General features: G+C 33.4%; 2 protein-coding genes across 2 annotated transcripts; both read right to left on the bottom strand.

Annotated features, from left to right (window-relative positions):
• Positions 1-37,114: 37,114 nt before the first annotated feature.
• On the bottom strand, positions 37,115-38,467 carry LOC149945839 (uncharacterized). The gene is made up of 5 exons (XM_090172614.1): positions 38,412-38,467; positions 38,301-38,342; positions 37,581-37,810; positions 37,357-37,516; positions 37,115-37,248 (listed from the first exon to the last, which is right to left on the bottom strand). The coding sequence occupies exons 2-5, from the start codon at positions 38,317-38,319 to the stop codon at positions 37,115-37,117; spliced, it is 543 nt and encodes a 180-aa protein (XP_090028740.1). The 5' UTR covers positions 38,320-38,342; positions 38,412-38,467.
• Positions 38,467-39,491, bottom strand: LOC149945838 (uncharacterized). The gene is made up of 5 exons (XM_090172613.1): positions 39,293-39,491; positions 38,969-39,205; positions 38,824-38,901; positions 38,612-38,752; positions 38,467-38,549 (listed from the first exon to the last, which is right to left on the bottom strand). Exons 1-5 carry the CDS (start codon positions 39,489-39,491, stop codon positions 38,473-38,475), a joined length of 732 nt encoding a protein of 243 aa, XP_090028739.1. The 3' UTR covers positions 38,467-38,472.
• Positions 39,492-72,089: the final 32,598 nt, after the last annotated feature.

The raw sequence follows: 72,089 nt of genomic DNA, 5'->3' as shown, positions 1-72,089 counted from the left end.
ACCCCCTAGACCCACAGGTGATTTTGGAGATCATGTTCCATTTGAGTTAAAAAAAAGTATAATGTTTTGCTTAACTGCTGTAATGTAATCATTTAGACTATGGATTTTTCTGATTGCATAGGTCATTCCGATTGGCCACAATTGCTCAACTTCATGCTTGTCTGATAGAGACAGGTTCCTTGTTGTAATTCCTGTACTATTCCGATGTAGTATTCATCTGTCTCCTTGGTGGGTTTTATTCTTCTGCCATTAACTAGTACATCTGGCATTCTACCCACCTTCAACTGTTTTCTCTTACAGAGTGTATTTTGTTTTGGCTTTTTTCCTTTTAACTGTCTTATTCTAATATTCCCTTTTTACTTCAGTAAAAAGCCTCTCTTGACTATTCCTATACGGTATTTCTGCGACAAGATTCGTATGGAGTTGTGGCGCAATGAATGTATGTTTGTTGTTTCTCGTTTTAGCACGTTGAGTCTATTTGAGATATGTAGTAATTGTGAAACAGTACTTACTGGGCTTAGGTTACTATTTTCTTGTAGTAAAACTGTCAGTTTTATTAAGTTTGATTACTTGTTTAATCTCGCCTAAATTAAGTCTCCTTTATAATATGATCCATGCTCTTGGTAAGAACAGTCATGTTCTCCTTAATTGCTTCAATTTCAGCAATAATTATTTTTATATGATCTCCACAAGGGCACTAATCTTTATTTACTTGTTGAACTAATACTTCAATTTGTGTTAGTTTGAGCTGATGAAACTGCCAGATTCCTTAGTCACCTTTGTGGATTGTTTTATACTAAATCTACAAACTCTACAGCAATAAAAGCTTTTGCTTCAGAGGCTTATGTCAACACATACTAGACACATGTCACAAATAGCCATGGCCCCACTACTCACATCTTTTCGTCCATATTTGCACTCAGGCAAACAGCTTCCATTTAAAGTGATAGCCCTTAAAGACTTTTATTTTAATATGCTTTTTTCCTTTGCAAACATAGTATTGACTGTAAATATTCTCATTAAATTTAATTTTAATTACAAAAATATGGGTTAATTTTTATAAACTCTTGTTTGAACTCTTTTAATGTGTATATATACATGTTCATGAATAATGCTTTATTTTTAAATACTTAAATAGGGAAAACAGATTATGTTAAAAACATTTTTTATTATGTTTAAAACTTGAGAATGGTAATTTTCTCATCTACACTAAACACATACTGCAAATATATAATTAAATTGATATTTAATAGGAAGCCTTCCTTAATTTTTACCTTAATGGCTGTTTTTCACTAAGGCAAAAACTCCACAACGGTGAACGTCGACGCGAAAAATTCCCGTAAGGCCTAATACAATATTTTTACGTTGACGGTCACCGCTGTGGCGTTTTTGCCCTAGGGTAAACCAGCTTTAATGGGTAATAATAAATTAAGAATTGAGCTGTTTTATCACACTGACTTTTGGTTTTATTTCAATTTTTATTAGTTACAAGGACAGGCTACTAATAAAAAGTGCAACTACAAGGAAGAATTTAGCAGATTTTGCGTCTACCAAAATAAGCAAAACTAATTTTGAGACACTGCTTTGTAGTCTAAAAGATGAAAAAACCGAAGCTGGGACTGCCATTCACGATTTGATAGAATCATTGGCTACTGATGATTTAGCTTGGCGAGTTTGCCCTGCAGTTTTTAAAGATTTTATTTATTTCTTATCAAGAGATTCAGCTATTTGTGCAACTGTTCCATTTTCAGTACCTTTATACACTCTTTTAAAAGAACTTGAGTGTGGTTTGAAAATCAGGCAGTCACCAGATAAATATAAGATATTATCAATGGAGTTTCCACTTCTCTTTGATTTGCTTAATAACCTGGCCTCAGATGATTTGCCTTGTTTCCTTGCTCCATTGTTGAACATTCTGGTCACAAAAAGCAAAGAGTGTTTCCCAGAAAATCCATATGAAAATCTTTCCATCGAAAGCCAGATTGACGAACAGCCTGTAGATAGTCTAATGTGCTATCCAGCTTTAAAAAAAAATCGCAACAGAGGACTTTTTCGCATGGATATGAACAATAAAAATGAAGAAAAAACATGTGAAAAAGCCTTTGCTGGAAAACACACTACGCTACTTCCTGGAATATTCACCATTTATTGTGAACATGGTAAGACATAACAGTTTTAGGTTTTACAATAATTTTTTATATATCTGGTTTAGTTTTATGAACTTTTGCTTAGGTTTAGAAATTACAAACTTCTCTTTATTTTTTAAAGAAATGACTCTGAAGGTTATTTTAAAACTATTTTTACGTATATACATTAGAATCAAAATTAATTGATTAATTAATATTTTAAGGTATTTGTTATGGATTCCAAGCGATGGAGAGAGCGGAGTCAGTCAATATTCCCTTTACCATACTAAAGACAATGTTTCAGCAATGTATGATACATTTTTCATTTTATTCTTATATCATAATGATTTATTTGTTCATTGCAAATATCAAAATAATTAAAGAACTTGAACAGTAAGCCTATTTAAAAATAAAGAAGAAAAAGCTTTATTTTCTGTATTTGCTTTTAAAGGGTTCCAGCAGCGTTACTGGAAGAAACTTGCTTTCCCCCTAGTCAGTCCAGATTTTGATTTCAATTAGCACCACTAGAGGGCATGTCGTGGTAAACGAATTTACGATGACCGCGTAGTATTCATCCGCGAGTTCGTAAGTCGGGTATAAAACTTTCGGTTTTAACAATGTTGAGCGATGAAATTAATGGTAAGAATAAAATACATAAAAGAAAATAAATCAATCACTAATACAATTCGTTGAACAAGAACAACATTCCATATAATTCTTATTAAATTCCAATAAAACGAAACTAGGCCATGGTGACAAAAACTCCCTCCGTTGCGACCGATATTGAAATATCAAAAATCTTTCTCCTTTCTGCGCTAAAAGAAAAGTGCCATTCCCCCCCCCACTGTCATCCCCTTACAAAGCTAATGGAACCCTTTAAGTTTCTCAGAAGTGCTGCATTTATTTAAACGTAAAGATGGTGAATATATTGAAACAATCATTTTCAATCCACCTCACAAGCTCTTTAAAATCAGTAAAATCAGCCATTAGCTTGTTTTCCTTAAAACTTTTGAGTCTCAATTTGATTTACAATAAAATACAATGGTAGTTCGGTTCTTGTGCATTAAACCAACATACTGATTTCCTTTATAAGTATAAATAATACAATCTTGCTACATATATTTAAAATTGAAGTTTTTTTCTAAAATTAGCCGTATAGATTAAAGGGCAACTAAAGTGGTGTTGTTTGAAAGAAGGGAAATTTGGCAGATTTACGTTATAAGTGCCTACAATGGTAAAGGTATGAACATTTGCCTTGTATTTTTCCTCACGCTACTTTAATTGCCCTTTTAGTTTCTGGCTCAATTGCTTAGACTAGATACTGAATCAAATATGACTTTACCGGTAATTACAAACTGAGAAAAAAAGGTAATTTAAAGGGAAATAATAAAGTCTTTTTAATTTGTGGTTCTTGCATTTTCTATTGTTTGTGCCTTAATTTTATTCTAATTCTACATACTGGTGAAACCTTCTAGGCCCAAGTGTGCTTGTGTATGACTTTGCTTGTGGACTGCACAAATATGCCTTAAATAGAGATCCAATGTATTTTCAAAATACAAAGTTTCTGATTGATAGATTGCATTGGAAAAATCATACAGGTACAAACTGCATGATATGTTTAAAATGGTTTTAAAAACTAGTGTTGCAGAACTTTTTTTACTTTTCAGGGTGCACAGTTGGGTTTTGTCTTGACAAATACCACCAATTTCAAGGGATCAACACACAAATAAATGAACAAGTTAACTCAATTTTAAAAAAAATAAAACACATCTTGAACCAAAAAATTTTTTTGGCACATTGCCAATTGTATTTATACCAATACAACAAGAAGAAACAACAAAAAAATTTAAGGTTTCACACCTTTTGCTGATACTTTCACAAAGCCAATTTCAATAACAGAATTTTTGAATTACAAGAGTATTGACAACTTTACACGCTCATAGTTGGCATCTTGCACAAGAATAATTATCACCCTATAGCAATATGTTTTTAGTGCCATGTTATCTTCGTAATGATTATTGAAACTGGTTTCTTTTAGCTTAAATGGCAATGTAAGTCGATCTCAAAGTTAAAAATTGCATCTGCAGATATGCAGTATTTATCTGTAAGATATGATCCACCTGCATCGCAACTTGTCTTACCCTTTAATAGGGTTGCCGCGGTTCGGTTTGGTTTCGGTTCTTGAAGGAACCGAACTGAGAACTGATCAAGATAAATTGTAACCAAGTCTAAATAATAGTAGGAACCGAGAACCGAAATTGTTAAAATATGGAGTCTATTTTGGACTTATCACATAGGCATACCTTGTTTACTAACTTCCCCAGTAACATTAGGGGTCCGTTTTGCAGTCGGCTGAGAGTCGACTCAGACGGATAACAGTCGAAGTCGGCATTGAGTCGGAGAAAGACCAAAAATTGGCGTGAAGTCGAAGGTCGACCCTTACCCGACTGTCGGGCCGACGGCCGAGCCCCGATTGTTAAACGTCTACACAAACCGACCCTTACTTGAATGTCGGCCCGACGGTCAGGCCACGACTGAAAAGCGTCAGTACAAATTATGCCTGTCTGATTTTACTACGGAGACCCCGTAGTGACTTTGCCCCTCGTCTTACAGTAGAAATCGCAGAACACCCTTGGCGTTTTGCTTCTCTTTTCCGTTGTTACGCTTCATGAATTAAATCTTATATAATTTGAATATGCTAATGCATTTACAAATTTAAAAAAAAATGTTTTAAATATTTTATTGTCGGTTTAAAAAAAAAGAAAGAGATCACTAAATGGTTCCCCTCCACCAATGTGGGGAAAATTTAAATTTTTTCTTAATTTTGCTTTCTTTTAGGCATACCAATTGACTAACTAAAGTACTTTGCAAAGCGTATTTAAATTAGTCTTAGAGCTCATCGTTGGCTGAAAGATAAGCCCACGTAACTTGAATTACGTGGTTTTGCATTAAAGAGTTATTTAAGTTTATTATAGACCTATGATCTAGAGCGAAAACTGCAGTCCTTGATGGTAAATGCTCGCCTAGATAAACACGTTCTAAAATGAGTGTACCTTAAGAATTGATTATTATTTAGAATATTTAAATCAATATGCCAGTTCAAAAGATATGTGGATTTTGCTTTAAATTGACTATTTTTATTATTATTTATCCTTTTTTCTTGAAATAATCAGGTAGCCCTGTCACATGCTTATCTTGTCCACCCCCCTCCCCTCCCCCCCATTCGCTGCATTTCCTCGGTCTTTCTTTACACATTCGAGACTTCGAGTCGGTTTTACCTCACTTCAACGTAAATTTTCGAAAAACGGATCGTTAAGCCTTTTTAGTCGCTCGTGTATTTTTTTTAAATCTTCAAAATTATTGCTGTTATCTGGATACGAACAAGGCGAAATCGAATTGTTAAAGGTAAGAATAAGATATTTTATATAATCCTAATCCTATATTTAATCTGATAGGTTTTATCTTGTGGGCTTTAATCTAAGCCTTAATACCTCGTGGAGTCTTGCCTAACTTAAAAGTAGCCTTTTATTGTTAGTCCTTATTTATTTTAATCATTTGTTTTAAAATAAATAATTGAATTTAGTTTAAAAAGCAGTTATCTGTTTTCGGTAAGGTTAAAATTAGATTAGTAAGTACTTCGTCTTAGAAATTTATTGTACTCTTATACGCCGAGTTACCCGAGTATGCTCTAGGAATGCTCATTGCATAGCGCGACCAATGAGGCTGCCAGACATTTTTTCTAGGCATGCTCAATGCATAGCGCGACCAATGAGGCTGCCAGACATTTTTTCTACTCTTTCCACAAACCAAATTCAATATTAAATTTACTAGTCCCACCCTGTTTTAGTTAATGGAAGTGGTCTACTGGTCTGTCGGCCGTTTTCGCTTGGTCGCTTTCTTATATTGCTATAGATTTCTTTCGTGTTTGGAGACTGAAATTTAAGTCAAAATATTACTTTTAGCCTAATAGTGTAGTAGAAATTAACCTCACCTACTTCTATATCTAAAGGGCTAAACAACCATGGTCATTTTATTTTTTTTAGTTACTATTCTGCTCTGGTGGTCTTATTTTTTTTGCGAAACCCTATGGACGGAAGTGATAAGAAAGTGAGTAAACTTTAATTCGTTTAGCTTGAGAAATAAATAATTGAGTAAGATTTCATTATAATTTTTTGTGCTGGATTATTTCTAATAAGCTTTTTCAGAGTTTCGAAAAAAGGTCATCTACCAACTTCAAGATATGAAACAACAAGTTGAGCATTTAACAGCTATATGTAATAAAATTTCCACTGCTTTATCTGGCAACCACCAACTAGAGGTTGAAGAAGTTCCATTTGTAACGTTGCCCTTAAAAACGATAGAGGACGTAAAAGATCTAGAAGAAAGATTGGATGAACCAGAAAATTTAACAAAACTAGTAAGTCGACTATAATTTTATTGCTTTAAAATAATATTCTTAACTTACTTTAAAATTATAGGTGCGTAAGCTGTCATCCTGGGGTGGAAACAATTCCAAAAACACAACCAGAAGGATTTTAAAGGAAGTAATTGGACACGATCTTTCATTGAAAATAAATTGGATTGGAGCCAATGGAAAGTGCGCTTTGAAAAATTTGAAACTACTTAAATCAATGAAAGGTATGTTATTTAGATTTAATATTTTATATTTGTCCTTTTAATTAACACTACCGGGCTGATGTTAACAAAACTTTTTATTTTAAAAACCATAAAATTGATAAAATGGCCTAATAGTCAAAAATATTTTAAAAGCAGTTTTTGCCACAATTAGCCTTTAAATAAAACCACTCTCTACTCTTATTGCTGCCAGAACTTTGAATAAAAAAACTGGATAAAGACGAACCGATTTTGAGTCCGATCGCGCTAGCACAAACTCTAGTTCTAAAATATAATATTTGATAGAAATGCTAATGGTTGGTTAACCCTAGCCGATTATATTTGCATTGAAGGTTTTACATATACATGCTTTTAAAAAATTATTGAGAAGTAAAACATTTATTACTTCTAAAAAAACTTTGGGTTTTTAGTCACTAATTAAAGCAATCCTTTTGTTTTCAAACTACTAATGAATGGTTATTTTTTTGTATTTTTCCTTAGATGCTGTTCGATCCAACTCTAAATGCATTAGAGCTACGGATTTTGAGATTGAGCAGCATATTCGAGATTGGATCAAGCATGCAAAAGATCGCTATGGAGGAAGGAAAAATAGGGAAAAAGTTAAAGAGAATTAAGTGTTTGTACATAAAACAATAAACCATTTTGAATGAAAATACTGGTGTATTAATTTTATTATTTTTCACATTTTATCGTTTCTAAGCCTACTGCTAACTGGGTAGTCGTTTTTCAGTCGGCGAGGAGTCGATTAGGCTTCATGACCGTTTCTCAGCCTACTGCTAAATGTGTAGTCGTTTTTTAGTCTGCTAGGAGTCATTTAGGTTTCATTACCGTTTCTCAGCCTACTGCTAAATGGGTAGTCGTTTTCTAGTCGGCTACGAGTCGAATAGTCTTCGTAACCGTTTCTTAGCCGACTACCAAATGGGTAGTCGTTTTCGTGTCGGCTAAAAGTCTAGAACGTGTCCTATCCGACTCTTATTCGTTCACTATATGGATAGCCATAATTTAGTCGGCTGCCAGTCATTTAGGTTTCATTACCGTTTCTCAGCCTACTGCTAAATGGGTAGTCGTTTTCGAGTCGGCTACGAGTCGAATAGTCTTCGTAACCGTTTCTTAGCCGACTACCAAATGGGTAGTCGTTTTCGAGTCGGCTAAAAGTCTAGAACGTGTCCTATCCGACTCTTATTCGTTCACTATATGGATAGCCAAAATTTAGTCGGCTGGCAGTCGACCCGACTGTTTTTCGACCGTCCATAGGGTAGCCATTGCCGAGGACATCGACTTCAATGGACCGACTGTGCGAATAGCAAGCCAGCCGACCCTTTTTAATTCCGTCGGCCCGACTGTTTTATGCTACTGGGGTTAATTAATGCTACCGCCACTAGGCGGTGCTTCCGATCATTACATCATTACCCTGCTAGCTAACTGCTGAGTTCACTCCCTCTCCTTACTCATGATGGCATAGCTGCAGGTTAACATTCCTCTTGTAAATTATGTTTTAATTTTCTCTAATTTTATTAAACCAGGTATGATATATTCAGTTGATTTATTTATCCATGGCTAACCTGACAAGTGGTAGCAGAGCGTGGTTTTGAGGACGAATTTCTATTGTAACTATTAGCTAATGTACTTAACCTAATAACTGGGCCTTGGTGAACCACGATGGCAAACGATGATACAGTTGCTGTGAGTCAAATAACTAAATTGAATTTTAAGAATTATTGTAATTGGAAATGGAATTGCCACTTGTTAGCCATGGATAAATAAATCAACTGAATATATCATAACTGGTTTAATAAAATTAGAGAAAATTAAAACCTAATATTATAGGAACTCATTTTCGGACCCTGGTCCAGCAGAATGTTGAAAACTAAAAGTAAAACTAGATCACGCAGGTGGCGAAGCTATTTTTGCTTATTTCCACATATTTGGAAATAAAAAGCAATAGTTTGGACAAAACTAAATTAGGTGATTTCTAAATACAATGGTTTTTCCTTCCAATTGAGACAATAGACATAATAGTCCTTGTCACTTGTCACTGTTATCAGTTTTTTATTTATTCTTTTTCGAGGCATTTTCATAAGTAATAGTATTCGAAAAGTATTCGGTTCGGTTCTCCTTTGGTTCCGGTTCGGTTCTACATAGAACCGGAACTGAACAGAAGTGACTTTGGTTCCCATTTCATGGAACTGGAACCCAACCGGGAATTTTGGTTCAGTTCCGGATCTAAACGGCAACCCTACCCTTTAAGAACACAACCCTTGCATTAAATATGTTTTCATTTTAATTGTTGTCCTTCGGTTAATTTTTTTTAGTTAATCCTAAGTTATTACACCGCTATATCTCTCATACTATGTGCATTTTCCATGTGGGGTATCCGTTCAGTCTAAGTTTTAAGTTTCGCGCCATCATAGCTTCACTATTGGCATCTAGCGACTAGTAGGTGATGACATCTGTAAATTGAATGTAGATACCCAGAATTCCCTGGTGCAATTTTGGGCAGGAACTGAAGAGGGTGTGATTCCCATAGATTTTCATCACTCCACTTTAAGGAAACTTTTGCCCTCTCCAATAACTTTGTTTCATTTACTTCTGATATTAAATGTTTTTATGAAATCCCTTGTTTTTAAATCGTTGCATATTGAGCGTTTATGGTTTTGATGAATTAATCAAGAGGCATGTTAATGAAAAAAATAATCAGGAAATAACAATCGTTTAAATTAATAATAAAGTTAATTTAAAAATTAAATGTTTTGGAGGAACAGTTAGTCCTTCTTTGGGGAATAAGACACGTATATTTCCCTGAAGAATGAGATAAGGAACAGTTCAACCAAAACATTTTATTTTTAAATAAATTTTATTTTTCATTATACCATGCAAAAAAGCAAAGCCAATCTACGCATTTAACTTGTTAAAATAAACCAGATTATCTCATTTATTATTAATTAATAAATACAGAAGATAATGAAGTGTTAGTTTTAATTTTTTTTTCATTCTTATTAGATCTGTTGAAGTTAAGAATTAAGCTATACAGAGGCCACATTTCACCAAGTTACTTATTTTTCATCTAGATGAAGATTGCTGCAATGTATTTCAATTTAATATTTTTCTAGCATGATGACTTTGTTAGTTATCAGGCTAGTGGACTATTTTTACTGTAGAGAAACTGTTTGTGTAATTTATTAGTGTTTTGAAAGGTTGTACAGTGTGATCTGAAATTTGTTTTAACTTAATATTACTGCCCTTAGCTTATTTTTTTTTAAAGTGCCAAATATAATATTATAAGGTGTAATTATCCACCAATACAAATATTTTCTATGACTCCATTTTTAGGAAGGTTGCTTTTTAAATAAGTGTTTTTTCAAGTTCAAGATAATAAACTGAAATAGTGGAAAGTAACACTGAAACTAGCGGTTAGCGTTGTTTCAGTAAAAGGTTTCATGGCTTTTTTCAAAGAACAGCACTAGCTTTTCTATAATTATTTACAAAACATTTTGCTGGTGTAATTTTGACTTTATTTCGGCAACTAGACGGATTACAAAGTGTTTCAAACAAATATTTGACATAATTACATTAATTAGGTAAAAGGAAAATTCGTGTGTTCTATTAACTTCTTAGAAATGTTTTATAGAATTAAATGGCCACAAGGTTGTTGATTTTTTTTAACTTTAAATCAGATTTTTTTAATTACATTTAATTTAATTTTTAAATATTTTTGTTTGAAATATTAAATGTAATTTAGTTTGAGTGGACATTCTCGCAAACTATTTTTAGATAAATTTTGTCATTACAATCGATTTTTTAAAATAATGCAGTTGATTTACATCAACCAACCCTTAAGTACAATAAAACATAAATGTTTATCCTATTAAAACCTTAAAAATACTTATAGTATACTTATGAAGTTTAGTTTAGCAATTTGATGTATTTTTTCGTATTCCAATTAAATTTGATATATGAAAAGAATGTAAAGCCTGTTTAATTCTATTTCGTATATTTCAAAAAGTTGCACAATAATAAGCAATTCCCTGAAGCATGAAATTTACCTGTTAAACTTAAATGGTAGCAAACCACTGTAGGAACGTTCTTTAGGTGGGAGACTGGGTGACCCCCCCCCAGTTTAAGGCGGTGGAATATATGCCCCCCCCCCGAAACGTATGGTCGTACTTACAAATATTTAACTTTTTTTTAAAATGGCGTGCCACCCCCCCCCCGAAACAAAATCTTGGCTACGCCACTGGATGGGGGACATTTTGACTATCACTTAAACTCGAGTTTTTCCTTAAGTTAAGATTGGCGATCTATAAACATTTTAACGACAGATGGTACACTATTTTTTGCGGGAAATTTTGAAGCGGCGCCTCGCACATACATCCTTTATTATGTTACCTTAGCTACTTTTATACCCTAACCACGGCCAACTTTGACACTCGGGCAATAGCGGCCAGCCCATTCGTTGAAGTTTTTATGTGACCTTACGAACAAAAATATATCTCGGCTCTGAGCGCCCCCAGTGGAAAATTATTTTTAGAATAGTGTTTGCATTTAAGTCAATATAAAAACGAGTGTGGCGCTGAACGCCGATAGTTTATAGCATGGTTTATAGCGGGAAAATCCTTGTTCACGGAATTTCGGTGAATGGGTTGGCCACTATAGCACGTGTGTCAAAGTTGGCCGTGCCCTAACATAGCAGGTTATTAATTAAATACTGATACTTCATGATATTTAAAAAAAATATTCAAAAGTTTCCCCTAGCTTTCGGGTACGAGACCCTTTGTCAAGCGTACCTTTTTAAATGAATACAACTGTATGCCGATGGACTTTTTCTTGTGGGGGTTCATCAAAGCAAAGGTTTACGTGACGCCCGTTGAGAAAATCGAAGATTTGCATCACCGAATCATTGCAGCCTTCGAACTTGTCACTCCTGATATGATAAGACGCTCGTTTTCATAACATGCTTCATCGTGCCCAAACATGTATCGCGGCAAACGGAGGTATCATAGAACCTCACTTGTAAATTTCTTATGTTTATTCGAATAAAATGTTCAATTAAATCTTTCAGTCATTTCTTTCATTTACGTACAAAAATGCAAAGGCTATTGGCCCCCATGGACAGCTTGTTTTTTTTTCATCAGCTCATATCTTCGTGAAAAAGTTTTCTTTTCCAATAAAACCAATTTCTTGGAACATTTTCGACAGCACTCTAGAACTTTCTCATTGAAACGTGTTTTCTAGCACCTACCGGTGAAAAAATATTTTTACTAAAACCCTAAATTATTTCAGATTTTTCTGAAATTTAGGATTTAAAGCGATCCTGTACTAGAAATAATACCCAGAAAATTTCGGAACTATATCTCTTGCCGTTTCTGAAAAAATTGCGCAGTCAGAGCAATTCAAAACACCCTGTTTATAAATATATACGAGCCTACGAGGTCATGAAGAAAAACAAGTTGGTAGGAGGATGTTAATTTCTTATGTTTATTCGAATAAAATGTTCAATTAAATCTTTCAGTCATTTCTTTCATTTACGTACAAAAATGCAAAGGCTATTGGCCCCCACGGACAGCTTGTTTTTTTTTCATCAGCTCATATCTTCGTGAAAAAGTTTTCTTTTCCAATAAAACCAATTTCTTTGAACATTTTCGACAGCACTCTAGAACTTTATCATTGAAACGTGTTTTCTAGCACCTACCGGTGAAAAAATATTTTTTACTAAAACCCTAAATTATTTCAGATTTTTCTGAAATTTAAGATTTAAAGCGACCCTACACTAGAAATAATACCCAGAAAATTTCGGAACTCTATCTCTTGCAGTTTCTGAAAAAAATGCGCAGTCAGAGCAATTCAAAACACCCTGTATATAAATATATACGAGCCTACAAGATCATGAAGAAAAACCAGTTGGTAGGAGGAGGCAATACCATTTTAATAAATACCTCGAAAGAGTTGTACGTGTGTTTCCCTTTGCTGCGATACAAAATAGATTTGACAAAATGACTCCGGTATAGCTACTAGTGTCTAGATAGGTTTTAATTTTAATGCTTTGAACAAAGATCCGGTTTCGATTCCGTATAAAAATCGTAACCCTTTGTGTTTTAAATTATACTCTCAATTTACTCAATAAAGACAAGTATGCCGCTTTATTCCACAGCAGAGCGTGCTTTAATTGCTGTCTAGTTCATCTTTCTTGAAAATGTCAAAATTCTAAGTGAAATTGATTTTGGGGAAAATGCGCTGTCCGATATATTGGGTAAAATATTTCGTTTTCGGTATTTAAAATAAAATGCTAAATACTTTATTTTAGTATTTTAAAATTCAAAATACTCCATCAATCATTGGTCGAAATGATTATCTGTCAGTCTATTTCTCCTGGGAATATGAACATTGCCTTAAACGAAACCACCAATTTATTTTTTAATTGGCCATAGCCTTTAACACTTAATCTCAAATGATTAAGAAGATTTGATGTTGCATTTGTTTGAGCCGAGAGAGCGTACTGGGACAAAACATACAATTTGCTTTAATGCTCATCGTAATTTTATAAAAACTAACTACTTTAAAAAATGATTAATTGAAAATTATTGGAAAATTGTCATCCTCTGACTCAGGGGGAGATTTTTCCATTTTAATAGAGTAATGGCAAACAAAGAACGTTCTCTTCTAAAAACTAGGGCTATAAACAGAAAGCCGCTATATTCGGCGCGGAATAAGGAAACAACACGTTAGAACAACAGCTTATATATATGTTATTTATTTTTTATGTAGTTTCCCTTTAACAGCCTATTCCGGGGGAAAGTATTTAATCAAAAAATTTGTCTTACCTGCTACTACCATAAGTGTATAATATTGTTACTTAAGTGTGACACTTCTTCACGTGCAAACGTTTTATTGAGAGCGACAGGACAGACTGCATTACGGGCTTCGTCGCCGTTTTGTCTCCTCTTGCTAACGCGTAACACGTAGCCTCTGACAGAGCCTCCCTAGGGGGAGATTTTGTTCTTGTGATTACGTCACTCCGTTACTAGTAAAATATTCCCCAAAGTGAAAAACTTATGAAAAATATTATAGACTTATGCTAACCCACGTGGTTTGATATCTATAAGTAGAGGCGTTTATAAGAAATTTTAGGTGGCGCCTTTGAAATATTACAACGCCGCCTAAAACAGCCTAGCGACGCCACTGCGAACCATAGACAGTATATATCCCTTTGTTTGGGGACGAGAAATCACCACTACATTAACGTTAAGGTTTCTCTCACCGACCGGGGGGGGGGGACAAACGTCAGCTTCTAAGCGCTTCAAATGACCTTGAAACCTCCCGTTTTTAAAGTACGGACTTTGTTCATTTGGAGCCGAACGCGGATTAACTTCGTTTTTCAGCTGAGCGAAGTTCAGCGAACGTTATTTTGTTTTTATTTTGGGTGAGGGGTGGTTATTGGTTGGGCCGCTAGAAACTTTCCATTTCGGTAGTCTTGGTAAAACCATATTTTCGGGCTCCAAGAAAAATCGTTATTAGAGGAGAAACTTGGGAAATGGGTCCCAAAACCTGGGCCCACTCTCTTTTCGAACCCGTCCTGTCGCCCCATATTTTTACTGTTCCGGTGCATAAATGTGTGAAGTCTAACACAATTTAAAAATACGGTATTGATAAATCTTAAAATTATTTATGCAATTGAAACTACGCCGCCGTGTTAGGATATAAAAGCACGTAAATAAGCCAGCTAAAACTCTTAATGTTAAGGTAGTGCCGCGCACAAAAACTCAAATTCGAAAAACGATATCAATTAATCGTTTTTAAATGCACGGGAGTCGGGAGACCTATATCATGTGAAGCTTGCATTGGAATAAATCAAACAGAATCGTTAAAGAAATTTAATAAATGCTTTAGTAGTTTTATCACAAAAATCTTTCATTAAAATAAAATTCCTAATAATTATAAAGCTAGAACTGTAACGTCAAACGATTTGAAAAAAAGCCACAAATTCCAAAAATATAATTGACGTATTTTGAAATGACGTTTTAGCGCGCGACACTACAGCCTTCTTTGCGCGCTTTTTTGATCATAACATGTAGAGGTATTTTCACGCGCAAATTGAATTTTAAAAGCCGTCAATTGAAAGGAAGAAACAAAAAAATACAATATATTATTTATCTATACCTTACACTTCTAAAATAGTTAAAAATTTCACGATTTTTCTGGAATTTACAAATAACAACGATCTCCCCCGAGAGTGTACATACTGAAAATTTCATATTTCTAGAAAGTATAGTTTTTGAGAAAAATGCCTGGGCCGATCAAATAAAGCCACCCTGTATAGTACGTTTTTATTGACTAGAAAAAAACAAATACATTTTTAATAAAAGACTTAATGTTACTATTTTAATTGCAATTTTCTGGCTTTTATTTCAGCAAGTTAATTGATTATATCGTCATAATGAATATTTTTAGCGATGTTATACCCAATCGATAATATGGAAAGATTGGTTAAGCATTCTTCTCATATAGTTGATTTTAAATATTTTTCGTCGGTGTATAATTGTATTAAAGTTGAAATTATAGCCTTGAACCATGTTTGAGAAGAATATTTTAATTTATTTGTAAGTGCAGGCCAATAACGTGTAGTATTTCGTGTGGGACATTTACCCAATTACCCATTTATCTTCGTTTGGAATAGTCAGTGGCGCCGCTAGGGGGTAGGCCAGGTAGGCCACTCCCTACCTTAAAATTTTAAGGGGCCCCAAAATCATCCTGTAAGAGGCCCAATATTGATCTAGAAAGGGTCTCAAAATTGTCCCAAGAGATAAAATTATTTATAAATAACAATGAAACAATTGTCGATAATGTATTTAGAAATTTTTGAGGTATCTCCTAGTAAATTAAACCAGTTCTGTTATATTTTGACTCGTTTTACTGTTGTTAAAACTTTTTTGTTCGTGATGTACATCACTACTTTATTTTATTGAAGCATTTCGTTGAGAAAAGGGGGGTCCCGGGTCGGGGGCCCATTTATTTGGTTTGCCTACCCTCGCGAAAATTCCTGGCGCCGCCACTGGGAATAGTAGATTTTGTACAGTTCAAATTGCTTGGATTAATCCAAGTTTGAAGTGTAAGATGGTTTCTTCGACATTGATTTAAATTTAAAAAGTTTTCGTTTTTGAGCACCCGACTGATGCTTGAACCCTCGGGTATTAGCCTAGCTGATTATTATTATTTTTTGACCTAAATCAAGACGAAATACGACATAGCTCGTAGTATTCGAATTTAGCAAATTTACCAAATTTCTATCTAGGCCATAGGCTGAGACTTAAGGGGAAACACATTACGCCAAAGTCAAAACTACAATTCAAAATGGAAACGCTTGGCCTCAGAAGTCAGGTTATTAATGAACTCATTTGGATAAATGTTTATACAAAATACCTAAAATTAATTAATGCGAACGTCTAGTACATTTTTACCATACCATACGTATAAATGAATTATTTAGTGTTCAAAGACTTATTCCCCTTTATTTAAATCTTATAAGGTAGCGTAAATGTGACACGAAAACCCTTTAACTACGCCACTGATTGGCAGTTTGAGATGACGTTTCAAAGAAATTAACAACGAAAAACTTTAGAAGCCCGGTAGGTGTTGACGTCGAAACTTCAATTCATTTGTGAAATTTTATATTTTGAAAGAAAGATAGAATCGAAAAAATATTCAATATTGTTAAAAATGACAGACGCTATATCATAAGTAACATAATTTAAAGTATGACACTCCCTATGCTCCCAGCGCAATTGTTTTTGATGATAGTTTGTTTCGCCAATGACTATTTAAATCATTACGTGTCTAAGGACTGACAACTTATTTGCCTATTGAATTTTTTAATTATATCAGTTATTAATTTACGAATTTGAGACCGAAACACGTTTTAGTTCGTACTTATAGCAACTCGTATAGCAATCAAACTAACTTGGCGGTAATTTCGCCGACCAAGAGAGAAAGAAGGCGAAAGTTGCTGTTTCCGCAAATTCCTATTACGCAATCATACTTATGTTATTATATGCTTTTATTAAAGTTAAACTCGCAATATAAATAGTTAAGTTCACCATAGTTAAAATGATTGTATACACATGAATTTTAAATAATATTTTTTCGTAGATAGGTTCGTGTATATAGGTATGTTCTTTTATATATTTGACTTCAATAGAATAATTTTATTTTACTTTCATACTGTTTTATTCTTTCTCAAGATGGAATTGCTTAACCCCCTTTTTTGGGGTATTTTGTTATTTGCTGGGCGAGTTTTTTTAGTTTTCTTTTCCCCCTGTAGTCCCCATTCTCCGTATTTGCCGCCGACCAATGAGCCAATTGAGCCAAGCCTAGACTTCCCACCGAGGGTGTAGGTAATGCCGAACGAGCAGGGGGGGGCACATAAAACAGGGGTAAAAAAGGCGCGAAAAAGAGTGTCTTAAAGTCGCCAGTGCATTGTAGAAATTAAAGTAGAATACTCTGATGCCAAAGCTCTCTGGAGTTAATTGCGCTGCTCATCACTACTTTTTAACCTGTAACTTGGGGTTAATTGTGTAGGTGTGTGTTTGTTGCTACCAAGTGTACTGGCTAAAATTAACTTAGGTATTTTTTTATTTATTTTAAACAATTCACCTAACTTCAGGGCCTATTTTAAGGATTTTTTAGAACTCCCAACCCCCCTAAAAAAATTAACCTTGCCGATTGGGGGATAAAGATATGGCCTTTGCCATACCCCGGACTTGCTTAACTCTGGGAGAAAAATGAGTTAATACCTGTAGTTTCCCATAGATTATATAAACTCAATTTTTGAACTGTCCAAAATGACATCCCGAATGATAGGCCCTGCCTAACTGTAAGAGCAAAAAAGGGTTATTAAATTGGTTGTATCAAGCTTCAATCAGGAAGTTAACTATCCCGCTAAGGATTAAGAGCTGATCCCGGCTAACATTTTAATTTTCCTATTTTAGCTATTTTAGTCACCATTTGTCACTCAATTTTAACAACTCACATTGTCATTAAGGAAAATTTTTAACTTCAATTGTACAGAGATTTTCTAGCTGGCTTTGGCTGATGGTGGTGCCTTAGGTATAACTGGGATTGTACATTTTTAGTACAATGAAATATAATAGCAGTCTTGGCCCCTCTCCACATACCAATAATAATCTAATTTTCTTATTAGGGTCAGTCTATGGCAAATACCCACAGCTTGTCCAACTTCCCCCTCAGATTTTGTTCAAAATTTGTTCTGGAGGTTAATTTTTGCGAAAAAGCCAATTTCCAAAAACATGTTCACACCAATGAATGGTTCTTGAGTTATGTGACATTTAATAATTGCTGAAAATATTAAAAATGGCCTTGGCCTATAAAACTATAAAATAGCCAAGCTAACATCTTATTGAAAAATAATAAAATTTTTACAAGATAAATATCGTTTTCCGAAATTAATTTTAGAAATTAGTGTTCATGTGACCTCTGGGTGTCTAAATATAGTTTAAAATATTGGATCTCTCACCTCTACCGTTAACCTAGATTTTAATATTATTTTAGTAATATTATTCAACTTCCACAGAGGGTTTTTAGTAGAAATTGCTAATATTGCAATATAATATTTTTAGTTCTTGAATTAAAAGATGTTTTTATTGGTATGGGGTTTCACGTGAAACCCCATACCAATAAAAACATCGCCCAGAAGTATTATTTCCAAGAGCCAGGACCTGCAAGTCACTATTTATATAGTGCTCGTTAAAATAATGGAAATTTTTCACCTTTACAGCAGCAACAAGCGTTCCATTTTAACCAGGTAGCTTTTTTGACGTATTAATGCTTGGGAAAAACATGACGTTCTGTTTACAGGTGAAAAGTTTTCATTATTTCAACATGCACTCTAAAATAATTCCTTGTTGGTCCTGGCTCTCAGAAATACTACTTCTTGGCGATTTCCTTGGAGGATGATTTATTTAAGCGCCTATTCAAAAATATTTTTCCACTGGTTTTTTAACTCTAGAGTTGCTCTTTATTAAAGGGACTTTCAAGAAAGACCTAGTCGATTTGAAATACGTCATTCGGTCGTAACTTTGGCTTCACAACGAACGGCGACCGAATGACGTATTTTAAATTGACTAGAGGGTCTCTTGAAAGTCCCTTTAAGAAAAGCTAAAAAGGAAATTTAATTTGTAGTTCAACAAAATATTTTCTTTTTCCAATTTTAAAGAATAAGTGGTTTTTATGGGTACAAAACATTTTGTTTCACATTGTTTTGGTAATGATTCTTTTGCTGATAACCTTTGGTATGTTTTCTAAAAATTAGCAAAGCTGTTTGTATTGGTTCATTTCTGTGGTAATGATTTTCAGCTGTCTAATATTTTGGTCCTTCCCTTTTTACCTCTCCGTGTCTGTCTGTGGGTCTGTGGGTGGGTCTGTGGGTGTGTCTGTCTGTCAGGACTGCGAACGCGTTCGCATTTTCGGTGCAAAGTGTAATCACTGCGTACGCAGTTTCTCAAAGGGTTGGCAAAACAACCGTGTGACGGTGAGCGTTAACGGATGCATTTGCGGTTTGGTTTGGATGGTGTTTTTTCGCTCACCGTCGTGACGGTTTGGTGTATTACGGTTTTTGTAATGTTTATGCGTAGGTTGTGAGTGTTGAATTTGTTGTGTTTGTGTTCTGATGGATGTGCATGTTGAGTCTGTTGTGTTTATATGGGCGTTTTCTCTCCAACTTCTTCTTAATGACTTTGGGACGGACCGAGTGCTGAGTGTAATGCTACCTCTCAACGTCCAATGGCAGGGTTTCCACCAGTTGTACACGGTATTCGTCTTAGTATCAATTTGCGATCGCATCGGGCGGGATTTGAACCCGAGACCTCCTGATTGACAGGCGGACGTTCTACCACAGAACCACCGACACTTGTTACGCCTTATTGAAAATTAGACCTTCAGCTTTATCGGAAGCGTATTTAATAGAGTACGAAATTTTGGTTTAATTGAAATAGAATTGAAATTGAAATTATTGCATCGAAGAAATTCTAATTTAGCGTTTCTCTATTGATTAAAAACAAATGCGCCACCCAGGTTTCGAACCCAGACCATTCGGCTTGGCAGTCGAGCGCTCTACCACAGAACCACCGATAGCTGCTTAGATTCACTGAAATTAAGACAGGCATCGTAAGCATAATAGGTAATAAAGTCTTTTTTTATTAATGAATTTATGAAGGCCTAATCTGGTATTTTTTAAAGGTTAAATCTTGTTTTAGCGCAGTCAGCCGAGATTAGAGGGTTAAAGGGTAGACCCTGTGGGTGGTCCACTTTCTTAACGACCTATATATAGTTCTGTTAATTCAAAGGAGATAATTTAACGTTAATTACTTTAAAAGCTGGCGGTTAGTCAAGTGGCTCTCTGTGCTTTGTTGATGGCAAGGTTTTTGCTTCTTGTAAATACATTTGGTGTGGATATTTGGATATCTACGATTTCTAACGCAGTCAATGATTTCTTGGGTGTGCGAGTCATTATATGATATTGGAAATTGGACGGCATTGGTCTTTTTCATGTGGTATGCGTCACAACGTCAACAGGAAGTGAACGAGTCGTCCACTACCAGATATCTACGGTATCTTCATCAAGGGCGAGTGTTGAAATAAAATGAGCGTTAAAGATGAGGCAAGTATTTCGTAAGTGAGTAATTCCAAAAAGCCTCTGTAGATATTTCTTTCATTAAAATTTGCTTCGTATTATATTTAACTGATAAACTTGTTCTGTAAAAGGGTTTAATTCAATTGTGCATTGTTATTGTACGTCTAACTTACTGTTGTAACTACTTAACTTATGATATTCTGAATAAATTAAAATTGGTCGTTTCGTCTCAATTATTTTTATTATAATTAAAATTTTATACCGGGCGGGATAGAAATGGGTTAATATTTTTAACAAAAAACTCTAAATTGCGGAGATATATCTTTAAGGGTTATCTCGAGAAATTAATACCACTAGGGACAATTCTTCCGAGGAGAGGTATATTTTGGCTTGCCAACTTGTTTTTTAATACTTTCCCCATAATGTTTTGGTGTGACTCTTGATTGTTTTTTAATTTCTTGAATTTAAAAGCTTTTGTTAGATATCAGATTTTCAGGTTTCTTAGAATTTGGGAAGTTTTTTCATTATATTACGGGCTTTAAATGGATAAAATTTGTAAATAAATTTCAAAATTAAAAGGTAAATTTTTACTTTTTTTGAAGATTACTCTTTTGTACTTTTTGAGGATTCTGTGGGTTTTTTTGGGAAAAAATCAACGCCTTGCACTCTTAGGCCACTACTGGGTGTAGTAATAAAGTTGAGATGAGGAGACAGTAAATCCAGGGTCTGGTGATCGGAGGCCTCAGTCCCCCCTCCCCCTTCTCCGCATCTCCTTGGTTTTTAGTGCAAAAAATCCTAAGAACCATTAAACAATTTTAGATAAGCTTCTTGTAAATTCTAATTGTCTGATTTTTTTGTACTTAATTGAAACCACAAATTGTATTTAATGTTTTTTTCTTAAATTAGATCTAACTAACTAAAATCTAAAGTTAACAATTAGTTATCTTCTGACTGCCACTTGAGTCTAGCCTCTTCTTGACGTCTTTAGTTCTTTAATTTCCAAAACCATCAACTGTGTTACTTCAATGGAGAGTTTTGCTAAGTAAAAGCATAAGTGTATAATGCATTATTAACTTATGATCAAATGCATTGTTTACTATATTATACCCCAAAAAGTAATCGATTTGTTACATTATGCAATAGTTTCAATTTAACAATTTAGTAAACTCTGGCTTACCATTCAAATGAAATCATCAAAATAGTATACACCATGTGATCTTTCAACCACTACGTTTGCTTAAATCGTTCTCGCAGCATGAGGTTTGAGATTGTTTTAGTTAGTTTTATTTTACGCTTCTAGGAACTTACAAAACACGCCTAGGCTAAATATAAATAATTGAGGCAATACATGTCTAGAGACCTGACAGCTGATTGTGTACACTTACAGCCATTTGAATACAGTTACATTATTTTTAACAATTGTAGCTCCACACCCCTGGTCATATTTTGGAAAATTACATCAGGTTCTCCTTTGATGGCCTTGAATCTCAACCATAATGAAAAAATCCCAACAATTTAAAATACCAAATATTTTAAACCCTCCCCCCCTTTTCAAATATTCGACTATTTGATCAGGAAAATCAAACATTCAGGAATATTTTCATGCTCTATTCGATTTGATTGAATTATTTTTTGTAACCAAATATTTTGCGCACGCCCTATAAATGTACAGTTTACTAATGAAGCAAATCAGTAATTTACCAATTTTATTTCCGCAATTTAAGAATTTTGGGTGAAAATTACTAATTTAAAAATTTATTTTAAGGAAATTACTAACAGTTTTAGAAAATTTCTAAGTTTTTGTTATTTTACACACAAAATAGGCGCTTACGGGGAAGAGTACTGTGGCAGTTGTATTCTTTAGTTCTATTCTAAGTAGAACTCTTTTATTTTCTCTATTGCACTAGTAACGATAATAGTTTTCCAAATTGTGAACTCAACAGTTAATTAGTTGTAAGGTAATAAAGATAAACCGCTGGTGGTTAAAGAATGTCGATTCAAGCAAAACTAGCCTCAAGTTATGATGGGACATCTCATTATATAATTAACTAAAATTCACCAAAACTATTTCAAGCAGCAGATGAATGTTTGATCTTTATGTAGCAAAATTCTTTTTGGGTGTAACTTTAAAAACAGTCATTCTACTTTAAGAAAAAAGCTGATTTTACTGTACTCTGCATTAAATAAAATTTTGAGTTTTTGACAAAAGTCCTTCATAAAGTTCAACATTTGTGCCACCATAATTGGACGTTCAACTAGTTTGTATGTACATAAAATAGAGGATACTTACCCCCTACGTATTAAAACTAGTAATCATAAAAGTTAAAAAGCACTGTTATGTAAAGAAAACTGAAGTATTTTATTTAAAATATGTGATACAACTAGTTTTATAGTTTTTGATGGTACCAAAATTATGTAAAATAGACAATTATTTTTAATTAAACACGAGGGAATCCCTTGAAATATTAGATCTTAAAAAAATTAAAGACGCCTTTATAATAGAGATGATGGACTAGGCAGTTTTGATTGCTTTATATACTATTTTTTAACTGTAATTGTTATTATATTTGATTTTTATTTTGATCATATTGTATGCCCCGATTAAAAAAATTATCTGTAACCCCCTCTAAAATTTTCTTCAGTATCACGCCTGATGAAGGAACCAAAGGGTTCCGAAACTAGGTATGTCACGTATTTTGAATAAAATACTTCAGTTTTCACTACGTAAAATTGGTTTTCAATTTTTATGATCACTAGTTTATACATAGTTTCTTTTTATTGATAAGCAAGTTTATCTTTAAAGTTCATGACAGTCTGACACCCCTGGTATAAGACAAATGATACTACATGGGAGTTTAACTTCTATGTGCTCAATAAAATCTAAACCACCTAATTAAGACCCCATGAAAACCCTTCTAAATTCAAATCTTGTATGGTTTAAACTATCAAATCCTTTATTAATAGCCTAGCCCTGAGCTTGTATAAATATCCTAATCAATGAACACACTTTGTTATTGTGAATATGTGCATTTTATAAGTCTAAATTGAAATTCAAAAAATTTAAGTATAATCTTTCCAAGGTTAGTGAATTGCGATCTGATGTTGGCATGCCATCAATTTTTATGACAATCAGAAATAAAAAGCTCTTGTATTACTCAGAAGGTGTTCCAGAAGAACAAGTAGAAGAAATTAAAAAAAATTTCAAAGCAGGAGTAAACCTGGGCTTAAAAAAATCCCACCAGGATACCAGTAAGCAACAGATCTCATAGATTCCTTTATTTTCCTATATTCATGGCTTGCATACTTTGGGAGGGGACCCGTTTTGGTGAAGAAATTTCCAGGGTAGACTTTATAGGTAGTATGGCTGTAGCCGCTACTAGTGATCAATATTTATGGATGGGGGTAAAAGAGTATGTAGATATTTCAGTCCAGAAGTTAGGGTTGGCTGGTTTACATTTTAACCAAAATTTCTCTTCCAGACTTATCCTAAATGTTTTACATTTTCTTTCCAAAATTATGTGCCAAAACATACATAATAGAAAGTCATTATTTTGAAGTAACACTACTCTGCTAGTGAGGTATATTCGCACTTGAGAGAATGTACACAAGTGCTGTGACTTAAAGTGTTAGCATATTTAATTTTTTAATTAGGGTTGATGCTAAGCAAATTTTAAACTAAAGTTACCGTTATAGTAGTTATTATAATATAATCGGATTGTTTACCTCTACAAATCAAAGTAGTTTTCTACTACTAAAAAACTTAAAATTAATACGATTGACAAATGATTTGGTTTAAAATATCTTACATTAAATGGTGTCCTCTAAATTTTTTACTCTGTAAGCAATTTGAGAATCATTGTAGGCCTATAATTAATGGCGTTTTTCTTTGGGCTGCTTTTATTGCTCTTGAAGTGCAAAACAACGTTATAAGCTAAGGCTTTTTCAGAGCACTCAGCCCCATTATAATATAAAGACTAAGATCTTAGCTGTAATTATATCCCCATCAGTTGGTTTTAATTTGTTAAAAGTGAAACCAGCCTATTTGCTGAGTATTATATTATAATAATTTGTATTTTAGATGTTTCAGAAGTACAAACGTGTCAAATCGACCCAAATTCCATGTACATGTTAGATTTAAGGGAAGAAATAACCCATCTTAATGAACCTTATAAGAGTAAGTATACACTTTAAAATATTGAAATGCATATTTCTTGTAGTATTGGTTTTGTTACTTGAAATTTGGTTTAAAATGTTAACAAGGATTATTGAGGGTAATCTGTAATTTTGAAATGGGTGTCCAGATAAAAAAAAACCTGGATTTTTGGAATTTAAACTTGTAAGCGCCAATTGATAGATTGTGATACGGTCCCCACCAATTGGTTTGGGCTGACCCCATGCATCTCCCCTATGAGCAAAGACATATTGGCAGGTTCGAAAACCATGGTCACTTAAGTTGGAAAATCCAATTTCATTGTTATGCATTAACCAAGAATGTATTTATTTATACTCAGAGAGAATGAATATGTCGAAATTATTTTTAGCCTTTCTCCAATTCCACCTATTGGGGCCCCCGGGATGCTCCTCTGTTTTAATAAAATCAAATACTGCAATCTCATTGGTTCTTAAAAATTACGTTTTTTGACGCGATTAACGCTGCTGCGAGGACGCAAAAAAATAAGACCGCCTCCTTTTTTCTCCCCCCCCCCACCCCTTAGCGTGACGTGTTAGGGCCTCAACGTGTCCGTCAATAGTCTCGACATATTCATTCTCCCTGAGTATAAATAAATACATTCTTGCATTAACTTTTTAGGCGAATCATATCCTAAAATTCAATGAAATATATATTGTAAAAGGGAAATTATTTTTACCTTAAAGGGCCACAACAGCATTTAAAAATTCAGTCCGGATTTACCACATGCAGATACAACCAAATCATATTCTGGAAACAAGCGCGAAAAACTAGTAAAATTCTAACTCCGGTGAATCCATTTAAGCTTATTTCATTTTTAAAATTAAAAAAAAAACCCAGGTTTAAGTGGAAATTTAACTAGTTTTTACTCCTTGTTTTATCTACCCCCACTTGTTAGAACAAAAAAAACAGCTAGGGGACCCAGGATATGCCAGCTAAATGAAATAACCTTAATTGTGGTTTTGTCACTTATTTCTTCCTCTAAGACAAATCAATCACAATAATTTATCCGTAATCATGCAATTTCCAATAACAGAGGTGCTTGCTCTAGAAATGAGAGGGAAATGAAACCATTTTTTTCTAGATTCATGTAAAATATGACTATTTCACGTTTATACGTAAATTAACCAAATTATTTTTGCCAGAAAATGGACAATTCGATGAAGAAATGAAACCATATTGGTGGCCAGATGATACACCATATCATTCAGTCACCAATCCAGGTGATTTATTGTACGAGAATTAATAAAGAATTTTCAGTAAAACGAATGTTTTTTTAGGCAAAGATGGGCATGTATTTTGCCAAAAAGAATTAAGAGAAATATACAAAAGTTATTTAGAAAAAAAGGTAAAGTGAAAATTGCGAAAACCTAAATTTTAGGTTTTTGTTAGGGACTTCTGCCACAGCTGACTTTAATTGCGCGGAGTACTCTTGAGTTTTGGGGAAAATTCTAACTCTTAAACCAAACGGTAGCATTTATTTACTAAGCCTAATAATAAATCAATAATTAAGTCAACCATAAGTTTTTGGGAGCAAAATTTATGAATTTTGATAACTTTCATTTTTGAAGTGCTAGTTTGGTCATCAGCGGTGGCAGAAACTTTGCTTGATCATGTTACAGCAAAGAATGCAATTTCAATTTAAGAATGTTGTGGTATGGTACAAATCAGTTTAGAACACACTTAAAGTTCAAATATATAAAATATTTACATAAACCAGACTTTCAGATCTTAAAATTAAACTATTCATTAAGTTTATATCCATACAATAATCCTGGAAAAAAAACTTCGACAAACTAAATTCCATGTGAAATTTCTATTTGTCTGCTAAACAATAAATTTTAGGTGCATAGCTGGTAATTCATCAAAGTGAAGTTTAATTGGGGAACAAATTCAAAGTGGCAAAACTATAATAGTCCAGAGTAGGGATGCACCGATATGGGTACAGCCGATATATCGGCCGATATTAACAAAGTTACCTATCACAATATTATGCTTTTTTGTTTACTCTCGTAACCACCTGTTAAAAAATGATATGATCTAAGGCTTTTGGAGTCTAAAAACCACTTATGATTCCTGACCGTTTTGGACGCGAATAATTATTTCCTACAACAGCGATCAAAAAGAAACACCAGACAATGTTTTTCTAATACCAGAAATATCGGCTTATATCGGCCTCGCTTAAGCCGATATTGGCCGATACCGATATTTGCAAAATTAGCCGATATATCAGCCGATATATCGGTTACCGATATATCGGTGCATCCCTAGTCCAGAGGAGTTGGAGCTATTTTCCCTACAACACTACTGTAACTATTTCCTTAAGATAATTTTTGTTATAGGAAAAATCAGAAACCAAAACCGTTGTACCTTCAGGTGAATTAGAAAAAGTAATATTGCAAAATATAAATAAAAATAAACCAAAATTGTTTAGATGTAATTTCTTAATTATTTTTCCATTTGCAAGGATAAAATTCAAACTACGAATCCTACAGTAGTACCAAGAAAAACTAATTGGTGCTGAAGGTAAGTCATTTTTGGCCAATTTTTGTACAAAAAATTATTTTGGTTAGTAATTTGATAGTTAAGTTACAATAGTCTACCGCCATCTACAAGTTTAAAGAAGTTGAAATAATTTTTTGCATAAAACATTCTTTGGGTCTAAAAAAAACTTCCAAAAAGTAACTCATTCCAAAAATTGACAATTTTTGCAACAATTCTAAGTATAGACCGTAAAATATATAGGGGTGAAATTTTAAGTCACTACAGAAATATCCAGATTGGTTTGTTTTTTTACGTAGTGACATCATAAAGCACATGGTGCCATCTAACAGAATGGATTGGTACGAAGTTAATATTTACAGAATGCATAGCAAAACTTGTTATATCATAAATTTTACCTTATTGGTATATTTCATAGTTAAAATGTAAATTATTAAATTAAATCAATCGTTTTATAAAATAAGTCAGAGCAAGAAATTCCCACCAAGAATATTTGAAGTAATGGTAGCCCTGAAACGTTATGGTATTTTGCCCCTGTTGTTACCCTCAACTTCTAAAAACCCAGGCAGAGGGAAATTATTTTACTGTCTATAGCCGCCAAGTTTCTTGTAATTCGCACTTCTCTGCCTAACTGGATGGTTAAACCCTTGATTTACTAACAAACTAGCTAATAGTATAGTTGTGTCAGAATACTATATTTGTTATTTGGAAGCATTTTATGACCCTGATGATGGTATAGCGCAATAGTTTTTACTCAAATAATTTGTAGCTGTGATAGTGGATAATTCAACAATCCCAGTACATAGACCTTAAACCAAATTGATTTTTAAAAAAAGTTTAAAGAATTATCTAATTGGCTAAGAAAAAACGAGATCTAACAGCTAAATTCATGTGGCACATTTTTAACTTTGGGATGATTTAAAAATAGTGCGATATTAATGTCACCACTTTTCATTAATAAATCCTTCCTTTGGATGATTATCCTGTTTTTTATTTTACTGTCTATTGTATGCACCTTAAAATTCTGACTAAGTGATAGAGTTAGACAGTTAGTAGAGCTTTTGTCTTAAAGGTAACAGCAACTGGTTTGTTAACACCTGGCACTGAATTTCCCCAGAGTACTAATTTTTATAATTTTTCAAACCAAGAGTTAGTGTAATGGTTATAATTAATAACAATAATATATGTTTGGATGCAATACAGCGAAAGAGTATTTGGCAAAGTAGTTTGATGGTTAAAGTTAAAGAAAAGGGTATTGAAAACCTAATTTAATAAGTCAAATTTGGACTTTGTTATGATAAATTTCATACGAATAATTCCTATTTTGCAAAGCGAATTGTTTTGCAGATTTTTCTAGAAATTTGATCATCTTGCTGAGCCATAAAATACTTGCGGCTATTAATAACTATTTTTTACCACCACATTTTTCTCTCTGAAATGTAAACATGTGATGACCTAAATATTCTTTAAGGAAAATTAAGACTTCATAATTGAAGTATTGTGCTCACTAAACTAGACCTAGATTAAAAGAGAGTTGGAGAGCAGTTAAAAATCTCTTAAGCCCATAGTACATTGCATGGTGAGGGTAATAGCTTTCTCTCTATATAGATATTGTCATCTAGTATGTTTACAGTTTACTGTCTTCATTATTTCCTTTTTACATTTCAGATTATTGGCCAAGGTCACCAGCCAAAAATAAGTTTTTTTATAATCAACTAAACATCTGCCTCTGCAATTTTGTGCAACATATTTAAATAAAAATTTTATATTTTGATCATTTAAAAACTTTTTTGATAATAATGTTTTTACTTAGAAATGTGAGAATAAATACATTCTGCCTATAGTTAATAGATCACTTCATTTTGTCTTGTGTAGTTTTAGTGAGTTATTTTATCAAATATAAGTTGGTTTTCACATTTTAGTTGATTTTCAGTTGGTAATTAGTAGTCAGAAAATTACATAATATTTTTAAGTTGGTTTCAAGTTGGCTCCATTTAGCGAAATCAGAGTTGGTTTTAGGTGGTATTTGTCTCAAATACCAGCTAAATACCAACTAAAAACCAAGTTTAAGTAGTTTTTAGACAACTTATTTTTTGGTAAGGGAAAGGTCTTTGCTTACATCCCGATTAAAATTTTGTTTCCCACCTTTTACACTTTTTCATACAACCGGCCCTTACCAAAAATTAAGTAGTCTAGGAACTTGGTTTTAAGTTGGTATTTGGGACAAATACTAACTAAAACCATACATAAAAACAATTTATTACCAACTAAAACCATACTGCCAACTTAATATCCACTTTTTACCCCTTTAACTAGTTTAATGGAAAAATGCTGACAACTTAAAACCAACTAAAATGGGTATACCAACTAAATATAAACTAAAAGCCAACTTATTTTTTGGTAAGGGACTCCAGGCCTACTGCTTCATTAAATCGTGACTTAAAGTTTATTTCAATTATAAATTAAGATCTACGTTAAATATAAATCTAGGATGGTATAAAGTGATTTGCCCACAGAAAAAATACCTAAAAATAAGTCAACAAATTATTTAATTTATCATAATGCAAAGCCTATCTATCCCTTACAAAAAAATAAGTTGGCTAAAAACCACTTACGACAACTTGTATTTCAACTTGGTTTTCAGTTTGTATTTGGGACAAATGCCTGCTAAAAATAACTTAAATCCTCTTTATTAATCAACTTATTTCCAACTAAACCAGAATCAACATTTACATTTAACTACTTAAAAGCAACTTAAAAATAAAATGTAACTTCCTGACTACTAAAAACCAACTAATTACAAACTTAGCAAAAGAAGTATTTTCCTACCAACTGAATAACAACTTATTACCCCTTTAATAGTAACTTGAAATATGCTGACAACTTGAGCCTACTTAATACCAACTAATAATGTGTATACCAACTAAATACAAACTGAAATCCAACTTATTTTTTGGTAAGGGGGTGTGTACGAAATTTGACCTTGACCATTACATTGACTTCATCTAGCAGCAGAAATTATTACTATACATTTGTAATGTTCCCCCTTAACAGGATAATAATCTTAAAATATTTAACCTTGGGTTTAAAATGATTGACCTTTGAACCTGAAAATGCTATTAATTATAATTTTATTTTTCCAAATTCTATGCCCACCATAACAACCTAGGGGAAAAAATTTACTACTTTTTTGGTTAAAATTGGATGATACACAAAAATTAGATACTTTCAGTAAAAATTGTCTACATATTGAAGAGTAAAAAAATTTATTTATCTTAGTAATAATAACTTTATTGGGGTAAAGTAATACATTTTACAATGGCGTTCTGAATTAAAAGATAAAATTTAAATTGTTTATACAGGAAAATGTTAATATGAAAATGCATATGATTATTATTAAATTTCACCAAAGTTATTCCATAATTTTACACCAACAATTTTTAAACTATTCACAAAAGGTAATTAATTTATATTAAATTGGAGTCTTTCTGTTATAGGGAGTAGTCTCTTGACATAATCACGGTTACTGCCATCCCTGTCACATCTTCAAGCTATGGCCACCATTTTGTCTAACTTTATCACAAATACTACCTATAAGATATAATTAACTATTAATGACAATAGAATTGGTTCAGGGTATATCCCAGCCCAATTGTTAACAGGCTTTTCTGGATATGCACATTTTCTATTAATATGTTTTCACATTGATGTAAATTATACAGCCTATTTATATTTGCTTACGATATGAAAAGTATGGAGTCATGCAAAAAAATTATCTTGAAGAAAATATAACCTCCAACACGTTCTTAAATGTAAAACCTCGTCAATTTTATGGCATCCCTTGATCACAACAAACAACTTAAACAAAAGCTAAAAATATCAAAAACCGTAGTAGGAAGCAGCCACTGTTGGAACCATCAAGGGTGACACAAATACTAGTGGTTATATTATCTTTAAATCAAAGATATTTACAGATAAAACAACTTTTGGTTAGCGATGGCCAGTTTGATATCTTAGCTATAGGTAGTCCTACAACAAGTAGTCCATTGGAATTTCTCTTAATTTGTAAGGCAGTAGAAGCACTTGGTTAATACCGATGGTTAAATATATGTGCTACAACTAATTAAGGGAATATGTGTAGAAAATAGGTATATAGGTAAACTTGCCTATGTTTGGAATTGGGATAAAACTACATGGCTGTCATATCACTTTGAAGGGCAAGAACTGAATTCTGCCTCTGTACAAATGAAGATGACAGATAATTTAAATGGGGCCCCTATTCCAAGCAATCTTGAGCCCTTCCCAAATTATTACACAATTTTGACTAAGGTAGCGTCATTGCATGGAGGAAGCATGTGGAGTCATGAACTTAACAGTAAGTAAACAGTGTAATATTACACATAATTAAGAAATTATTACCAAAAGGCACAGCATGAAATCCACTTTTCACAGGAACAGCTGAAAAAATAAAATCTTGTAAAATAAGTCAATCATAAATAAGTCTACTTTGAAAAAGATGGCTTATCCCTTACCAAAAAATAAGTTGGATTTCAGTTTGTATTTAGTTTGTATACACATTTTTAGTTGATATTGAGTTGGTATTAAGTAGGCTCAAGTTGTCAGCATATTTCAAGTTACTATTAAAGGGGTAATAAGTTGTTATTCAGTTGGTAGGAAAATACTGCTTTTGCTAAGTTTATAATTAGTTGGTTTTTAGTAGTCAGGAAATTACATAATATTTTTAAGTTGGTTTTTAGATGTTTCCCTAGTAGGATTTAAGTTGCTTTTAAGTAGTTAAATGTAAATGTTGATTCTGGTTTAGTTGGAAATAAGTTGATTAATAAAAAGGATTTAAGTTATTTTTAAGTAGGCATTTGTCCCAAATACAAACTGAAAACCAAGTTGAAATACAAGTTGTAATAAGTGGTTTTTAGCCAACTTATTTTTTGGTAAGGGATAATTGTCATGTTCAGTCGCACTAAAGAAGCACTAAATAACATCTCAGCCGAGACCTCAAGTAATTTTAGTGTACTGAACTTACTCTCTTTATCAACATAAACACACATTGATTAGGAACAGGCTTAACTTGGTGAAGGCATGTTTAATTCCAGAAGAACTTAATAGAAGTTAGTTTTTAAATTGTTCTTGCTCTTAATTTAGGCACTGGCTCTGGGAGTTAAAATCCATAACGTATTACATTTGATTTTCAAAAGTTGAATATTTCATGTGAGATTTAATAAAACATTGATATACTTCTTATTTCCTCAGAGCATACAAAATTAGAGGTTTTAGTGAAAAAAGTGTAAATATCAGTACGAGACAAATCCACTTTAGTCAATTTGGAATGCGTATGCATATAAAGGTTGTTTATTCCTCAGTACCAAGAACCCGTACAGAACTTCGTACAAAAAAGTTATAAAAATTGTTGTGAAACTATTGCTTTTTTACTTTTGATTCTTAATTTTTGCTACCAAGGTAACTATCACATTTAGTGGGACAGTTTCTTATTAATAGTAGCCAAGCTGATTCCATTATCCAAAAGACAGAAATCTATTTTAATTCTGTAGCAACAGTCTGACCAGCAGCCAACTTGCTTAAGCTTTCATTCTTTAGACTTTTTTAAATGAAAATAATCCTTTAAGAAAATGAACAATATATTAGGTCCACTGCTCATGAGGTTTCAAAATGGTACCAGCTATAACAGCATCACAATGCAAATGTTTCACAAGAAAACCAACTTCTTCCAAGTGATAACTTTATTAAGTAATATCAGGGGTGTAGGAATGTTTGAGATGGCAAAGCAACTGTATACAAAAATGGCCATGATAATGCTTTGGTTAATGATTTAATGGCCTGATGAATATAGTCATTATCGGCTTCAAGTGTAAATTTATCTAAGGGTAAATGAAAATAAGTTAACACTGAACAATAACTTTAATAAAAAGGGCATTTTCCGTACGTGCCCTCCCCCTCTTCCTTGTTTTTCACTACTGAAAGCGCTGATTATTTTTCTAAATGAAAAAGGAAAACGTTCCTTAAAGAGTACAGCCACATGTATTGGTCAAATGCAATCAATTTCGGAATAAAAAACATCAACAATGATGATCTTCAAAAGTACAAATCTGATTATTAAGTTCGTTCACTTTGGCAGATTTAAGGGCCATAAGTTCCACTAAATTAAAGTATAGTTTAATAAATTTCAAATATACTTTTGATAGATTTTTTTTATTTAAAGTTAAAATATATACCTAGAGCAGATTATATGAAATTACCAGATGTGTTCCCTTTTTTGGTTAAGGGAAAATTTTTAAACCTTAAAGCAAATTAGTCAATAATAATAAAATGCTTTTTATTGGAACACCTTTTAAGTTTTAAACATTTACAAAAGGGTCCACAGTCAATGATTGTCAATATATTTTCAGCTATTTGGGGACAGGGATGGCATGTTCAAAGAAAGTGCCTAAAAATACTTTTTTGTTTTAAACAAGTTTTTTCCTTAAGCTTAACGCACAGATTTTTACTGCAATTTTATTCAGCAACGTATTCATACTTTTTTAACTACTTCACTAAAAAGGTATACAAGTTACAGCACTATTCACTACTATCAAATAGCTTTTGATTAAGGGCCTTAAAACTTTTAACTAGCTTAATGGCTTTTATACAGAAGAATTTTGAAAATGCAGTTTCATACTTCAAATTCCTTAAACTGCAGTACAAGTGATTGGGTTTACAAGTGGGGTTTCAGAGTGGTTAGCACTTGTGCCTTGAAGCAAGAGGAGCCAGGTTCGCTCCCAGCTTGTGGCATTGGGTGAAAACTCGGAAAAACTCCTGCGTAGAGTTTAAAAGTTCTCTCTCCTCTGGTTAAAGAGGTTTTCCCCAAGTTCTTTGGTTTCCCCTTTCCATAAAAACTTGTGGAGGTTAACGGTCATAGTGTAGGGAGCTGCTTGCTTGCGTAGCATGAAGGGTTTTCCACCACCTGAATTAAGGACAATAAAAGTCGCTCGATGACTTGAGCCTAGGGTGGTGCCTTGGGTATTAGCCTAGCTGATTATTAATATAGTTCACTCCTCACTGGTTGATGACCACCCTCCCCCCCATCCATCAGTTTAAACATACTGCCAGACTGGCGGACACTTTACATCCGCATTATGTTTTTAAATCAGATAATAAATGGATCCCATTTTGCAGTTATTTCTATCTTTCGATTAATTTAACTTTCAATCTAATTAGCAGAATGATGTTTAAAGTGACTCAATTTGAAGGTTATTGGGCCACACATACCTTGCTCAGTTTCCAAATTTAACAAAAATTATTTCCAATTTCAGAAACTCTTAGGCTGATCTTTAAAATACATTTCTTTTAAAAAGTAATTTTTCTATTTATAGAATCTTCTGAAGCTATAGGCTGTGTAAAAATAATTCCTCATGCATTTTGCTTTTCATTGAGTTTTAATCAAATTATTGAACTTCATCCACTCAAAATAAGTTCAAAATTCCAAATTTCGTATACTTATTTATTGGAAATATTTTGAGTAAAATCTGGGTAAATCAGAACAATAACCTTCACTCAGGCCTAGTTGATTATTATTATTATTAAATTACCAATAAACTTGGCCATTTTTCTCCAATATTAACAACTTTTTTTGTTAATATTTAATTAACGTTCAACCAAAGACTATGAAAGGTGGTTCAATGAATTGAAACAATGTAGGTTGGAACTTTTGAGTGAGTCTATACAAGCCTTACTCAAATAGTATTTTAAATCCTTCTATTTCAAATAGCGTTTTAAATCAAAAAGTATTTAAATATCACTTTAAATCCTCTTACTTCAATAGCACTATAGAGGTTTGGAGCATTTGGAGTCAGAATTAGTGGTAACTTCAAATAATTGAGAGGATAGAGGCAGAGCATTCGGCCACTCTCTCCGTTTGAGGAGAGAGAAAAAAGCGCCCCCGTATAACCCCTTTCCAAGTGAGCCGGAAATCCATGTTTTTAGATCTTCCGCGCATGATCAAACTCAAACCTTGTTTCCGCTCCACAGTGTTTCAAAGAGCCCAAATTTTGGCCAAAATTCCAAAATGGTCTGTTACAAATAATTTGTACATTTTTATAATAAGGAAATAATGGAGAGTGACGCAGCACCAAAAGTTTTTATCTGCGACCCCTAGCAGTGAAGTTACTTTCGCTGAAGGAGCACAGGGTTCTTGTGGGTGTCATTCGATAGATCTATGCGAAATTAGAATGTGGAAAAGAAGTCTCAGTCGTACTTTATTTCAAACAACAGTTGCAACTAGTTAAAGGGTTTGAAAAAGCCATTTTGGAGCATGTTAACACTGAATTATTCCGAGAGACGCATGTAGATAACTACAATTTTTTATTAGTTAACGTTACAATTAGTCCATTTAATAATTTTTTTAAGTTTCCCTTCGCAACCTTTGGAGAAAATAAGATTTCAAATTTAGAAAATTAATAATTAAATTCCTGGCAAAAATTTGGCTAAAAATAATTGTAGCAGAATAGTTCTATCGTTGCGCAAATTAGTGTTACCACTTGATCAAATTAATTTGCACACAAAATTATATTAGAAACAATATGAACTTAATCTAATTGCACCAGTTATCGCGAGTACATAAAAAAGATTTAATTCTCAGATAAATACTGAGAGGCTAATAACTCTCCTCAATCTGTGTACAAACTTGTAGCTTTGACAGTACTAAAGGGATTACGAAACTGATTACAGAATTAGCATTGTCAAAATCTGTACTCAATTTCATATAATCAGTGTACAGAAGTTTAGGAAGTGGTCAGCCCTTTGATAAATTTTGATACCAATTTAAAACCGTGTATAATATCAACGGCCAGCTCTATCATAGCCACCTGTATTATGAAAATAATCTAGTTATTAGAGATGGCCATGAATCTATCAAATTTTTTTTATAAATGCGTTTTTCGTGGAGAGCGTTGTAATAATAATCAGCTAGTCTAATACCCAAGGCACCACCTTAGGGTCTAAGTCATCAAGCGACTTTTGAAGCCTTTAATTCAGGTGGCTGGGTTACAATGCGAAGGAGGGTGGTGGCAAGCCCTGCATGCCACGCAAGCCAACAGCTCCCTACACTAATTATTACCGTTAACAAGTTTTGATGGAAAGGGAAACCAAAGAGCTCGGAGGAAAACCCCTTAAACCAGTGGGGAAAGAACTTGCAAACTCAAACGCAGAAGGAGTTGTTCCGAGTTTTCACCCAGTGCCACAGGCTGGGATCGAACCTGGCTCCTCTTGCTGCGAGGCGAAAGTGCTAACCACTCCGCCACCCCATGGCAATGGAAGCTAAAAAAATTAAAAATAGCGAAATGATAATGTCGCACTAAGACATTGTAGAGTATTATAATTAGATAACTTATACTTTATTTAGTGGACTTTAAACTAAAATATATATCCCGTGTAAAAACCGAATGTTTAAAATTACTGTTATTATGTTATTGACCAATTTTCAAACTACCCAGCAAACACAAAAGGCCCCCAAGACATTCCCCGGAGTTCAGTTCGGGGGATTCATTATATCCGTAGGATATCCAAAAAAACTCAATTGAACAATATGGGATGTTCCTCGGGTGACCAAATGTCATCAGTTTCTTGATCCCTAATATATCTATAAAACGCCGGTCAAGAAATTCTACAGATATTCCATGGACTTTCACGGGACTTTCATTACGTTCTATTTGAATGCTAGAAATATTCTGGGAACATCCAGCCGAATATTTGAAGCCAACTGTTTTAGACGAGTATGTCCAGAGAACATCTTAGGGTACTTAAAAATATTCACCAGATATTCGATGGATATTTAAAAGGGAAAACTGGGACATTCATAGCATATGACAAAGGCAGTGGCGTAGCCAGGGGGATACGTGCCCACTCACCTCCCCCCTTTTTTCCATCATATATTATTCGTCCATAAACAAAGAAACCAATCAGAATAATTTGAATTAAAATTTTTATTTCATAGTAGAAGTCTAAAAATGTATGTTACAAATTTTTTTTTAGAATTGTTTCAGCCTTTGATTTGGTTCTGTCTGAAGCATGGTTGAACCATGACTTAATCTGCTTCTCAACCTCCACTATCGTTGCATCTTTAAAGTTTTTAGAACTTCGTACAGTATCTAATGAAGAAAGATTAAAACAAAAAATAACTCCATTTAAATACATATACAACTAAGCAGTTTATAAATCATTTACGCTATAAAAGATTTGCTAAACATTTATCTCACCAGTTATAATTTTCATTAGCTTTAAATTGTTTAGTTTTTTTTTTCCTTTTCTGCCTTCCCAGCTGAAATTCTTTGCGAACTCATCGAGAAAAACGTCTTTCAGAAGTCTTTTCACTGAATCATAAAGAGTTACTCCTCCAAATTGTTTTAGATAGCTTCTCTGAAATTTAAACAAAATTGTACCTCGACTCTAAGGAGAAAATCGAAATTAAATATTTACTTACTAATTTGTTGGCATTTTCATAAGTAGTCAGATAATCTTCTAATAAATCTAGTGCACTGTCTTCCTTCAGTGGAAAACCAAAAATTTCTTTAAGTTGTTCAGTTTCGACTCCCGAAACAACATGTTGGCTGGAGTTGCTTGTATTGCTCAGAACTGTGTCTAATATTTCCAAAATCAGTCTTTGGTTGGATTTCAGCAACTCTTGATTCCTAGATAAATTCCGAAGCCATGCTATTTAAAAACATAAAATTAATTGTTACAAAATTAGTAGTAATTATGAAATTAGAACAATGTGTTTCTAATAATAAACAGCTACGCTAATACCCAAGTCACCACTACAGGCCTAAGTCATCTAGTGACCGGTTTATATTGTGTAGGAGGGTGAAGGCAGGCTCTACATGCCATGCGAGCTAACCATCAGCTCCCTACACTTTCTATTACTATAACCTCAGCAAGTTTTTATGGGAAAGAAAACCCAAGATCTCGCATGGAAAAGCCCGTTAACCAGTGGGGAGGTAACTTGCAAATTACGCAGGAGTGGTTCGGGATTTTCACCCAGTGCCACAAGCTGGAATCGAACCTGACTCCTCTTTCTGAGAGGCGATAAAAGAAAAGCCATAGACAAACACGTTCTACGTCCAGTCGTCGTAGCGCATGGTTGACATTTGACTTTAATGGGGATTTTATTGAAATGCCTATTAGAGCAGCAACCGTTACGTACATTCACTAACAGAAACCATTCGGTTTGATCCATTAACTTCATCTGTAATAGTAAATAGGTTGTAATAGATTTTCAGAGTGATTATGAAATTTTATTTTAAATAAATTATACCTCTGAAACTTGAAGCAGATTTATCTTTTCCGAATTCATTGCTAGATGTTCTTGATAGCACTTAAGGTTTTTCTCTTTGTCTTCCAGGTGTAATTTTTTCTCGAGGTCCAACAACTACATTAGTCGACTCGACAGAGTCTAAAATATCACCATTTTCAATCTTTAAAATATTACCTCTAATTTTTTTATAGAAAAATTACCTTCGTCCAAGTTATAAAAATTCATTGTAAAGGCTGTGTTGGTGCTATTTTCTTTAGGTGCATAGGACTCTTTCCGATATAATGGAGATGACTCTTCGGGATTTTTCAACGCTTTTCTTGGTCTTTGAGTTTCCACAGGATCTTTACAAATTATAAATTATAATTTTAAAGTTCAATGTAAATATGATAAACCTTTTTATTAACGTAATTACCATTTGAAAACTCGGAAGACAAAAATCTCTTTGATTTGTGTTTCGATCCATTTGTCAAGTAGTTGACTTGTGTAACATCTAAAAAATGTGTTACTAATTAAGTTAAAGAATATATATATATATTTTTTAAATAACAGATCTTTACTAGTTTTTTCGAGGGAAGGATGAACTGTTTTTAACACTGGAAGTTCGGGAACTTTGTTAGGCGAGTCATTTTCCATATTATTCTCTGATGATTCGCTGTCTGATTCAATTCGTTTTGGACTGTGGATCGTTTTGGACTTTTTCCTTCTTTTACCAGGTCCAGTCTCCCGTTCACTTGTTGAAACATCCGTGTCTCTAACATATCTTACCATCTTCCTCCATGCTTCTTCAAAAGATTCTGAAATTAGATAATGTTGTTAATATTAATGTCAGTCCTGATATTCGTATCGTAATATTTTGATTTCAATTTTTTAAACATTTTTACCACAACTAAAAATTATGGTGATTTCGTAGTTTTCCCAATCTTCAATTCCGGGTGGAGTTCGTCTTTTTGCAAAGCGAGTCCCAACTTTGTCGCCAGGCCAATAACATTTTGTTCTAGTTTCTTCTTTATAAACCCATGTATCAGGTATTACAGCCACTCCTCCATGTGAAAACTCTACAATTTTATAATCTTCACCCATTTAATCTGCAATGCAAATGTATTTATGTTAATGAAACTAATTATAACACATTTCAATATAGTGCATCGGAATTAACAAAAGCATGTGCGGTTATAGGGACAAGCATGTGTTCAAAGTACAAAAGCACACTTGTGCTTAAAAGAAATTAGAATATAAAAACTAAGAAATTAGTTTAAGAAAGCTGAATGCAATTTTTCAACGTATACATCTACGATAAATTTTTTTACAACAAATTATTTCAAAATAAATTCAGATTAGACGTACGTACAGGATTTAAAAGCTATATTATTCAAAAGTACGCCCTACCTCTTTTTCAGTTCGGTTAGTGAAGAAGTCGCATAACAACGTACGCATTTGTTGTATTTATAGGATATTTAATGGCTTTTGCTTTAACTTGATGGAGAGGCCATTTCATTAAGGTAGATAATTTCGTAGCACGGTAAATACCAACTTCTGACGATTGGCACGGAGAAATGAAATGGTCAGAAACGTTCATGAGCTTCCTTCCCACTATAAATACTTTTGACGGGTTGTTTTCAGAGGTAACAATGTTTTCAATGACCACAATCGATGAATCATTAAGGATACAACAGTGATCTCGTGCCTTCGTTGATAACCGGAAATCTGGCAAAATAACTTTGCGGTATTGAGGGCCAGTACACCCTTGGAGAAGTGGTCCATCTTCATGTTCCATGTGAAGTGACCTTTCAGTTTTATTTTCTATCACACGCTCGGATTGTCTCTCTTCACTTATTCGATTAATAGCCTGTTGTAACGGATGGCCAGTGTTGGCAATTTTATTTTTTAACTTGTAAAGATAATTTTCAAACTGAAACGCGCTGAACGAATCCAAATGCCCATACTTTAAGCAATCTCTAGATAAATGTAATAAGCCATGTACGTTGTAAGAAATTAAATGTTTGCCATAAAGAATACCATACTTTTGCACAAAATACTTCAGTAATTTTTGGGCAAACTCAATTTTATCAACCGTTTGTTCTGGTGTAGCTAGAAGGCGGATTGCCACATTTAAATTTCTAAACAATTCATAATGATCTTTAGGGAGAATATTTTTCAACACAACAAGGCCAGAAAATAACAGAAATTGGCGAAACTCCGTGGCCTTATATCTATCAAGGTCTTTCAAAGTACGAGGTTTCCTAACAAATTCCGAACACATTATCGGTGCTAAATTTTCTAAGCGGGTAGACACTTCCAATACCTCATCCGGCCTAAATTTAAAAAGAGCATTTTTACCCTCTGCCCCCATCCATAACTTAAGCGTTTTCTTAACTACTCCTAAACAGACGAGATGCATATAATCTAACGGAAAGTCATCTACTATATCTATGTTAGTTAGCTTCTCCAATATACTGGTTCCATGATGGTGCCCAGGATAAGATTTATTTCTAAAATTAACGTCTGTTCGTAACTCCACTTCAACTTGGGGGAAACAGTGCCTATTTCTACACCTTATCCCTGGCTGGGTGCACTTATCACAACCTTCATAACCATTATGGGCTTTAACTTTACGTATAAAAGCCCTTGCCGGAGTGTCGCAAATGAACCCAAACATTTTAACAGATTTGTGTACACCATTCAGTATAAGACCATCTTCTACTAATAATGAGGCTTCAGTTACAAATGAAGAAAGATACTGATCAGAACATTTAGGTTTACTAAAACCATGATATATTCCTATGAGAAATGGCTTTGATTTGGCTATTGACGAAATTGAACCTAAAATGGGCCAAACATTGCTAGTGGTACTCTTCCCTAATGGCAGGCCATCTACGTTAATTAAAATTTTGTAGATTGGTACTGTTAAGGCTTGATCACGTTCACCACTGACAGCGTAACGAATGCCGGCTTCAAGTCCGAAATGAAAGTAATGACCAGGAGGCATTTGCTCTACTACAGAAGATCTAGGTGTTTTCAATAATGTTCGCGAATCGACGGGAAGATCTTTGAGACATTCATGCTTTTTCAAGATTTTAAGCAATGCATTTGCTGAATTTTTGCTGATTCCAAAGCTAGTCACCCATCCTGCTAGGCTTGCTCTTATATGATCCGAATCACAATTGCGATCGAGAAATTCTTCGCTATTGTTAGTTGGAAAATCTATATCACTTGTTGCGCCATTTTCTATTTGAATTTCATTGGTCTCTGGTCCAGTTTCATTAATAATATTGTCTTCCTCAGCAATTGACCCATTTATTTCCTCAACATCACTAACTATTTCTAAAGAGTTGTTAGAATCTTCATTAGACCTCAATTCCTCATTTAAAACATCATTGTATTCCAAAAAATGATCTTGGGTTTCGCTTGTAACGGCATTAATTAGCCTAGCTCGTTGTCTTATTGATAATGCAGCTAATGGTTTGTATCTTCCTTTTGGCATTCTAATATCAACACAATACAAATATAGAAAATGTTTTGCTATGTACATGTTTATTTTTAACAAATTAATTAACTCGAACACTCACATAAAACTAAATAATGAACCACCTTAATTTGGTTGAGATTATAAGCAATAATCAACTTCAAACTAAAATGAATAAATTTTGAAAAATTTAATTAGCTTAACTGACCGCTAATACGCGGCATTAATTCCACCTACATCCAGTTACAATCGAGCAATCACATTAATTTTTATAACCTGACTAAAGAAATTATCGGTTATCTAGGATACTGTAGTAGCAGGTAACAGCAGCGCGGACCAACGAGGCAGCCCCTGCTTTCTTTTGCACCGCGATGCGGGCCTTGGACAAAACCGCGTGCTCAAACGAAAAAAGGTGGTTTTTGGGATAATATTTAAAGTAAATCACCAGTCAAATATATTCAAATTGGCTTAATAATAGCTACTAAAAGTAATTTAGGCTATAAAATATTGGAAATAATCTTACCTGGTGAAGTTTAGTGTTTTCGGAGATAATAAAGATCGAAGAAATCTTGGAGCCGCCGAACAGTCGAACACACATAAAAATGGCGTTATAAGAAAAATATATTCTTTTGTGAAGTGGGTTTTCTTCTTGAGAATCCACCCTTTCTTCACAATAGATAATATACCAACCGTGCCATCTAGCGCATTTAATAATTAATAAAAAAATAAGTTGAGAGAAAAATAAAAAACCGTTACAATTAATTTACTTAAAATGATAAAAATTAAATTAGAATAAAAATAATTATTTTTGACTAAATTTTATTTTTATTTTTTTTCATTAACCTTAATTAGTTATAAATAACGCCACAAACGAGTCGGGGCGCTGAGGGGAAAATGTTTTTTTTTGATATCCCAGAGAGGTTTTCAGGGTATTCGAGATTTGACCGAGAAATCTGAATATCATATGGATATCTCGTGATACAAGGGAATTCATCCGTTGTTTTGGATATTCCAGGTATATATATATAAATCCTATTTTGGATGGGGCCAGCGAGGGAGGTTTGGGTCTATTTGGTACGTCTTTGGGGTCTTTTGTGTTTGCTGGGTATCCAATGAACGCGAGCGGTACCAATTAGTACTGCCTTTTGATTTTAAGGAATCCAGGTCGAGCCGCCACTTGCTTTAAAACCTTTCAAACAAAAACCAATATTTATCGATAAAGATAAATTTGTAACATTTAAAATTATGAAATTTAAGTAAATTATTTTATCCCCGTTTTCTTTTTTGGGAATAGTCTTTCATTAAAAAGGTAAAATATGTTTAAAAACATTGAAACCTTTTTCTTTTAATTTCCATCTGTAAATTAGTTTTATCCAACTTTTCAAACATTCCTTTAATTGCCGGCTAATAAAATTTATAGCCAAATATGGTGGTTTTAGCCGACCTTTTCGCTAATATTCTCCAAATTTTAAAACCCAACTTTCTCCAAAGGTTGCTAAGATAAATGTTACGTTTATAAATTATTGCATGAATAAAGGCAACCAGTCTGAAACATAATTAGTTTGAATATACATATACTGAACAACATATTTACATCTGGCTGTTGGTCGGCAGCGAAAGAAACAATGTCAAGAAAACTGTGTTTTTCTCACTCACTAAAATACTAGTTCCGTTCAAGTTTGCTTTAACCAAAGACTAGTATATTTTAATATTACAGCCGGACACTTAAAAAAATTACTAAATGGACTAATTGTAACATTTACTAATAAACGTTGAAAAAATTGTAGTTATCTACACCAGTCTCTCGGATTAAATCGCTTGTTAACATGCTCCAAAATGGCTGTTTCCAACCCTTAAACTAGTGTTAACTATTATTTGAAATAACGTAGGATTGTAAATTTTTTTCCACTTTCTAATTTCGCTAAGATCTATCGAATGACACCCACGAGAACCCTGTGCTCCTCCAGAGAAAGTAACTTCACCGTTAGGAGTCGCAGATAAAAACTTTTGGTGCTGCATCACTCTCCATTATTTCCTTCTTATAAAAATTTACATATTATTTGTAACGGACCATTTTAGAATTTTGGTCAAAATTTGGGCTCTTTGAAACACTGTGCGCTATACTTAGTTATTATGAGTGAGTGATCAAGAAGCTAAATTTTAGGTTAATTAAATGAGCGGAAGAGAGGAGTGTCTATTTTGGACGAATTTGAGCGGACCTTAGAGATGACCGCTCCCTAAAGTGGTGACTCGGGGTATTAGCCTAGCTGAGTATTATTATTATTATTATTACATTAATAGAGAAAAGAGCCGAGTTGTCTTTTGATATCTTAAAATCTCAACAAACTGATACAAGCAAATGTGAATTAGTGTAAAAAGCATGTATTCTGGGCTAATAAATCTACGGTTTTACGTTGAATTTTAAGAAATTTATATTATATTGGTAGTTCTGGAATTTATTTTGTTGATTATAAAGGTAAAATTACGGAATTAATTTAGGTTTTCAGTGGTTTTAAAGAACTCATTCAGTTTTCTACGTTTGTTGACCTGTTTGATGAGAGGAGTGAAATTAACTATATTTTCTTGGAACTGAGCGGGATAATACACCAAATAGAGGAATTATAAGACCAAAACAGAATGTAAATTACATTCGAAATTTGTTGAGTTAACGGAAAATAGACAAGAAATTGAAGAAAACCTCTTAAGCCGCTTAAAATAATAAGGTAATGTAAATGTACATTCATCCATCTAAATAATCATATACGGCTACCAAATGTAATCAACAATTATGTTGGGCCTTGGTCTTAAACACATGACGCTGATTGAAATATTACCGAAATTAAGCAAATTGCTCACTTATAAAAGGTGAATTAATGTAAAATAATATATCTATTATAATACCCTTCCGCATCCAAAATTAATTAGATTAAGTATTACGCTTGAAATTTGATAATAAAATCATACTTACAATGAGAAAACGACGTAAGAAGATTAAAGAAAATACAGCAGACGACACTTCACCAAACTGTGCAGACAACCATTCTTCAAATATTCACCTTTACCCCTCCATAGCTTCCACAAGGCTAAATTTGTACTCATGTTTAGCGCCCGTTTTTCGAGCGTTTTCCTTTCTCCAGTGTGGTTAGCGTTTTTGCTTCGCAGAAAAAGGAGCCAGGTTTGATCCCAGCTTGTACTGAGTTAAAATCAGGCAACACAGCTTCTGTGTTGAGTTTGGAAGTTGTCTCCCCACTGTCCAAAGCGGTTTTCCTTTGATTTCCCCTTCCCATAAAAACTTAGAGGTTAACAGTAAAAGTAAGTGTAAAGAGCTGTGGCATGAATGACTTTCCACCATCCTCCTACGCATTGTAGCCTGGAAACCAGCATTGACAGTGGTGCCTTGGATTTTATCCTCACAGATTATTATGATTATTAATTAACAAAAAAACAGCTCCATCAAGATCAATGTCCATTTATATTTGTAACACATAATATGATTTATATGATTGTGAGGAGTCTGTTATTATCCTCCTGGTCTATCTCAGAATTCTGAGATAGTGACTTACAACCTTAAAAAACTCTTATCCCTTTCCAATGACAAGTCAAGTATGGAAACAATTTTAATTGGAGACTTTAATAGTGACCTAAAAAAACCTCTTGAGCCCAAAACCTAAACACTACAAAATTATTTTTCAACATATAGACAATTAATTGAGTCTCCGACAAGGATTACATCCGAAACAGCAACATTATAGATCATATATATGTATCACACCCACATAGAATAATAGAAATTGGTATTATACTGTAACCGGTCTGGTCCCCAGATGGCGACCAGAACGTTTACATTCTGACTTAGTTTTTTTTACCGCCAGGGCGAATCCTGGCGCTGCGAAAAATTACAAAAAGCGGCGGTAGGACAAAAAAAAGTTAGACTCGCGGCTGCAGTTTTTGATTATCAGAGTTCTTTTTTTTCTCGTCAAGACGACTGATCACCTTAGTTCTACGGTAACAATATAGTTTTTTCTTAGTTTTTTTTCTAAAAATATTCGAAGAGAGATGACAGCCAACCAAGGAGGGTTATCTTTTATTGTAAGTTGTTGATAATTTATGTAAACATTTCTGCACAAGTAAAGATTATATTTCTGATTTCAATCCGTGTCACAATTATTACATAAAACTTGCCTGGCCCGAACCCTAACTTGTGACGGTTTAGCCTAATCGTGTGGCATCCTCAATTGGATACGATTAGGTTGTCTCAAACGGTTACAAAACCCTGTGCTCAGATCACGATATAATATATTGCCTAAGGAAAAAATATTACCCAAAAATACCAAAATTATGGCAAAAATAAGAGACTATCGAGACTTGAACATAGATCAGTTTGTAAAATCTCTAAGAAACTCACTTGATAAATTTAAGTGGAAAATACGAACCATGAAAAATATTTGGAAAACTGCAAAAACACCCCCATGGCTGACAAATGCAATCAAACACCTGATGCACACACGGGATGTTTTAGAAAGAAAATCCCATAGGAATCCAGGACTTAATGAGCAATACAAATCACTACACAACCGAATAAATAATTTGATAGAACAGGAAAATAATAATTACTTCAAAAAGCAACTAAAGAATACAGGAAGTACCACAAAAATCTGGAAAGTATACTCAAACCTTATCTCAAACCAAGAATCTCCCAAGTAACCTCACTTCAAATCAACAACACTATAATTAACAATCCAAAGGATATAGCAATGCACATTAATGAACATTTCATAAATAATCAAGCAACTAACCCACAATCTTCTAATATTAATCCATTAATCCTAACTGCGAATAATAACAATAAATTCTCGTTTTAAGACGTCAGTGAAGAAACAGTATCTAAAATGGTCAAAACTCTATCATCAAGTAAAGCCACAGGCACAGATGGGCTACCAGTTTCACTAATTAAAGGCATAGCAATCATAATTGCCCCAGCACTGACTCGTATTATAAACAACTCACTCCAAACTGGACTTTTTCCATCAAGATAGAAAGAGGCAAAAGTTATACCAATATTCAAAGCAGGTGACCATAACAATCCAAGCAACTATAGAGGAATCTCGATCCTTCAGTCACTATCCAAAACCCTAGAGAGAAGCGCCTATGAGCAACTCATGGATTACGGTATTGTGAATAACATGTTCTATAAAATGCAATCTGGGTTCCTACCAGGACATTCGACGCAATCAAGCATATTAAATCTACACGATAGGATAATACAATTTCTGGAGACAGGAAAATATGTTGCGGTTGCTTTTTTAGACATGTCTAAAGCTTTTGACAGCATCAATCACGATTTACTGCTCGAAATATTAGAGAAGAAAAGAAAGGCTTAAATCCAATATCGCTACAATGGTTCAACTCATACCTTAAGAATTGCACGCAAGCTGTGACAGTCAATGGTTCAAACAGTGAACCGTTGGCCGTCAAGGCGGGGTCGCACGGGAAGTGTGCTTAGACCCCTACTCTTCAATATATATACCAGCGACAATCATAAAGTTCTCAATGCATTTACGCTAATTGAATATGCAGATGATGACGCACTAATAAATGCCAACGAGCACCTTTATCAAGCCATGAACAATTTAGAGATGGATATTATAAAATTACAGGATATTTTGGATTCTAAAGGATGAATGCTTAATACAAAAAAATCTACCCTTATGATATTTTCCCCAAATAAAAAGAAAAGATAAGCAACAATCAACATAACAGAGTTACCGAATATAGGAATTAAAAGAGTCGCCACTTTCAAATACTTGGGTATATACCTTGATGACCGATTTAACTGGATTAGTCATATTGAATATACATTCATTTCTAAATAGTCTGAATAAACATACACTAAATATTGTATACGATGCTCTTGTCCAATCCGTCTTCGATTATGGTAACATATTTTATAATAACGCCCCCATCACCTCACTGAAACAGACGTGGTTACTACTTGAATAATATGTTATGAATATCAATAGACATATATGAAAAGTTAAGAAATACCTCTTGTTATTCTTTTGTCTTCCTTCTATTTCTCCCTTTTGACTGAATATGAAACCTAATCTTCTAAACACCTGCAAATTAGAAACTGTTGTCACATGAAATTTTACTTTACATAATTATGTATTGCAAGATTAATGTTGATAATTTCTGTAGAGGAAATGTAGGAAGTTGCTGCGCCTGAATTTTAGCATTTCAATAACAAATTTAAGTGTATTAGCCTTTGAGGACTGATTAATTTTTGCCTAGTTATTTTTATTTGATTTCAGACCAGGACATTATGATTGATAGCGCTATCAAATTTAAGGAGCTTAAGCTTGCAAGTTCCCTTTCCACTGGTTAATGAGTTTTCCCCTGAGAATTTCGGTTTCTATTTCCCATAAAAACGAGGTAAATGGTAATAGTTAGTGTAGGGAGCTGTCAGCTAGAAAGTGTGGCATGAAGGACTTGTTTAAAAAGTTTAGGGCATTACATAACAGACCTCTTTAATTTGGAGAATTTATTGTTTAAAAACTAAAATTCAATTTATTTTTCCTTTAACAGTAATAATGTTAAAGTATGAAAGTTAAATAATACATTTAATTCAAGGGTTGAACACTTGACTTAATGCAAACGGGTTTTTGGATTGTATTCCTTGAATATTATACACAAAATGTATGGGAGGAACTGGGATTATTTAGGAATTTTCCCAATACTTTTTTATGGTATTTGGGCTGTATTTATAGTAATTAAAAATAAAAGAAAAGTGATTAAACTCTGAAAGAAAAAAGCAGTTTTTTCATAGGATGGAATTGACAATGGGTTTACAACCAAGCAGTTAAACGTCACCACAATATTAATAATTTCAGATGTTCTGGGGAATTGGTTCCACTCTTCTATATGATGTTCCACTCTTCTAAATTAGTAGCTGGTGGGGCTGAACTACATCAAGCCAATATTACTCTATTAACGCTAAGTTGTAAAATAATAATATCATCGACAAAAATGGAAAAACTTACTTTCATTGATTTTTAGTAGCTTTTTCCTATTGTACGAAAAAAGTTAGAGTTTGCAATGAGACATGAAATTTTTCTCATTCATGAATGTCAATATATGTTTTATTTTTTTTTAGAGATGAATTCACCTGCTCATTTATTTGGGTGTTTAGAGAGCAATATTGTACATATGTCTCTAAACAAAAACCAATAGAGCACCCTAAAATAATATTTTCAATATTAAATGTGTGTTTTTTTTTTATTCATACAAGCTACCAGAATGGTTCTTCCAATGAAGTCTATCAATTAGAAACTTAGTGTTTTTGAAAAAAACCGGATCCCTATTTAAACAATATTGCTGTAGCCCACAAGCAAAGTCATATACAATAACTCTTGGACCTAAAAATAAAAAAAATAAACAAAAGTATTGAAAATTTGAAATGCAATTGTTTGATACATGTAATTTTATAATATTTATGGATGTTATTTAAAGGAATAAACGTTTTGTGGAACTTCTTTCTCATTTGAAATTTCATTGTGAAAATCGATTTTACAGCTCTCAAGGGATGCCTTGCACTAGCCAAAGATAGGAAGTTAGGGAGGTAGTGGGGAAAAAGTACACACTAAGAGTACGCTATAAGGTAACCGAAACTAGAAAATGATTCTCAACTGCTAAAACACAAAGAATGAATAGTTCCTCTATTGTCTTTCACAAGGAAATTAAATATTTTAAGTATGCATGGGCTTTGTTAAGTAGTGTAGGTAGAAAAACTGTGATGGTACATTCATTTACTGGCAAGCACATAAATGGTAAAAGAAAATGTCTAAGAAAAACTAATTTAAAATCTTACTTTCATTGAATCGTGTTCTCAAAATAGTGAATGGTATGTTGACCGACTCTGACTTGTGCATGGCTTGAAAACCATATCAAACCCCTAAATAAATTTTACTTCAATTATATTGCCAACATCAAAAGCAACATATAAGATCCAAAGTGTGCAAGAACGGTATCTTGTTTAATGAGAGCTTGTCCCGAACCAAGAAAAATGTCATACAAATCTGAAATTTTTACCACTCTAACGCCACCATGGAAGTGAGATTTTAGAACGTATTTCTGAGGGTAAGTAAAACTAAAAAAAAGCATGTCAGGCTAAAGACAAAAAATATTGTTGCTAGTACTATTCCATTTAGTAGGATATGTGGTTTTTGGTGAGACGAGCTCTCAGTAAATTTTTTAGAAGGCACAAATAGAGTTGACACGCTTTTTAGTCTTATGCTGCTTAAATTTAGTAACAAATATTCCGATTGCTAATCAAGAGCTAAAATTCGCTGGCACTAAAATGTTTTAGAAGCCACTTAAGTGTGAAAGTAATCAATGAAATTACCATGCTCGCAATATATGGTGAAAATTCCTGGGGTTAGGATTGCATGCTTCCCCGAAAAGTCTTTTTCACAAAACTTGTCATCTGTTGATTTGTCAGCGACATAAATGCCACTTTTAGATTTTTTGGAAATTGCTGGGAAGCAAGCCAGTCTATCTGTTTCTTCTGATAAATCATCAACTGAGACAAAATCAGTTTCATTTAAAATGGAATGAGGAAAGCAAGCTTTTGATACATCAGAAATAGCCCTGGTTATTTCTTTTAAATTTTGAGGAAGTGTTTCCAAATTTTCACTACAAATTAAATTAAAAAGGACAGGGCATTCATGTGACAAAATTTTCAACTCTTCAGGGTGTTGCCTAATTGCAAAATCATTATTAAGTTTATCCAACAAGTTATTAAATTGGACTGAAGAGGGAAATGTTGCGCATACTGCTGAATTCTTTGATAAAAATTCTAAAAAAGCCTTGTAGTTTTTGGGGCAACAAGGGTTTTCATAATTTTTAACAATAGAATTCAGCAGAGATGCCAAAGTTTTTGAAGCATCTGTGTCCTCGGATTTTAGCTTGTCAATTAAATTTTGAAACTCCAGTTTTGTTATGTCTTTTGAAGACACAAAGTTGCAGAGCAGCTTCCTTTCAAACACTAATTAAGTAAAAGAAGTAGTAGTGAACTTAATAACCTTTAAATCAAATGTAAATATCACGTATAATAATGAGACACCACTACAGCCCTAAGTGCAACTTATAAGGTCTTATTACCGGTGGTTAGGTTATTAAGTGTAGTATAATCACTTACTCTTATTTGCTAATTTAATTAAAATAGAGGCTCTTTTTTAAATCAGTGTATCGCACTTAAAAGGATTTATTTTAATTAAGCTTTTATTTTTTTGATTATAGGGTCAAGTTAGTGTAATACCAAGGGTCTTAAAACACTACAGCAGTAGTTCCTTTTTGCAGTCTGAAGATAATTACTTAACACTATGAAATTTCGTTTAAGTTCACTAATTTAAAAAAACAATTTCTACTCCCCATAAAAGCAGAAGTCAAAAAGAGTAATTGGATTTTTTTTTGTTAAGGGTAAAAAGTATCGTTGTAATCTTAGAACAGGTTGAGTATTATACAATTCCAACAATATTTTTCTACTTTTTATTACAACAGCGCAAAGTTTTATTAAAATGACCTATACTACTCTGCCACAAAATCTTGGAACAGGCGAAAACTATACATTTACCTTATTCGGTTAGAAGACTTACTATGTTTTAACTGCTTTCACTAGTACTTAAATTTAAAAGATTATGTATAGGGGCACATTAATTAGTTTTAAATAAGCGGTTTATATAACTTTAACTAGAGGTTATTGAATTTAAAAAGGTGAAAAGTACTAATTCTTACTTAGTATATTGTGCAGTTCTTATCTCTTGATTTTCTATTTTGTCGTACTCCCAAGACAAAAACTTTCTTTTAAAACCTAATGTGGTGCCATCACATAAAATAATGTCTGGCTTTTCCAAGCATATGCTGCATTTAAAACCATCTTTGTAATTTATATCCAGCAAAGAAAGAAAATGTGTCCAGCTCGCTTTTAATTGAAAATAAGATATAATTTTCCTAATGTTTTGGTAACTGTTACACCTTTCAAAGCGAGCAATAAGAATTTCATAATATGCATGAAATGAGCTCCTAAAAATATTAATTAATTGTAATTCAAATTACATTTAACAAAGTGGCGTAATATGTTCTTACCTTGCCAATACAAATGAGTCGTGGTATTCCCACAATACCTGATGGCTTACCATGAATGTGTTTCACTTCTTACCCCAGCTTTTGTGTATGGGTAATCTTTGTAAATAGTAAGGTGTACCTTCCAATAATTCTGGTTTGCCTCGTAGCTAGAGGAGCCGGGTTCGATCAGAGCTTGTGGCACTGGGTGAAAATCCAAAACCACTTTGCAAAGTTATCACCACACTGGTTAAAGGGGTTTTACCCCAGAGATATTGTTTCCCCTTTCCATATTAACTTGCCAAGGTTAACGGTAATAGTTAGTGTATGGAGCTGTTGGCTAACTTGCGTGGTATGAAGGGTTTGCTACCACCTTCCAACGCATTGTAACCCGGTCACTGGTGAATGAGACATTAAAAGTCGAAAACTGACTTGGGCCTTCGTTACGTGCGGGCAATTGCCTATATTACCTAGATGGGAGCGCAGCCTTGGGTATTAGCCTAGCTAATTTTTAATTATTATAATTTTGTCTGATGCTTCCAATTGTTTGGCTAATGCATAACAAATCAAAATTCATCACACCATTTAGGTTGTATTATGATGTAATCTTCAAAATCTATATGAGTGACCATTATTTACCAAAAATGGTAACATTTAGGAAACAATTAAATTCTTAAATTGGGACAAAAAAGTATTTCAAAATTTACGAAATTATCATATGAAATTATGTAAATTTTTTGATGACTTTTGGATCATTTGTGTGCAACTCAAGGAAGTTAATATAGGTTAACAATATACCTTTTACTTTCTTTTTGTAAGAAACAGATCCATTTAGATTTTTAAAATTACTTTAATATATTTACTTTCTTCTATTTGGTGAGCTCAAGTTTTATTATTTATTTGGTGTAACAGAGACCCTTTTCATTTATTTATCCAATATTCACTCCTATATTTAAAGTTTCTATTGGCGGTCTAATATTTATTCAGTATATCAGTGACCCTTTTCTGTCCTTACAATTACCAAATATTCACTAATACCTTCATGCGAGAGGTGCATTTTTGACTGACATCTAATGAAATTAATGAACCCAAATTTGTTCAAATTTTGATTGAAAACAATGCCTACCTTCCATAATTTCTTGTGTAAAAAAATCATCTAAGAAGAACTTGGCACATTGTGAGTGAATACAAAAAGGAAACTTCCTGATAAACTCTGTAAATTATTTAATGCTTAAAGTAAAAATCAATTTAAAAATGTACTTAAATAAGCAATCAATATCCATAGTGTTTGGCTTCTAGAAACCTTACTGTGGTTGCTACATGACTTGAGAAACATATAGATATGCATAAATGAAATTTTTGGAAAATGCAAGAGGAAATATCTATAATTCTTTTTGTACCGAAACACAAAAAACAACAGGTTTAAATTTTACTACTCTTAACGCATGAGCTCCAGAGATAGATGTGGAAAATCGCAACATATTGACTGCATGGACTAATTAATGTATACACAGGGACGGTCCGCATAGGAAATTTAGCGGCTAGCGATTGCTAAATGTGCCCTCGAGCGGCGATTGTGCGAACTAACGACAAACTGAGTCAAGGGGGATGGAAACGGGAGGAAAGGTTTAAGGGTACAAAAAAAAAAGCAGTCGCCTTGCCGGCGATGTTGTAAGCTCCACGTGCGTTTGGTAAATGAATTCATTTATATTAACAATTAAATTGATTGATATTAATTTTTCGGCCCATACATTCGAGACGTTATTCTCAATTTCTCCAGACCAAAAGAAAATTAAAAAAGTGGATTTAAGTGATTCCGATAATGGTAAATCAAAGATTTTTTTGGACAAGGCTTAGAAAAATATGAATAGGAAAGGTATAAAGAAATCTTTCGTGTGTTCTTTATGACAATACTTCGAATCACTTTTACACGAAGGGTAAACACACAGCTTTTTCCTCATAATTAATTTGTAAAACTACTTAAATAAATTAAAGCTCTTAAATCATACACCTTATTCAAATGAACGAAAAAAACCGTTTGTTTTTCAAATCATAAGCAGACGCCAACATCGATAGACTCCAAGACTTGCAGATAGAGGGCAGCATCGTTTTTCCGTTTGATAGCGTTTTGACTCGGCTAACTTTGCTTAAGGGGGGAGGAAAAGAGGGAACAGCATTAACAAGACTTAGTCGCCGATTTTATGAGAGAGTGGCGTTGTGCGGACCGTCCCTGTGTATACATTAATTAGTCCATGTTGACTGTATCTGCTATCATGAGTTACAGAAAGGGAGGAGCTACTCATGCTGGTGGACCTTTAATTATTAAAATCCTATTTCAATTTCTAAATTAAAACGGTCTGACAGTAAAAAACATCATGACTCAAATTATTTCAATAATGTTAATTTAAAATCCATCTAGCATGTTTATATTGTAACAATATCATATTAACTTTTGGTAGACATTAACACGTTATGCTATTAAAAGCCCTAAGACTTCATCATAAATTCCTAATATAAAATTACTCCATGAAAGTCATTATATTAATTAAGGACAAACTAATTATAGACTATTGGTGTACCTTATAAAAATTAGCAAATGCAACTTTCAGAATTATTTCATTTCTGTTAAACAAATTTGCACATTTTGGAAAAATCCCAATGAATTTCAAAAAGATTAAAGAGGAACATCTGCAGTTTATACAGGGTCTTTTTTTGCTCGGAAAAGTGTTTTTTTTTTCAAAAACTATTTATAGTACCGATTTCAAATTTGGAAGGTCAATTCTCTATACCGGGGGACATCAGTTTGAGAAATTTGAGCGTTTTCGGTAATGTTTTTCACCAATTTTGAAAAATTATTTTTCGACCACTAGGTGCGAGATAAAAAATTTCTATTATAAAGTTGTAGGCCGTCATCGAAAACCCTTAAAAATTGTTCACTCGACGAAAAACAATTTATTTATCAGTGAAAATTCGAGCTTGAAAAATTTACAAGTTGGTGAAGCCAAATTACGATTGTTTGAAACGATAATTGAAACCGAATTACCTAATCCAGTTGAAACTTTGGTTAAAAAAACGACCGGATTTAAAAAACACGAGGCTATAGGTCAATCCTAAACATGCATTGGGTATTTAAAGGAAAACTTTGGGAGATTATTATCAGTGTTTGATAATATTTCGAACAATGCCTCGTTATTCAGTAGCTGAGCGTACCGAGATAGTTGCCATTTACTATGGAGAAGCAGCGCAAAACCTTAGAAGAGTGACTGAAATCTTCGCAGAAAGACATCCAAATGGAGCACCATCTGTAAATACAGTAAGACGAGCAATTCACGATTTCAATCAATTTGGTCACTTGCAACCTAGGTTTCGCGGATTGGGTCAACCGGATTTAGACTTCGAGAACAATGTGCTCGCGTACTTTGTGGCATATCCTCGTCACAGTTGCGCTAACGCCGCTGCTGATTTGGGTTGTTCTGCAAATCGTGTGTGGAAAATTCTTCGTAAGAATCGCTATCACCCATACAGAGCTACGCTCCACCAAGGACTAATTGACGGAGACCATCAAAGACGTTTTGAATTTAGCAACTGGTTACTAAATGCTGTCCAAGAAGATAGACAATTTTTGCGCCATGTTTTGTTCTCCGACGAAGCGTCATTTTCTAGAGATGGGCCCTTTAATCATCAAAACAGCCATCTTTGGTCTGACATCAACCCACATTGGGGTTTTGAATATCATCACCAGGTTCAATTTGAACGGGTCAATGTTTGGGTTGGACTTGTTGGAAACCGTTTGATTGGTCCCTTTTTCCTGCCGACGAACCTCAACGGCCAAAGGTATTTACATTTTCTACAGAACGAACTGAGTGACGCAATCGACGGCCTTCCATTGGCTGAAAGACGTCAGTTGTGGTTTCAGCAAGATGGCGCCCCTCCGCATTTTTCCCGGCAAGTAACTGAGCACCTCAACAACGAGTTTCCTGAAAGGTGGATAGGGAGAAATGGTCCAGTGCATTGGCCAGCAAGGTCACCTGACCTAACACCGCTGGATTATTTTCTCTGGGGATTCGTTAAAGCAAAGGTATACGCCACGCCCATTGAAACTAGGGAGGAACTCATTAGACGAATAATCAGTGCTTGCCGAGACGTCACACCAGAAATGGTAGAGAAAGCGTTTGAGAACTTAATTGTCCGCGCACAAACCTGTGTTGCAGCCAATGGTGATATTATTGAAAATGTTTTGTAAAAATTTATGTGAATAAAATATCTGCATTTAAAAACCAAACGTGTACATTTTTTTCAAGTGTGAAAACTCTACTACGTTTGTATTAGACTTGTTCCCTTTTCAATTATCGTTTCAAACAATCGTAATTTGGCTTCACCAACTTGTAAATTTTTCAAGCTCGAATTTTCACTGATAAATAAGTTGTTTTTCGTCGAGTGAACAATTTTTAAGGGTTTTCGATGACGGCCTACAACTTTATAATAGAAATTTTTTATCTCGCACCTAGTGGTCGAAAAATAATTTTTCAAAATTGGTGAAAAACATTACCGAAAACGCTCAAATTTCTCAAACTGATGTCCCCCGGTATAGAGAATTGACCTTCCAAATTTGAAATCGGTACTATAAATAGTTTTTGAAAAAAAAACACTTTTCCGAGCAAAAAAAAAGACCCTGTATAGTAATCAGGATAAAGGATTTCACCTTTTTGTGGCGCCGATCCCATGGGGGCGGAGGGGCTGAAGCCCCCATTGGGAATAATCAATGAGGGCTTTTCCCCCTTTAGTAAAACCGCCAATGTTAAAGGCCATTTACTTTTAGGCATCCGTAGCAAGAAAGTGTTGCCAGCAGCCGCATTCCAAGTTTATTAGTGAGCTTCGGCCCCCATTGGAAAAAAAGCGATCATCGCCACTGAAACATTCCCAGTGGTATTTATTCAAATCTTCATTTATAAACCATGTTTTCCTGACTTAATTAATAGTTATAGAAAGTCACTATAATTATCCTCCCTTTACTATTCTTCCCCTGCACATTTTGTTTTACCAAAACAAAATGACCAAGTGCTTTGAAAAAGCACAAGCAATTTAAAAAATGCAGACAGTTTCCAGCAAATAACAAAAGGATACTTTTATCTACGAGAAGATATTTATAATGTATTTCTGGTAACTAGGACTCTTAATATAGTGTTTAAAATTTAGTATTCTTACACTTAAACTATATTGGTCTTATAATCAAAGCTAGAATATTTATAACATAAAATAAAATGAGAGATTACCTAGGTAAGTTTCTTGAATGGAATCCGATAAACTGAACAACAATTTTTCACAAGAAGTGCAGCAAAAAATTATTTTGTCACCATCTACGAATGTTATTTTCCTGGCTTCAATAAAATAGAATTAAAATTTGATAGGTCATTTATGAAAGCGGTAAATGAAAAATACCTTTAGCTTCTTCTGCTTTATATCATAATCTACTAGCCAAAAGAAATGATCACCATTACTGCAAGGCTGGATTCCTTGCACCTTTGCAACTTCGAGTTTATAAGCCAGTAAATTAGACAACTAATAAAGAAATATGTATAGTTACATTTCAGCAAATTTGTATAGTTACGTTTCAGCAAATTTGCTTTACTGAAAATCGAAGGCTTAAAAATTGTCTTAAAATTGCTCTGTGCAATGGGCAGTAAATTGCTAAAAACGTTGTATGCGGAGCTGCCTAGAAAGGAAAGATAATATTGAGCAATGGTTGAGCAACTGTTCTTCAATAAAAGCTCAACGGTTGAGTCACTTTAAGTTGTGTAAAAATTGTTATTAAATCATATAAAGTAGTTGCTTAATAATAGGCGTATCTGGCAGAAAGTTTTTCATAAATTGCTCAAAAGTAGCTCAATCTTTAATTGCTTATAAATCGCCATAAAGTAGCCTAAGCATTTATTGCTTAGAAATAGTTGCTTCTAAATTGACATAAAGTAGCTCAATTAATAGTTGCTTAAAGGGAGTATAACACCTCTTGTTTGGTAGGGAGCACTTAGACTACACAGACTAGCTTCTACAAGCCTTCCTACTACTTCCTTGCCCCCCCCCCCCCGCTAGGAAGGCGAAATAGTGTAATAGAATAAAACTTTACGTATTGCACAATACTTAAAGTTAAATTTCAGCAACAATATACATAATAATTAGGGATGCACCGATATAGGTACAGCCAATATTAAAAAAAAAGTCATCTATCATGACAGTATAGTGTATATCATAAAATCATTGTAAAAGACGGTTCAGTGCACTGTCATACCATTTTATTCTAATTTTACATTAAAAAAGTTTGCAAGAGAATATCCAAATAGGTTTCTTTTCATTTTATTTGATACATATTATCTATCACAAATCGAATATAGTTGATTTTATTTGTTTAAACTCGAAACTACCTGTCTAAAAAAATGTTCTAGCTTCTGAAGTCTGGCGTACGTGGCACGGGCAAACGTTCTTTGGTCTTACACGCTTAATGGCGAAAAATTCTCAGACCTCTAATCCCCAGGACAAGCAATGTTTTCGAATGGTGGCATTGTAATTGATGGTGAAAGGCTGTTTAGTACAACCGGAAAGTTACAAAATTAAGAAATTGACTTAAGCCAAGCCTTGTTGAAGAACTTGCCTTTTTAAAGGGAAATGTCAGGTTGTGGCAATAAAATATTATCCTTAGCTAGTCAATCGAGTATTTCATAATTTTTAAATGTTTTTCCTGCAAATATTTTTCGAATACCAGTATTTGCTTGTAAGGCCTAATTTGGCCAGAGGCCAAATTCCCCACCACTGGCCACTGGGGGCGCTACAGGTAGCCACCTATTAGCTATAAATAGCAGAGAGTCGGTCTGTTTGGGAGCAGTTGGAAATGGGAGGTATGCAGAAGAGCAGACTAAGTTCCCCCGTCCAAGAAGGCCTCCTCTAGAGACAACACTCAGACCAGGAAATTTGTGAGAGATATTAAAAGGGTTTTGAATACAAATAATTTTGTTAATTATTGCCAAAGTTAAAGTTGTCCCTTACATGCTTAAACAAAGCCGATATTGGCCGATACCGATATTAGAAAAATAGGTCCATATATCGGCCGATATATCAGTGCATCCCTTATAATAATTAAGGTAAAGCATTTTATTTGTTAAATCACAAATTATATGCAAGATCAATGCATAAATTCTAGCATAAATAGAATGTAAATCAAGATTATAGCAGAAAAACAAAAAGTATATTGGAACCCCTAATTTAACTTTCCATCCTACTGACTGTACCTCTTCCTCCCCACTGAAAGTGCTAGGCTGGCACTGTAATTGATCCTCTATATATGTGCTGTCAATGCTAACTGGATGAATGAGAGTTTCAACACTTCTGACTAAAGGTGCAACAACAATGTTACCTATAAACACAAATTTTTAAGTTTAACCATTATCTATTAATTGTATTATGCACGCAAAAAATGTTCAATCTCAAGAACTAAGTTATTTTTCAGGTGGCGTTTTACTAGTTACATTAACATATGTTGTACATCTATGAAATGAAAAAAAGGTTTTTTTACTCTGCCCACAACAGGCACAAGACTTTTTGAGAGTGTCATCACTGCGCCTAGTAATTCAACTACTAGGAAAAACTATCAATTTTTATGATTCTAGATAAAAGTTTTTTAATATTGAAAAATTCCACAGATTTAACATAATAATTCTTGTAAGAGACAGAAACCTTTTCCACCCCAGTACAAATTGTACAATATATGCCTTTGATTAGGTAATTACGAGCTTTGGTATAAATTTTAGGCACAATTGGTTTAAATGCGCATCTGAGTAAATATACAAATTTCTAATTTCGTTAATTTTTTATACATTACAGAGCAGTTTCCCTTTTTAAGTTGTGAAGTTTAAGTTATAATTGTAGTATATTTTTCACTGTTTTAAAATAGTTAATTGGAATATTATTTTCATTGAAACACACTTGCTAAGTTAAACAAAATGAACGGTGATGTAAGTCAAGTAAATACCCAGTGGGTAGGGTACTTTTAAATAGGTATTTACCCATGCCTGGGTAAATACCCAAAGTTAAGGTTTTTATGTTTTTTTTTATTATTTTGTCATTTTTGTGTGTTTTTACAAAATTTCAGCAGAGAGTGTTAATATCTTAGTATCGGGTTTAGAGAGTTAACAGTAGGATGTCCAACTATTTCAACCATGCTTTATCCTAATGATAAAAAATGTCTAACCACAATGGTGGCCATGGCCAAAGCTAGGGAGTGATGGTTCCCTATAATTAAAATTTTATATGAGCGTAATTTGATGGGTTTGTGGGTTATTTCAATTAAATCATTTAAAAAAAACCAAAGAACTTCATGGTGTTAAAAAATACCTGGGTATTTATATATTTTGTGTATTTACCCTGCGTTTTAAATACCCGGGTATTTTACGGGTTGTAAAAAACTTTTTTTTGCCATTTGAGTTTCTTATTAATCCTTTCCACTATTTTATGGAATAACTCTAGAGATAAACCTACATTCCTCCAAAATCTGGTTCTCTGATGAAAAACATACTGTATCATGACCCTGTAACTTTCAGGTAGTGATCATCTTGTTTTTTCCTATTAGGTAAGAACATTTACCAATATTCGGGACTGATAAAAACTTGTGATTGATTTGATTTTGATACCAAAGAGTATGAACAAAATAAACTAAGAATTTCTTAACATTCCGTATATACTAATCTCCACCACTCTCCCCCTATTCGTCTTACCGTTGCTATGCAACTAATTTTGAAATTTTTAATATTTAGGCTTAGTTTCTCTATTCGGTGTTATAGTCGCAAGCCAGATTTCACGCACGGTACTGAAAAGTCCCAAATAGGACGAAACCTGTCTACCGTTGGAATTTTTCGCTATTTTATTTAATTTAATTTAGTTTTCACTCGAAGATGTATTTGGTCAGTATTTTGCGTCTTTTTGTTTGCTCGAAGACCTATGGGTACGAGCTAATAGTAAGTTTTTTCTTCAAATTGGTTTAGGGTTTAGTTTTATAATCCCTTTTCATAATGGACTAATCTATTTATTAGGTAATTTTATCATCCTTTACAATGCAGTCCATAGGTGGTTACTTTTAACTTGATTTCATTTACCTACACTTGTAACAATTCCGACTATAAGGATCCTGAACAAATAAATTTGAAACACATACGGCACGGTTAAATTTGTATTTATATTTCCCTCAAATTTAGTGTGTGGGCCCGATCCCAAAGTTCCGATCAGTATTTTACGGATCAACCCTCCTTTCAGATTTCCACGCTTCCACCCCCCCCTGAAAGCTATAGTGTTGTAATAACTGCCATACCTGATGCTTTGCATTTTGATGGACGTTTACGTTTTCTCATTTGAATGGATAGGATTTCATTTCCAGAAACATCTTGCGTTGAAATTGATCTTACTACTTTTCTCCAAGGACGCCTTTCAGACATTGTCTCAAAGCTTTATAGCCACTGTACTTTTCTAAAATCAAAAGAATTATCTAATTACAATAGATTACTGAAATTAATATACACTGAATAAAAGGCTATAGAAATTACAATAAGCCTTGGTCTATATTGGAAAGCATGGTATGTGTTTGTTCAACAAACTTTGCTGTCTAAGGATAATAATTGGGTTTAGAAATACGTCAACTTAATTTAAAATATTTACTTTTTTTCATATTCTATAATACTAAATCATTTTTGTAAATTGTAAACAGAAATAGTCATTATCAAAAATTTAATAATTAGGTCAATAACAGAGCTTAATTAACAAAAACGACGTTTCAGCAGAGGACGCAAAAGAGAAGATAACTAGTCCTTTCCTTTCTTTCCCCTTCCACAATACAAAATGACAATAAAAATTGGCGAAGGTCGATCTAACATGCGTTTTACTTCCTCTAATATGTGCATGTACAGTAATAATAATAATAACAAAAATTACTTCCTAAATGTAGCTTGGGTACTTTAAGGAAGAATTAATTTACAATTTATCTTCCAAGATTTTAGCATAATTGTTACTTAACAAAGCCAAAATAAACATACGCCTTGTCCTTAAAAAAACAAGGGCAAGGTGATCAAGTAATTGTCTGTAAAATGTCATGGGAGAAATAAGAAATTTTGAGGCAAATTATTGGAATACATGAGACTACATTTGAAAACCAAGTAATTTTTTCATATTATGACAAGTAAAGTTACAAATTTAATTGTTTTAGATTTAATAATATTACAACTCGCTTCCTTAAGTCAAGATTACACGAATACCAAAGTTATTAGATGATACTTTTGTTTAGTTTTTAATTTTTGAGCATACAGAATTTAACTTAAGATATAGACTTTTTCAAAATGGCAGAGAGATTGAAAATCAGAGCTATTAAACGCCTGTAGAATGTGTGGTAGTAACAATGAAAAGTTGAAGAGCAGTTTATACCAACACACATATTTATACAAACAAACATACATACATACATACATACATGTTTATACAAACATACATACATACATACATGTTTATACAAACATACATACATACATACATACATGTTTATACAAACAAACATACATACATACATACATACATGTTTATACAAACATACATACACACATACATGTTTATACAAACATACATACATACATACATGTTTATACACACATACATACATACATACATGTTTATACACACATACATACATACATACATACATACATGTTTATACAAACATACATACATACATACATACATGTTTATACAAACATACATACATGCATACATGTTTATACAAACATACATACATGCATACATGTTTATACAAACATACATACATGCATACATGTTTATACAAACATACATACATGCATACATGTTTATACATACATGCATACATGTTTATACAAACATACATACATGCATACATGTTTATACAAACATACATACATGCATACATGTTTATACAAACATACATACATGCATACATGTTTATACAAACATACATACATGCATACATGTTTATACAAACATACATACATGCATACATGTTTATACAAACATACATGCATGCATACATGTTTATACAAACATACATACATGCATACATGTTTATACAAACATACATACATGCATACATGTTTATACAAACATACATACATGCATACATGTTTATACAAACATACATACATGCATACATGTTTATACAAACATACATACATACATGCATACATGTTTATACAAACATACATACATACATGCATACATATTTATACAAACATACATACATACATACATGCATACATGTTTATACAAACATACATACATACATGCATACATGTGTATACAAACATACATACATACATGCATACATGTTTATACATACATGCATACATGTTTATACAAACATACAAACATACAAACATGCATACATGTTTATACATACATGCATACATGTTTGTACAAACATACATACATAAATGTTTGTACAAACATACATACATACATGTTTGTACAAACATACATACATACATGTTTATACAAACATACATACATACATGTTTATACAAACATACATACATACATGTTTATACAAACATACATACATACATGTTTATACAAACATACATACATACATGTTTATACAAACATACATACATACATGTTTATACAAACATACATACATACATGTTTATACAAACATACATACATACATGTTTATACAAACATACATACATACATGTTTATACAAACATACATACATACATGTTTATACAAACATACATACATACATGTTTATACAAACATACATACATACATGTTTATACAAACATACATACATACATGTTTATACAAACATACATACATACATGTTTATACAAACATACATACATACATGTTTATACAAACATACATACATACATGTTTATACAAACATACATACATACATGTTTATACAAACATACATACATGCATACATGTTTATACAAACATACATACATGCATACATGTTTATACAAACATACATACATGCATACATGTTTATACAAACATACATACATGCATACATGTTTATACAAACATACATACATGCATACATGTTTATACAAACATACATACATGCATACATGTTTATACAAACATACAATAGACTTTTTACAATCTAAATTAGGTCAATAAAAGCTAACATTTAAAAAAACCGCTCAAATACAATAACGGTAAGCAACAATTATTATGGGCCTTGGCCTCCATCACATGGCGCTGTCTTAAACCAAGAAACAATACCGAAATTAAACGAATTTCTCACTTACATATGGTAAATTATTTAAGAAAAACATGAATTTTATTACCATTCCGCTTTCAAGATTAACTAGATTAAATATTACGCTTGAAATTAGATTATAAAATCATACTTACCCAAGTAAACTTCATAAGCTGCTTAAAATAATACAGCAGACAACACTTACGACGAACTCTGCAGACGAGGCTCCGTCATACATTCCTCTTTACCCCTCCATACCTTCCACAATACAAAATTACAATCATGATTGGCGAAGGTCTAACCTGCGTTTTACTTCCTCCATTAATCATTATCAGCTCAAATACAAATACAGGTGAATCAAATTAAAATTAATTGCTGATAAACGCACCTCTAGAAAGCATTGATGGACGAAACATTTCGGACGAATAGTGGAGATCCATGCGACGTCGATTGGGCTTAATATCGGATGTCACGAAATTGGTTCTACGAGGACTAAAATGGGACGTCCGTTATTCGTCCCGTAGGACGAATTTTGGACGGGACCAAGCTGGGCTCTATGGACCATGCTGGAACGTCTCAGGGACGATTTGTGTTTGCTGGGTTTCCTCTTGTTGTTTATATTTCAAAGGAAACGAAACTTGGACTTCAAGACCCCCGCGTCTTTTACGTTTATATGGTTTATTCATGACGGTTTAATTTTTATTTTATAAATGGACATGTATAGTAGGGAGCTGGATCGAGAGTGTGGGGGATAAAAAATTAATCTAGGTGAAAAAATTATTATAAATAAATACCGATTCAATATACGAACGAAACTTAATTATTAATTTAATAAAACTCATTTATAAATTTTATAAATTAACTTGAAATATCGTAAAGCCAATAAAAATAATATAAATTTCCTACAAATCACCCATTTTAGGGATAAAAATGAAACGATTTAAATACGTACAAAACTCAATTTTCATAAATAGACAATAGTTTTGAAATTAAGTTGGCTTATGGTAAAAATTAGAATAATTTAGGAAATTCTGTTAAAAATTAGTACAATTGGGGAAAATTGATTAAAAGTTGGTATAATTTGGAGACTTGTTAATGTTAAAAATATAGAATTAATTAGAATATACTTTTAAAATTGAAGAGATAGAAAGGCAATTACGAACGAGATGATGATAAAAAAAAATTTTCAATGAACTGTAAAACGCTTCTATAGATGGCAGCCTTGTCTCAAAAATTTATTTTCCTTAATAGGTGTTATACGTTCGATAAGCAGTGACGAGAATTCCCGTCAATCAAAGTAATATATAATCAGAATATCTCAAATTTTTCTCAGTTTTCATCAACATACCAAGAAACAAGATCCCCAATGCAGAAAACTACGTGAAAACGCGCCGGTGTCGTAAAACGTGCTCATTCGTGGAAAAACTACGCGGAAAACGCCCTTATACGGAAATATACGCGGTAAACACACTCGTATGCGGGAAAGTTCCCGGAAAAACCCCCACTACCCAATGCCACACGCGTCTTTTATAACAGTTTATCTCTTTAAAGTATTGAATCACTCGACATAATAAAATGAAGTTTAAAAATATTTCCATTCTACGTCACTTTAACAACGTATATTCCATGACGTCAAAACACTCCATGTTTTAAAATTCAAATTAACAGCGCCTCCCGGGTAATCCTCGCACGCGTGCTATCTCCTAGGTTATCTCTTTTTACATCATTTCATCTTATTACGTACGATAAAACTTGATAAGATATACATTCAAGTACCATATAAGTGTACTCTTGAAATTTGAGATAAGCGGAGATAAATAAACAAGTTGGGCCTGAACACAATATGTTGATATACGAAAAAACACATCGTCGCGAGAAATATCATAAATACATTGATTTTCGACGATTTTTCCCCCATTTCATCCCTTAAATCCCGGATCCTGGGATCGACCCGATACCCTTACTTTCCTTCTACTGTGGTAATTGTGGATCCTTTTTTTAAATTCTATTATGTTTACACTGACCTCGTGTGCCCTAGGTACTGTGTCAAATGTGGCTTTTGGTAATTTTGGTCCCGAGTACAAACATTTTCAAAGTTTTTGAATAACAGTGACGTTTGTAATTAAGATTTTCAATTGGACACTTATTTAAATATCAGCAAAAGTCTATGATATACCCCTTTGAAGGGCGGGAGGCGCAATGTACAAGATCAATTTCTCATACTCTAGAACCACAAATAATATTTGCTATGGCTAGGGGTCTCGGGGACCACTTTCTAGAAAAGTACGAGGCTCACATTTATCATTATGGTGGGGTCATCTACTGTATCGTCTGCTTATACTCTGTTCAAACAGGTGATTTTGTTTCTCACCAATAGCGATAGATTACTCCACCGGTTTAAATTGTTCTTAACACTAGCGGTAGATGAAGCCAACATTATATGATAAATGTGTCCGTTCATTACAGGATTGGTCCCTGTTGACCAAATATCAATTGGGGATCTAGAGTATAATATTTCCAACTATGATCCCATCATATTAAATATCATGAACAACAGTTTCACCATAAACTATTGAATAACCTCTGGAAATTGTCATTAGACTCTAACCCCAAATTTAAATAAAAAAATTGGCATTTCGGTAAGTTATGACACTCCACCGGTTCCCTTTGTGTCCTGTAATTTTAAATTAACAAAAGTACGGCTATAAAAATGCACTTTAAAACGACGATATTAGGTCAAACATTTTGTTTGCCATTTTGACTGACACTACAAGGTATAAATAGGGAGCTTTGTGCTTCGAAATTATAAGTTCTTGAAGCTTGTGTTATTTATAAACTATGCCTGTAATTACTAAAGCCCAAAGCGCCCTTATTATATCGTAGCGCGAAATAGTAACGACCCAAATTTATGTTGGTGCTACAATGAACTGTTCTGAAACTGTATCGAGGTATCGCTACAGTCAATATAATAGCCATTGACAAGTATCGATAACGTAGAAGCTTCTTAAGTTCGCCTTATGGCAGGGCCAACCCTGTCTTCGAAATATTACAACACGTAAATTTATAGGACGCCTTAAGTCGTTTCAGAACTCCCCTAATTGACCTACAGTTTGGGGGACTAGGCGTAGGAATTAACGAAATTATTCTCAAACACCACAATAATTAAGAGGAGTCTACCTTTCAACGTCAGGAGCTGTATCGGCGACGGCGAGGCCAAAATTCTTCGGCCATTATACGGACGTCTCAATCGCCATTCCATTGTTCAAATCCTTGTTGCCGTCAATTGCTGCAATCTACGGCTTGCATAATGCTGGCAGGTATAATAACTTTTATCGTTTCTCGGCCTGGCAAGGATCTTCTCCGGGTCGGAACAATATTGTAAACTTTTAGTCGAAAATCACTTTTCTGCTGGAGAAACGAACTCCCAATGACGTCAACGATTTGCGTAACATACTTATCGACGCTTTCAACCGCGCGATGGCAAGATATATACGCACTTTAACGTATTTCTGTACTCACCGTTTGAGGGACTGCTTGAAAAGACCAGGTGACGTCATATCAAACTGTCTCTATTGTATGAAGTCTCCAATATGTTTATTAATAAATTTGTAGCCGTTTACTAGTTTCTTCTTAATTATCTTTCTAACACTTTCAAAAAGTTCTTGGAGTTGCCTTACGCAAGAACCCAAGCTGAAAACATTCCTAATTTTGTTACTAATCCGAGATATTTTCAGAATAGCTAATAATGCGAATTTGAAAAATTAAAGGGGTATTCAATGAAGAACGTGTTAAAGGAAATTTTCTTTTTAGCTAATAATTTTATCTTAAAAGTTTTTTTACGATGCCTGCTCCGTCGTTTACACAGGACCTAGTCTAATATTCAACGGACGTTTACCTAATCGAAATGAGTCTAGGCGAAGCATAGCAGATTTTAAAAGCTGTGCTTAAGCCGTTTGTTACATCCAAATTTGTGAAAAGTGTCCTTAGTCTGCTAAGTGCTATAAACGAGTAAGCATGTCGAAAATTAAGTGTCGTGACTGTGGGTCATATTGAGTCCAAATTTTATCATGAGATGAAAACATAGTCCTTCGTCGTTAAAAAAATGCTATTTGTTCTTTGTAATAAATCAAATAAAACACCGGTTAACCTATATTATGACTTGATAACGACAAGCGTGCGATATAAATATTTAATTTGTCAATGATCCTATGCGCCTTCTATATTTCACAAAAATATCAAAAATAAATTATATTTGGTTTAAAAAATTAAAATCGTGGTTCGGTTTTTTCATGGTTTTAGAACTTCACAAATATAGGTGATTCGATATAATATAGTATAGTTTCTCGGCCTCTAAATTTCATTTCATTTTTAAGTTGAAATTAAATGAACAAGAAGTCAAGATATTAATACTTAAGGTAAAATATATATTTTACCACTTAAAAAATTAAGAGTGTCCTTCAATTTTAAAATTTTATCAGAAATATTTATTTTATAAGTTTTGGTAGTTTAAATATATTACATGGTATTAACTAATTGAAAAATATATGTATGGCGTCATGCATTCAAAATAATTCACGCGGTTCTTGAAATTCGCATTATACAGTCTACTGAATCTTATAGAATTTATGAAGTTAATGATAATTTTTAATGAACTCCTTCGTGACGAACGCTAGGATAAAAAGTCGTTGAAACGTGATATTTCACATTCACGAAGCGTGCTACAGTAAAACGGACATTATATTAAAGTCTATTAGAAAGCTACATGAACCAAATTAAATTTTTGACGAGAAAATAAGACGAATTCTTAGCGAGCTTTAAGGAAAATAACTCAGCTAAGGTAATTTAATTAATAATTGTTATTAAATCTCTGGGTTCGTGTTACTAGTAGTTTAGTATTTTTCCAGATCAAAGCGTTTAAGTTAAATTTTCTTTATAACGTTATTTAAAGCAAAGATGTTAAACGTCCATTTTTCCGAAGACTCATATGTATAAAGGTCAAATCACTGTTTAATGCAGAATGGAACAAATGAAGAGTCAATATTCAATGGATCATCAGTGAATAATGTGTTGATTAAAAATCTTGTTATACTGTTAATTATTTTATAATAATTATTAAAATTTGTAATTAACAGTGTTTTGTAAACGGTAAGTTTGGAGATTGAATAACAAAAGCCGCAAAAGATTACTACTTCAATATAAGGTTATTTTGAATCTAGAAATGAATAGGTCTGAAAAAGTGGTAATCAGACACGGAATTGCGGTGCTAAACAAACTTCATATGGTGAGTTGGTGAAACTATCTCGATGCTTTGTTTAATTTGAATATCTTTTGCTTCTATGGCGACGCAAGCGGGTTGGTGAGTAGTAGAAAAAATAAGATAAAACAACTTTCTATCGATTTCTCATAGGTAATAAAAGGGTATCGACATCGTTATGTCTTTAGTTATGGCCTGGGGGATAAATTGATCTGTGATACAAATCAGCGATAGCCAAATGTTGACTTTGCGACAAAAAGTGCCTTTTTGATAGCGAAATATTGCTTTCTGCATGTGAAACCCATAATCTTAAACGTGATTGTACTATTACGTCCAGTTCGGATTTTTCAGTCCGTAAAATCCTTCAATCGCCGCATTCATTTATAAAAGGGTTAAGACGCTTTTCACCGCTCTAAATCGATAACTTTTTTCTAAGGTATCGATGATCTTTACCCCAGATTTACTTTTGCTCATGGGGTATAAATTCTTCTTGTACTTTCTATAGGGAAAGGTAAAGTATTAATAATGATGTTGATACCATGTCAATAGCCTTTGAAAAATCAAATCGCTTACTCAACTTTTCTCCTTTTTTCTACTACTTATAAGCGCAAAGTGCACCGATTGTCCATTTTTACTTTTTTTTAATAAAATTAGCAGCACGAAATTCAGAAATGCCTACACGATTTTCGCTTTTCTTAAGATTACGTAAAAAAGTTTACAGGATAAACGTTTTCAAAATTATTATAATAATATTTAAATTATTATGATATAAATATAAATCTCTTATCTGAATTCATTTTAAAATATTTATTTCAAATTTAATATATCATTCAAATAAGGAATAAAATTAATTAAAGCCAAATAAAAGCATATTCAAATATAAACTTTAAAGGCTTTCGTTGTCATTTCTTAAGAACAAAAATGGGTAAAAAACATTAAGTAAACATTACAAAAGACGCTATCCGTGGACATCATGGTAAAATTATAATTCCGAAAAAAAAACTATCGGTTATGAAAAAGGTAAGAACCTGGTGTTTTTATCGCGTCAGAAGACATACCGAACGGTTTGGTATTTTTAAAAGGAGAGGTTCCTTTTTTAGCGGGATAAATTAGTTATTCTCTCCCATTATTAAAAAATAAAAACCTATTCCATAATCCTTAATATTATCGGTTCTCTAATTACAAATAATTTGTTGTAGTATTACACTACGAACTTTGAAACTGACCTAATTCAAGGCTAAAGGATTTGAAAGTTATCTTTAAAAAGAAGATTGAATCCATTTACGAATTGCCCCAAAATATTACTGAGCATTGCCATAAAGTAAACGACGAATAGAAAGAAATGTTAGACGACTTTGTTCGGATTCGTTCTGAATATAATTCTAAAATATCCAATCATAAATATAAATTTCCTACAACCAACACGTAAACCAGAAATAAAGCAAACCGTTTTCGATAATATATTTTTAGGCCGAAGCTATTTGGGCTGACATTTTCGGCCCGATTAGCATTCAGACTAAATGGGCCGAAAATTAACTTCCATTATAGCGGCCGTCCAAAAAATTGGTATTTGGGCCGAAAGTTACGGCCCTTTTAGCTTCACAACTTTTATAAGCCAATTTGGCCTACAATTTTAAAATTTGTTTATTTCTGCCCAAATAAGACTCTTTTGGAAGATTGTTATTTGGGCCAACATTTTGAAAAATCTGAATTGGGGCCCTATTTAGCAACGCCAACTTGGGCTCCAAACTTTTACTTCGATTAAGTACAGTCTATTTAAAAATTTGAACGTTTTTATATTAGATTTAAGGCGCTTTTAACAGCCTACCTATTCACAACCGGAAAACACGTTTTTCGGACAATATCTGCTACCTCTGATTGCGAAGTAACAAAATATAACCGAAGGTGTCAAACGAATCTGTTATATTTGAAGCAAATCGTAGTGGATCACAGATTTTATTGGCCGATATATTAAATGTTTGAATGTCGTCTCGTTTTGATTTTGTGGATTTTTGTCTTTTAACTAATGATGTCTCTGAATAACGCGAACAGAAAGATGAGGTGATTCTATATTTACTAGAAGCTTCACTTGCTTCGCTCTCTCAACAGCTAGTTTGTTCGTTCAGAAAGAGAGGCAGACAGAATTGGAGTACCCTGTAAGAGTGTTATACTAGCAATAACCCGGGGTTTAGGGAGAGGTCTACAGCTGCTCGTTCGTTCACTTAGCTGTTAGTTGTAAGGGCGTGCGTTTGTTCGTTTGTTCGCCAAACAGAGACAGAGAGACAGACCAAACGACTCTGATTTTAATATGATTGGTTGTTCAAACTAGGTAAAGTATTTTTAGTTGTAATCTGAAGTGAACGTAATGTGGCAAAAACAGCTTCGCTCTTTTTTGCCTCATTTTCAATGAGAAATCCCCAATGAGGTTCTTATTTCTTGTTGCGATATTTCTGTTGGTGGTGCGTCAAATAGCGGGTGTTAGGTCAGACTCTCGTGAAAGTCCTATTGCTCTTAATGTCATTGATACGTTGTTGGTAAGTTATTGTTATTAGCCAATGAACTCTACCATTG

The sequence above is a fragment of the Leiobunum rupestre genome, chromosome 4, assembly GCF_980474605.1.
Source record: "Leiobunum rupestre chromosome 4, qqLeiRupe1.1.hap1, whole genome shotgun sequence".
In the NCBI taxonomy this organism is placed as follows: Eukaryota; Metazoa; Arthropoda; class Arachnida; order Opiliones; family Sclerosomatidae; genus Leiobunum; species Leiobunum rupestre.
The sequence above is the reverse complement of the archived record's forward strand: the minus strand, read 5'-3'. Positions and strand labels throughout refer to the sequence as shown.

Bases quoted from the DNA above. Each gene is read 5' to 3' on its own strand.
- LOC149945838 (XM_090172613.1), bottom strand. From the start codon at position 39,491: ATGGGTGAAGATTATAAAATTGTAGAGTTTTCACATGGAGGAGTGGCT. The intron at 39,206-39,292 runs GTAAAAATGTTT...ATCTAATTTCAG, and splicing joins CACCATAATTTTTAGTTGTG to AATCTTTTGAAGAAGCATGG. The intron at 38,753-38,823 runs GTAATTACGTTA...TAATTTGTAAAG, and splicing joins GTCTTCCGAGTTTTCAAATG to ATCCTGTGGAAACTCAAAGA.
- LOC149945839 (XM_090172614.1), bottom strand. The intron at 37,517-37,580 runs GTAAGTAAATAT...TTTAAATTTCAG, and splicing joins ATGAAAATGCCAACAAATTA to AGAAGCTATCTAAAACAATT. The intron at 37,249-37,356 runs GTGAGATAAATG...TTTCTTCATTAG, and splicing joins GCTAATGAAAATTATAACTG to ATACTGTACGAAGTTCTAAA.